A 70,430-nucleotide genomic window follows, 5' to 3' on the forward strand; every position below is an offset into this window, starting at 1 on the left:
GCGGGTATAGAAAAACGTGAATCAGCGAAGGGCCCAGTGGGTTAATTGTGTCTCTTTGGACTTGCTAGACTCAGCCTGTACTAAGGCTGGAAGTCAACAGCGAAACGGGAGTGTGATCCCAAAGGCTTTTTTGCCAATTTTGAAAGCTCCGTTCATAAGGCGTGAAAGCTACCTGAAAAGCATTGTAAGGGCAGCTCTTTCAGTATATGCCAGCATGACTCAGCGTAGACCATGATTTAGTTTTGTTGAAAGAAGCATTGTGTTTGCACTTCCTAGTTGCAAGCTCATCCTGCTCTGCTCTATAGCAAATGTGAAGCTCAATGTGAGCACTAGCCTCGAAGGAAGAGCTTGACTTGCCTTGCCTAAGTGAAAGAGTGCAACAGCTCCGTGAGCCCTAAATTGCTGTTCTGTGTCAGTTGACGGGGAAGAGGCTTTACCGTTCTGCTTGCCACCTCGTGTCAGCAACCGTTTCGGTTTCAGAACACTCTGTACCCCCACGGTGCTCTGGGCCCTGTATGCAAAATCCAGCATCGCAGGCCTTTCAGAGTCGCTCTGTGTTTGCAGAGAAAGGTGCAGCACACGGCACTTTTCCTTGGGACGGTTTGATTTTCCAACCTCTAAACAGCTTCAGGAACACTGTTCAAGAATCCCTAACTCGCCAAGGACGTGGTCGCCCTTGCCTTAGGTAAGCTCAACAGAACAAAGCACTCTGTTTCTATTTCCTTCCAACACCTCTTATGTGAGGTAAGAAATTCCCCTAGAAGATTATCAGCGTGCGTTCCAAATTCGACAGAAGCACAGTGCGAGGTGTAAAACGACAGGCGTACGGAAGATGCAGAGGACTCTTGGACATCCTCCAGCGTCCTTCCTTTAGGCAGTTCGCTATACCCAGAATAGAGGGTATAGAAAAACGTGAATCAGCGAAGGGCCCAGTGGGTTAATTGTGTCTCTTTGGACTTGCTAGACTCAGCCTGTACTAAGGCTGGAAGTCAACAGCGAAACGGGAGTGTGATCCCAAAGGCTTTTTTGCCAATTTTGAAAGCTCCGTTCATAAGGCGTGAAAGCTACCTGAAAAGCATTGTAGGGGCAGCTCTTTCACTATATGCCAGCATGACTCAGCGTAGACCATGAGTTAGTTTTGTGGAAAGAAGCATTGTGCTTGCACTTCCTAGTTGCAAGCTCATCCTGCTCTGCTCTATAGCAAATGTGAAGCTCAATGTGAGCACTAGCCTCGAAGGAAGAGCTTGACTTGCCTTGCCTAAGTGAAAGAGTGCAACAGCTCCGTGAGCCCTAAATTGCTGTTCTGTGTCAGTGGACGGGGAAGAGGCTTTACCGTTCTGCTTGCCACCTCGTGTCAGCAACCGTTTCGGTTTCAGAACACTCTGTAACCCCACGGGGCTCTGGGCCCTGTATGCAAAATCCAGCATCGCAGGCCTTTCAGAGTCGCTCTCTGTTTGCAGAGAAAGGTGCAGCACACAGCACTTTTCCTTGGGACGGTTTGATTTTCCGACCTCTAAACAGCTTCGGGAACACAGTTCAAGAATCCCTAACTCGCCGAGGACGTGGTCGCCCTTGCCCTAGGTAAGCTCAACAGAACAAAGCACTCTGTTTCTATTTCCTTCCAACACCTCTTATGTGAGGTAAGAAATTCCCCTAGGAGATTATCAGCGTGCGTTCCAAATGCGAGAGAAGCACAGTGCGAGGTGTAAAACGACAGGCGTACGGAAGATGCAGAGGCGTCTTGGACATCCTCCAGCGTCCTTCCTTTAGGCAGTTCGCTATACCCAGAATAGCGGGTATAGAAAAACGTGAATCAGCGAAGGGCCCAGTGGGTTAATTGTGTCTCTTTGGACTTGCTAGACTCAGCCTGTACTAAGGCTGGAAGTCAACAGCGAAACGGGAATGTGATCCCAAAGGCTTTTTTGCCAATTTTGAAAGCTCCGTTCATAAGGCGTGAAAGCAACCTGAAAATCATTGTAAGGGCAGCTCTTTCAGTATATGCCAGCATGACTCAGCGTAGACCATGAGTTAGTTTTGTGGAAAGAAGCATTGTGCTTGCACTTCCTAGTTGCAAGCTCATCCTGCTCTGCTCTATAGCAAATGTGAAGCTCAATGTGAGCACTAGCCTCGAAGGAAGAGCTTGACTTGCCTTGCCTAAGTGCAAGAGTGCAACAGCTCCGTGAGCCCTAAATTGCTGTTCTGTGTCAGTTGACGGGGAAGAGGCTTTACCGTTCTGCTTGCCACCTCGTGTCAGCAACCGTTTCGGTTTCAGAACACTCTGTACCCCCACGGTGCTCTGGGCCCTGTATGCAAAATCCAGCATCGCAGGCCTTTCAGAGTCGCTCTGTGTTTGCAGAAAAAGGTGCAGCACACGGCACTTTTCCTTGGGAAGGTTTGATTTTCCGACCTCTAAACAGCTTCGGGAACACAGTTCAAGAATCCCTAACTCGCCAAGGACGTGGTCGCCCTTGCCCTAGGTAAGCTCAACAGAACAAAGCACTCTGTTTCTATTTCCTTCCAACACCTCTTATGTGAGGTAAGAAATTCCCCTAGGAGATTATCAGCGTGCGTTCCAAATTCGACAGAAGCACAGTGCGAGGTGTAAAACGACAGGCGTACGGAAGATGCAGAGGCCTCTTGGACATCCTCCAGCGTCCTTCCTTTAGGCAGTTCGCTATACCCAGAATAGCGGGTATAGAAAAACGGGAATCAGCGAAGGGCCCAGTGGGTTAATTGTGTCTCTTTGGACTTGCTAGACTCAGCCTGTACTAAGGCTGGAAGTCAACAGCGAACCGGGAGTGTGATCCCAAAGGCTTTTTTGCCAATTTTGAAAGCTCCGTTCATAAGGCGTGAAAGCTACCTGAAAAGCATTGTAAGGGCAGCTCTTTCAGTATATGCCAGCATGACTCAGCGTAGACCATGAGTTAATTTGTGGAAAGAAGCATTGTGCTTGCACTTCCTAGTTGCAAGCTCATCCTGCTCTGCTCTATAGCAAATGTGAAGCTCAATGTGAGCACTAGCCTCGAAGGAAGAGCTTGACTTTCCTTGCCTAAGTGAAAGAGTGCAACAGCTCCGTGAGCCCTAAATTGCTGTTCTGTGTCAGTTGACGGGGAAGAGGCTTTACCGTTCTGCTTGCCACCTCGTGTCAGCAACCGTTTCGGTTTCAGGACACTCTGTACCCCCACGGTGCCCTGGGACCTGTATCAAAAATCCAGCATCGCAGGCCTTTCAGAGTCGCTCTGTGTTTGCAGAGAAAGGTACAGCACACGGCACTTTTCCTTGGGACGGTTTGATTTTCCGACCTCTAAACAGCTCCGGGAACACTGTTCAAGAATCCCTAACTCGCCAAGGACGTGGTCGCCCTTGCCCTAGGTAAGCTCAACAGAACAAAGCACTCTGTTTCTATTTCCTTCCAACACCTCTTATGTGAGGTAAGAAATTCCCCTAGGAGATTATCAGCGTGCGTTCCAAATTCGACAGAAGCACAGTGCGAGGTGTAAAACGACAGGCGTACGGAAGATGCAGAGGCCTCTTGGACATCATCCAGCGTCCTTCCTTTAGGCAGTTCGCTATACCCAGAATAGCGGGTATAGAAAAACGTGAATCAGCCAAGGGCCCAGTGGGTTAATTGTGTCTCTTTGGACTTGCTAGACTCAGCCTGTACTAAGGCTGGAAGCCAACAGCGAAACGGGAATGTGATCCCAAAGGATTTTTTGCCAATTTTGAAAGCTCCGTTCATAAGGCGTGAAAGCAACCTGAAAAGCTTTGTAAGGGCAGCTCTTTCAGTATATGCCAGAAAGACTCAGCGTAGACCATGAGTTAGTTTTGTGGAAGAAGCATTGTGCTTGCACTTCCTAGTTGCAAGCTCATCCTGCTCTGCTCTATAGCAAATGTGAAGCTCAATGTGAGCACGAGCCTCGAAGGAAGAGCTTGACTTGCCTTGCCTAAGTGAAAGAGTGCAACAGCTCCGTGAGCCCTAAATTGCTGTTCTGTGTCACTTGACGGGGAAGATGCTTTACCGTTCTGCTTGCCACCTCGTGTCAGCAACCGTTTCGGTTTCAGAACACTCTGTACCCCCACGGTGCTCTGGGCCCTGTATGCAAAATCCAGCATCGCAGGCCTTTCAGAGTCGCTCTGTGTTTGCAGAAAAAGGTGCAGCACACGGCACTTTTCCTTGGGACGGTTTGATGTTCCGTCCTCTAAACAGCTTCGGGAACACAGTTCAATAATCCCTAACTCGCCAACGACGTGGTCGCCCTTGCCCTAGGTAAGCTCAACAGAACAAAGCACTCTGTTTCTATTTCCTTCCAACACCTCTTATGTGAGGTAAGAAATTCCCCTAGGAGAGTATCAGCGTGCGTTCCAAATTCGACAGAAGCACAGTGCGAGGTGTAAAACGACAGGCGTTAGGAAGATGCAGAGGCCTCTTGGACATCCTCCAGCGTCCTTCGTTTAGGCAGTTCGCTATACCCAGAATAGCGGGTATAGAAAAACGTGAATCAGCGAAGGGCCCAGTGGGTTAATTGTGTCTCTTTGGACTTGCTAGACTCAGCCTGTACTAAGGCTGGAAGTCAACAGCGAAACGGGAGTGTGATCCCAAAGGCTTTTTTACCAATTTTGAAAGTCCGTTCATAAGGCGTGAAAGCTACCTGAAAAGCATTGTAAGGGCAGCTCTTTCAGTATATGCCAGCATGACTCAGCGTAGACCATGAGTTAGTTTTGTGGAAAGAAGCATTGTGCTTGCACTTCCTAGTTGCAAGCTCATCCTGCTATGCTCTATAGCAAATGTGAAGCTCAATGTGAGCACTAGCCTCGAAGGAAGAGCTTGATTTGCCTTGCCTAAGTGAAAGAGTGCAACAGTTCCGTGAGCCCTAAATTGCTGTTCTGTGTCAGTTGACGGGGAACAGGCTTTACCGTTCTCCTTGCTACCTCGTGTCAGCAACCGTTTCGGTTCCAGAACACTCTGTACCCCCACGGTTCTCTGGGCCTTCTAGGCAAAATCCAGTGTCCCAGGCCTTTCAGAGTCGCTCTGTGTTTGCAGAGAAAGGTGCAGCACACGGCACTTTTCCTTGGGACGGTTTGATTTTCCGACCTCTAAACAGCTTCGGGAACACAGTTCAAGAATCCCTAACTCGCCAAGGACGTGGTCGCCCTTGCCCTAGTTAAGCTCAACAGAACAAAGCACTCTGTTTCTATTTCCTTCCAACATCTCTTATGTGAGGTAAGAAATTCCCCTAGGTGAGTATCAGCGTGCTTTCAAATTCCACAGAAGCACAGTTCCTGGTGTAAAACGACAGGCGTACGGAAGATGTAGAGGCCTCTTGGACATCCTCCAGCGTCCTTCCTTTAGGCAGTTCGCTATACCCAGAATAGCGGGTATAGAAAAACGTGAATCAGCGAAGGGCCCAGTGGGTTAATTGTGTCTCTTTTGACATGCTAGACTCAGCCTGTACTAAGGCTGGAAGTCAACCGGGAAACAGGAGTGTGATCCCAAAGGCTTTTTTGCCAATTTTGAAAGCTCCGTTCAAAAGGCGTGAAAGCAACCTGAAAAGCATTGTAAGGGCAGCTCTTTCAGTATATGCCAGCATGACTCTGTGTAGACCATGAGTTAGTTTTGTTGAAAGAAGCATTGTGCTTGCACTTCCTAGTTGCAAGCTCATCCTGCTCTGCTCTATAGCAAATGTGAAGCTCAATGTGAGCACTAGCCTCGAAGGAAGAGCTTGACTTGCCTTGCCTAAGTGAAAGAGTGCAACAGCTCCGTGATCCCTAAATTGCTGTTCTGTGTCAGTTGACGGGGAAGAGGCTTTACCGTTCTGCTTGCCACCTCGTGTCAGCAACCGTTTCGGTTTCAGAACACTCTGTACCCCCACGGTGCTCTGGGCCCTGTATGCAAAATCCAGCATCGCAGGCCTTTCAGAGTCGCTCTGTGTTTGCAGAGAAAGGTGCAGCACACGGCACTTTTCCTTGGGACGGTTTGATTTTCCAACCTCTAAACAGCTTCGGGAACACAGTTCAAGAATCCCTAACTCGCCAAGGACGTGGTCGCCCATGCCCTAGGTAAGCTCAACAGAACAAAGCACTCTGTTTCTATTTCCTTCCAACACCTCTTATGTGAGGTAAGAAATTCCCCTAGGAGATTATCAGCGTGCGTTCCAAATTCCACAGATGCACAGTTCATGGTGTAAAACGAGAGGCGTAAGGAAGATGCAGAGGCCTCTTGGACATCCTCCAGCGTCCTTCCTTTAGGCAGTTCGCTATACCCAGAATAGCGGGTATAGAAAAACGTGAATCAGCGAAGGGCCCAGTGGGTTAATTGTGTCTCTTTGGACTTGCTAGACTCAGCCTGTACTAAGGCTGGAAGTCAAAAGCGAAACGGGAATGTGATCCCAAAGGCTTTTTTGCCAATTTTGAAAGCTCCGTTCATAAGGCGTGAAAGCTACCTGAAAAGCATTGTAAGGGCAGTTCTTTCAGTATATGCCAGCATGACTCAGCGTAGACCATGAGTTAGTTTTGTGGAAAGAAGCATTGTGCTTGCAATTCCTAGTTGCAAGCTCATCCTGCTCTGCTCTATAGCAAATGTGAAGCTCAATGTGAGCACTAGCCTCGAAGGAAGAGCTTGACTTGCCTTGCCTAAGTGAAAGAGTGCAACAGCTCCGTGAGCCCTAAATTGCTGTTCGGTGTCAGTTGACGGGGAAGAGGCTTTACCGTTCTGCTTGCCACCTCGTGTCAGCAACCGTTTCGGTTTCAGAACACTCTGTACCCCCACGGTGCTCTGGGCCCTGTATGCAAAATCCAGCATCGCAGGCCTTTCAGAGTCGCTCTGTGTTTGCAGAGAAAGGTGCAGCACACGGCACTTTTCCTTGGGACGGTTTGATTTTCCGACCTCTAAACAGCTTCGGGAACACAGTTCAAGAATCCCTAACCCGCCAAGGACGTGGTCGCCCTTGCCCTAGGTAAGCTCACCAGAACAAAGCACTCTGTTTCTATTTCCTTCCAAAACCTCTTATGTGAGGTAAGAAATTCCCCTACGAGATTATCAGCGTGCGTTCCAAATTCCACAGAAGCACAGTGCGAGGTGTAAAACGACAGGCGTACGGAAGATGCAGAGTCCTCTTGGACATCATCCAGCGTCCTTCCTTTAGGCAGTTCGCTATACCCAGAATAGCGGGTATAGAAAAACGTGAATCAGTGAAGGGCCCAGTGGGTTCATTGTGTCTCTTTGGACTTGCTAGACTCAGGCTGTACTAAGGCTGGAAGTCAACAGCGAAACGGGAGTGTGATCCCAAAGGCTTTTTTGCCAATTTTGAAAGCTCCGTTCATAAGGCGTGAAAGCAACCTGAAAAGCATTGTAAGGGCAGCTCTTTCAGTATATGCCAGCATGACTCAGCGTAGACCATGAGTTAGTTTTGTGGAAAGAAGCATTGTGCTTGCACTTCCTAGTTGCAAGCTCATCCTGCTCTGCTCTATAGCAAATGTGAAGCTCAATGTGAGCACTAGCCTCGAAGGAAGAGCTTGACTTGCCTTGCCTAAGTGAAAGAGTGCAACAGCTCCGTGAGCCCTAAATTGCTGTTCTGTGTCAGTTGACGGGGAAGAGGCTTTACCGTTCTGCTTGCCACCTCGTGTCAGCAACCGTTTCGGTTTCAGAACACTCTGTACCCCCACGGTGCTCTGGGCCCTGTATGCAAAATCCAGCATCGCAGGCCTTTCAGAGTCGCACTGTGTTTGCAGAGAAAGGTGCAGCACACGGCACTTTTCCTTGGGACGGTTTGATTTTCCAACCTCTAAACAGCTTCGGGAACACAGTTCAAGAATCCCTAACTCGCCAAGGACGTGGTCGCCCTTGCCCTAGGTAAGCTCAACAGAACAAAGCACTCTGTTTCTATTTCCTTCCAACAGCTCTTATGTGAGGTAAGAAATTCCCCTAGGAGATTATCAGCGTGCGTTCCAAATTCCACAGAAGCACAGTTCATGGTGTAAAACGAGAGGCGTAAGGAAGATGCAGAGGCCTCTTGAACATCCCCCAGCGTCCTTCCTTTAGGCAGTTCGCTATACCCAGAATAGCGGGTATAGAAAAACGTGAATCAGCGAAGGGCCCAGTGGGTTAATTGTGTCTCTTTGGACTTGCTAGACTCAGCCTGTACTAAGGCTGGAAGTCAACAGCGAAACGGGAGTGTGATCCCAAAGGCTTTTTTGCCAATTTTGAAAGCTCCGTTCATAAGGCGTGAAAGCTACCTGAAAAGCATTGTAAGGGCAGTTCTTTCAGTATATGCCAGCATGACTCACTGTAGACAATGAGTTAGTTTTGTGGAAAGAAGCATTGTGCTTGCACTTCCTAGTTGCAAGCTCATCCTGCTATGCTCTATAGCAAATGTGAAGCTCAATGTGAGCACTAGCCTCGAAGGAAGAGCTTGACTTGCCTTGCCTAAGTGAAAGAGTGCAACAGCTCCGTGAGCCCTAAATTGCTGTTCGGTGTCAGTTGACGGGGAAGAGGCTTTACCGTTCTGCTTGCCACCTCGTGTCAGCAACCGTTTCGGTTTCAGAACACTCTGTACCCTCACGGTGCTCTGGGCCCTGTATGCAAAATCCACCATCGCAGGCCTTTCAGAGTCGCTCTGTGTTTGCAGAGAAAGGTGCAGCACACGGCACTTTTCCTTGGGACGGTTTGATTTTCCGACCTCTAAACAGCTTCGGGAACACAGTTCAAGAATCCCTAACCCGCCAAGGACGTGGTCACCCTTGCCCTAGGTAAGCTCACCAGAACAAAGCACTCTGTTTCTATTTCCTTCCAAAACCTCTTATGTGAGGTAAGAAATTCCCCTACGAGATTATCAGCGTGCGTGCCAAATTCCACAGAAGCACAGTGCGAGGTGTAAAACGACAGGCGTACGGAAGATGCAGAGGCCTCTTGGACATCATCCAGCGTCCTTCCTTTAGGCAGTTCGCTATACCCAGAATAGCGCGTATAGAAAAACGTGAATCAGCGAAGGGCCCAGTGGGTTCATTGTGTCTCTTTGGACTTGCTAGACTCAGGCTGTACTAAGGCTGGAAGTCAACAGCGAAACGGGAGTGTGATCCCAAAGGCTTTTTTGCCAATTTTGAAAGCTCCGTTCATAAGGCGTGAAAGCAACCTGAAAAGCATTGTAAGGGCAGCTCTTTCAGTATATGCCAGCATGACTCAGCGTAGACCATGAGTTAGTTTTGTGGAAAGAAGCATTGTGCTTGCACGTCCTAGTTGCAAGCTCATCCTGCTCTGCTCTATAGCAAATGTGAAGCTCAATGTGAGCACTAGCCTCGAAGGAAGACCTTGACTTGCCTTGCCTAAGTGAAAGAGGGCAACAGCTCCGTTAGCCCTAAATTGCTGTTCTGTGTCACTTGACGGGGAAGATGCTTTACCGTTTTGCTTGCCACCTCGTGTCAGCAACCGTTTCTGTTTCAGAACACTCTGTACCCCCACGGTGCTCTGGGCCCTGTATGCAAAATCCAGCATCGCAGGCCTTTCAGAGTCGCTCTGTGTTTGCAGAAAAAGGTGCAGCACACGGCACATTTCCTTGGGACGGTTTGATTTTCCAACCTCTAAACAGCTTCGGGAACACAGTTCAAGAATCCCTAACCCGCCAAGGACGTGGTCGCCCTTGCCCTAGGTAAGCTCAACAGAACAAAGCACTCTGTTTCTATTTCCTTCCAACACCTCTTATGTGAGGTAAGAAATTCCCCTAGGAGATTATCTGCGTGCGATCCAAATGCGACAGAAGCACAGTGAGAGGTGTAAAACGACAGGCGTACGGAAGATGCAGAGGCCTCTTGGACATCCTCCAGCGTCCTTCCTTTAGGCAGTTCGCTATACCCAGAATAGCGGGTATAGAAAAACGTGAATCAGCGAAGGGCCCAGTGGGTTAATTGTGTCTCTTTGGACTTGCTAGACTCGGCCTGTACTAAGGCTGGAAGTCAACAGCGAAATGGGAGTGTGATCCCAAAGGCTTTTTTGCCAATTTTGAAAGCTCCGTTCATAAGGCGTGAAAGCTACCTGAAAAGCATTGTAAGGGCAGCTCTTTCAGTATATGCCAGCATGACTCAGCGTAGACCATGAGTTAGTTTTGTTGAAAGAAGCATTGTGCTTGCACTTCCTAGTTGCAAGCTCATCCTGCTCTGCTCTATAGCAAATGTGAAGCTCAATGTGAGCACTAGCCTCGAAGGAAGAGCTTGACTTGCCTTGCCTAAGTGAAAGAGTGCAACAGCTCCGTGAGCCCTAAATTGCTGTTCTGTGTCAGTTGACGGGGAAGATGCTTTACCGTTCTGCTTGCCACCTCGTGTCAGCAACCGTTTCGGTTTCAGAACACTCTGTACCCCCACGGTGCTCTGGGCCCTGTATGCAAAATCCAGCATCGCAGGCCTTTCAGAGTCGCTCTGTGTTTGCAGAGAAAGGTGCAGCACACGGCACTTTTCCTTGGGACGGTTTGATTTTCCAACCTCTAAACAGCTTCGGGAACACAGTTCAAGAATCCCTAACTCGCCAAGGACGTGGTCGCCCTTGCCCTAGGTAAGCTCAACAGAACAAAGCACTCTGTTTCTATTTCCTTCCAACACCTCTTATGTGAGGTAAGAAATTCCCCTAGGAGATTATCAGCGTGCGTTCCAAATTCCACAGATGCACAGTTCATGGTGTAAAACGAGAGGCGTAAGGAAGATGCAGAGGCCACTTGGAGATCCTCCAGCGTCCTTCCTTTAGGCAGTTCGCTATACCCAGAATAGCGGGTATAGAAAAACGTGAATCAGCGAAGGGCCCAGTGGGTTAATTGTGTCTCTTTGGACTTGCTAGACTCAGCCTGTACTAAGGATGGAAGTCAACAGCGAAACGGGAGTGTGATCCCAAAGGCTTTTTTGCCAATTTTGAAAGCTCCGTTCATAAGGCGTGAAAGCTACCTGAAAAGCATTGTAAGGGCAGTTCTTTCAGTATATGCCAGCATGACTCAGCGTAGACCATGAGTTAGTTTTGTGGAAAGAAGCATTGTGCTTGCAATTCCTAGTTGCAAGCTCATCCTGCTCTGCTCTATAGCAAATGTGAAGCTCAATGTGAGCACTAGCCTCGAAGGAAGAGCTTGACTTGCCTTGCCTAAGTGAAAGAGTGCAACAGCTCCGTGAGCCCTAAATTGCTGTTCGGTGTCAGTTGACGGGGAAGAGGCTTTACCGTTCTGCTTGCCACCTCGTGTCAGCAACCGTTTCGGTTTCAGAACACTCTGTACCCCCACGGTGCTCTGGGCCCTGTATGCAAAATCCAGCATCGCAGGCCTTTCAGAGTCGCTCTGTGTTTGCAGAGAAAGGTGCAGCACACGGCACTTTTCCTTGGGACGGTTTGATTTTCCAACCTCTAAACAGCTTCGGGAACACAGTTCAAAAATCCCTAACTCGCCAAGGACGTGGTCGCCCTTGCCCTAGGTAAGCTCAACAGAAAAAAGCACTCTGTTTCTATTTCCTTCCAACACCTCTTATGTGAGGTAAGAAATTCCCCTAGGAGATTATCAGCGTGCGTTCCAAATTCCACAGAAGCACAGTTCATGGTGTAAAACGAGAGGCGTAAGGAAGATGCAGAGGCCTCTTGGACATCCTCCAGCGTCCTTCCTTTAGGCAGTTCGCTATACCCAGAATAGCGGGTATAGAAAAACGTGAATCAGCGAAGGGCCCAGTGGGTTAATTGTGTCTCTTTGGACTTGCTAGACTCAGCCTGTACTAAGGCTGGAAGTCAACAGCGAAACGGGAGTGTGATCCCAAAGGCTTTTTTGCCAATTTTGAAAGCTCCGTTCATAAGGCGTGAAAGCTACCTGAAAAGCATTGTAAGGGCAGTTCTTTCAGTATATGCCAGCATGACTCAGCGTAGACCATGAGTTAGTTTTGTGGAAAGAAGCATTGTGCTTGCACTTCCTAGTTGCAAGCTCATCCTGCTCTGCTCTATAGCAAATGTGAAGCTCAATGTGAGCACTAGCCTCGAAGGAAGAGCTTGACTTGCCTTGCCTAAGTGAAAGAGTGCAACAGCTCCGTGAGCCCTAAATTGCTGTTCGGTGTCAGTTGACGGGGAAGAGGCTTTACCGTTCTGCTTGCCACCTCGTGTCAGCAACCGTTTCGGTTTCAGAACACTCTGTACCCCCACGGTGCTCTGGGCCCTGTATGCAAAATCCACCATCGCAGGCCTTTCAGAGTCGCTCTGTGTTTGCAGAGAAAGGTGCAGCACACGGCACTTTTCCTTGGGACGGTTTGATTTTCCGACCTCTAAACAGCTTCGGGAACACAGTTCAAGAATCCCTAACCCGCCAAGGACGTGGTCGCCCTTGCCCTAGGTAAGCTCACCAGAACAAAGCACTCTGTTTCTATTTCCTTCCAAAACCTCTTATGTGAGGTAAGAAATTCCCCTACGAGATTATCAGCGTGCGTGCCAAATTCCACAGAAGCACAGTGCGAGGTGTAAAACGACAGGCGTACGGAAGATGCAGAGGCCTCTTGGACATCATCCAGCGTCCTTCCTTTAGGCAGTTCGCTATACCCAGAATAGCGGGTATAGAAAAACGTGAATCAGCGAAGGGCCCAGTGGGTTAATTGTGTCTCTTTGGACTTGCTAGATTCGGCCTGTACTAAGGCTGGAAGTCAACAGCGAAACGGGAGTGTGATCCCAAAGGCTTTTTTGCCAATTTTGAAAGCTCCGTTCATAAGGCGTGAAAGCAACCTGAAAAGCATTGTAAGGGCAGCTCTTTCAGTATATGCCAGCATGACTCAGCGTAGACCATGAGTTAGTTTTGTGGAAAGAAGCATTGTGCTTGCACGTCCTAGTTGCAAGCTCATCCTGCTCTGCTCTATAGCAAATGTGAAGCTCAATGTGAGCACTAGCCTCGAAGGAAGAGCTTGACTTGCCTTGCCTAAGTGAAAGAGTGCAACAGCTCCGTGAGCCCTAAATTGCTGTTCTGTGTCACTTGACGGGGAAGAGGCTTTACCGTTCTGCTTGCCACCTCGTGTCAGCAACCGTTTCATTTTCAGAACACTCTGTACCCCCACGGTGCTCTGGGCCCTGTATGCAGAATCCACCATCGCAGGCCTTTCAGAGTCGCTCTGTGTTTGCAGAAAAAGGTGCAGCACACGGCACTTTTCCTTGGGACGGTTTGATTTTCCGACCTCTAAACAGCTTCGGGAACACAGTTCAAGAATCCCTAACTCGCCAAGGACGTGTTCGCCCTTGCCCTAGGTAAGCTCAACAGAACAAAGCACTCTGTTTCTATTTCCTTCCAACACCTCTTATGTGAGGTAAGAAATTCCCCTAGGAGATTATCACCGTGCGTTCCAAATGCGACAGAAGCACAGTGCGAGGTGTAAAACGACAGGCGTACGGAAGATGCAGAGGCCTCTTGGACATCCTCCAGCGTCCTTCCTTTAGGCAGTTCGCTATACCCAGAATAGCGGGTATGGAAAAACGTGAATCAGTGAAGGGCCCAGTGGGTTAATTGTGTCTCTTTGGACTTGCTAGACTCGGCCTGTACTAAGGCTGGAAGTCAACAGGGAAACGGGAGTGTGATCCCAAAGGCTTTTTTGCCAATTTTGAAAGCTCCGTTCATAAGGCGTGAAAGCAACCTGAAAAGCATTGTAAGGGCAGCTCTTTCAGTATATGCCAGCATGACTCAGCTTTGACCATGAGTTAGTTTTGTTGAAAGAAGCATTGTGCTTGCACTTCCTAGTTGCAAGCTCATCCTGCTCTGCTCTATAGCAAATGTGAAGCTCAATGTGAGCACTAGCCTCGAAGGAAGAGCTTGACTTGCCTTGCCTAAGTGAAAGAGTGCAACAGCTCCGTTAGCCCTAAATTGCTGTTCTGTGTCACTTGACGGGGAAGATGCTTTACCGTTCTGCTTGCCACCTCGTGTCAGCAACCGTTTCGGTTTCAGAACACTCTGTACCCCCACGGGGCTCTGGGCCCTGTATGCAAAATCCAGCATCGCAGGCCTTTCAGAATCTCTCTGTGTTTGCAGAAAAACGTGCAGCACACGGCACATTTCCTTGGGACGGTTTGATGTTCCGACCTCTAAACAGCTTCGGGAACACAGTTCAAGAATCCCTAACTCGCCAAGGACGTGTTCGCCCTTGCCCTAGGTAAGCTCAACAGAACAAAGCACTCTGTTTCTATTTCCTTCAAACACCTCTTATGTGAGGTAAGAAATTCCCCTAGGAGATTATCTGCGTGCGATCCAAATGCGACAGAAGCACAGTGCGAGGTGTAAAACGACAGGCGTTCGGAAGATGCAGAGGCCTATTGGACATCATCCAGCGTCCTTCCTTTAGGCAGTTCACTATACCCAGAATAGCGGGTATAGAAAAACGTGAATCAGCGAAGGGCCCAGTGGGTTAATTGTGTCTCTTTGGACTTGCTAGACTCAGCCTGTACTAAGGCTGGAAGTCAACAGCGAAACGGGAATGTGATCCCAAAGGCTTTTTTGCCAATTTTGAAAGCTCCGTTCATAAGGCGTGAAAGCTACCTGAAAAGCATTGTAAGGGCAGCTCTTTCAGTATATGCCAGCATGACTCAGCGTAGACCATGATTTAGTTTTGTTGAAAGAAGCATTGTGTTTGCACTTCCTAGTTGCAAGCTCATCCTGCTCTGCTCTATAGCAAATGTGAAGCTCAATGTGAGCACTAGCCTCGAAGGAAGAGCTTGACTTGCCTTGCCTAAGTGAAAGAGTGCAACAGCTCCGTGAGCCCTAAATTGCTGTTCTGTGTCAGTTGACGGGGAAGAGGCTTTACCGTTCTGCTTGCCACCTCGTGTCAGCAACCGTTTCGGTTTCAGAACACTCTGTACCCCCACGGTGCTCTGGGCCCTGTATGCAAAATCCAGCATCGCAGGCCTTTCAGAGTCGCTCTGTGTTTGCAGAGAAAGGTGCAGCACACGGCACTTTTCCTTGGGACGGTTTGATTTTCTGACCTCTAAACAGCTTCGGGAACACAGTTCAAGAATCCCTAACTCGCCAAGGACGTGGTCGCCCTTGCCATAGGTAAGCTCAACAGAACAAAGCACTCTGTTTCTATTTCCTTCCAACACCTCTTATGTGAGGTAAGAAATTCCCCTAGGAGATTATCAGCGTGCGTTCCAAATGCGACAGAAGCACACTGCGAGGTGTAAAACGACAGGCGTACGGAAGATGCAGAGGCCTCTTGAACATCCTCCAGCGTCCTTCCTTTAGGCAGTTCGCTATACCCAGAATAGCGGGTATAGAAAAACGTGAATCAGCGAAGGGCCCAGTGGGTTAATTGTGTCTCTTTGGACTTGCTAGACTCGGCCTGTACTAAGGCTGGAAGTCAACAGTGAAACGGGAGTGTGATCCCAAAGGCTTTTTTGCCAATTTTGAAAGCTCCGTTCATAAGGCGTGAAAGCAACCTGAAAAGCATTGTAAGGGCAGCTCTTGCAGTATATGCCAGCATGACTCAGCTTAGACCATGAGTTAGTTTTGTTGAAAGAAGCATTGTGCTTGCACTTCCTAGTTGCAAGCTCATCCTGCTCTGCTCTATAGCAAATGTGAAGCTCAATGTGAGCACTAGCCTCGAAGGAAGAGCTTGACTTTCCTTGCCTAAGTGAAAGAGTGCAACAGCTCCGTGAGCCCTAAATTGCTGTTCTGTGTCAGTTGACGTGGAAGAGGCTTTACCGTTCTGCTTGCCACCTCGTGTCAGCAACCTTTTCGGTTTCAGGACACTCTGTACCCCCACGGTGCTCTGGGCCCTGTATGCAAAATCCAGCATCGCAGGCCTTTCAGAGTCGCTCTGTGTTTGCAGAGAAAGGTGCAGCACACGGCACTTTTCCTTGGGACGGTTTGATTTTCCAACCTCTAAACAGCTTCAGGAACACTGTTCAAGAATCCCTAACTCGCCAAGGACGTGGTCGCCCTTGCCCTAGGTAAGCTCAACAGAACAAAGCACTCTGTTTCTATTTCCTTCCAACACCTCTTATGTGAGGTAAGAAATTCCCCTAGAAGATTATCAGCGTGCGTTCCAAATTCGACAGAAGCACAGTGCGAGGTGTAAAACGACAGGCGTACGGAAGATGCAGAGGACTCTTGGACATCCTCCAGCGTCCTTCCTTTAGGCAGTTCGCTATACCCAGAATAGAGGGTATAGAAAAACGTGAATCAGCAAAGGGCCCAGTGGGTTAATTGTGTCTCTTTGGACTTGCTAGACTCAGCCTGTACTAAGGCTGGAAGTCAACAGTGAAACGGGAGTGTGATCCCAAAGGCTTTTTTGCCAATTTTGAAAGCTCCGTTCATAAGGCGTGAAAGCTACCTGAAAAGCATTGTAAGGGCAGCTCTTTCACTATATGCCAGCATGACTCAGCGTAGACCATGAGTTAGTTTTGTGGAAAGAAGCATTGTGCTTGCACTTCCTAGTTGCAAGCTCATCCTGCTCTGCTCTATAGCAAATGTGAAGCTCAATGTGAGCACTAGCCTCGAAGGAAGAGCTTGACTTGCCTTGCCTAAGTGAAAGAGTGCAACAGCTCCGTGAGCCCTAAATTGCTGTTCTGTGTCAGTGGACGGGGAAGAGGCTTTACCGTTCTGCTTGCCACCTCGTGTCAGCAACCGTTTCGGTTTCAGAACACTCTGTAACCCCACGGGGCTCTGGGCCCTGTATGCAAAATCCAGCATCGCAGGCCTTTCAGAGTCGCTCTCTGTTTGCAGAGAAAGGTGCAGCACACAGCACTTTTCCTTGGGACGGTTTGATTTTCCGACCTCTAAACAGCTTCGGGAACACAGTTCAAGAATCCCTAACTCGCCGAGGACGTGGTCGCCCTTGCCCTAGGTAAGCTCAACAGAACAAAGCACTCTGTTTCTATTTCCTTCCAACACCTCTTATGTGAGGTAAGAAATTCCCCTAGGAGATTATCAGCGTGCGTTCCAAATGCGAGAGAAGCACAGTGCGAGGTGTAAAACGACAGGCGTACGGAAGATGCAGAGGCGTCTTGGACATCCTCCAGCGTCCTTCCTTTAGGCAGTTCGCTATACCCAGAATAGCGGGTATAGAAAAACGTGAATCAGCGAAGGGCCCAGTGGGTTAATTGTGTCTCTTTGGACTTGCTAGACTCAGCCTGTACTAAGGCTGGCAGTCAACAGCGAAACGGGAATGTGATCCCAAAGGCTTTTTTGCCAATTTTGAAAGCTCCGTTCATAAGGCGTGAAAGCAACCTGAAAATCATTGTAAGGGCAGCTCTTTCAGTATATGCCAGCATGACTCAGCGTAGACCATGAGTTAGTTTTGTGGAAAGAAGCATTGTGCTTGCACTTCCTAGTTGCAAGCTCATCCTGCTCTGCTCTATAGCAAATGTGAAGCTCAATGTGAGCACTAGCCTCGAAGGAAGAGCTTGACTTGCCTTGCCTAAGTGCAAGAGTGCAACAGCTCCGTGAGCCCTAAATTGCTGTTCTGTGTCAGTTGACGGGGAAGAGGCTTTACCGTTCTGCTTGCCACCTCGTGTCAGCAACCGTTTCGGTTTCAGAACACTCTGTACCCCCACGGTGCTCTGGGCCCTGTATGCAAAATCCAGCATCGCAGGCCTTTCAGAGTCGCTCTGTGTTTGCAGAGAAAGGTGCAGCACACGGCACTTTTCCTTGGGGCGGTTTGATTTTCCGACCTCTAAACAGCTTCGGGAACACAGTTCAAGAATCCCTAACTCACCAAGGACGTGGTCGCCCTTGCCCTAGGTAAGCTCAACAGAACAAAGCACTCTGTTTCTATTTCCTTCCAACACCTCTTATGTGAGGTAAGAAATTCCCCTAGGAGATTATCAGCGTGCGTTCCAAATTCGACAGAAGCACAGTGCGAGGTGTAAAACGACAGGCGTACGGAAGATGCAGAGGCCTCTTGGACATCCTCCAGCGTCCTTCCTTTAGGCAGTTCGCTATACCCAGAATAGCGGGTATAGAAAAACGGGAATCAGCGAAGGGCCCAGTGGGTTAATTGTGTCTCTTTGGACTTGCTAGACTCAGCCTGTACTAAGGCTGGAAGTCAACAGCGAACCGGGAGTGTGATCCCAAAGGCTTTTTTGCCAATTTTGAAAGCTCCGTTCATAAGGCGTGAAAGCTACCTGAAAAGCATTGTAAGGGCAGCTCTTTCAGTATATGCCAGCATGACTCAGCGTAGACCATGAGTTAATTTGTGGAAAGAAGCATTGTGCTTGCACTTCCTAGTTGCAAGCTCATCCTGCTCTGCTCTATAGCAAATGTGAAGCTCAATGTGAGCACTAGCCTCGAAGGAAGAGCTTGACTTTCCTTGCCTAAGTGAAAGAGTGCAACAGCTCCGTGAGCCCTAAATTGCTGTTCTGTGTCAGTTGACGGGGAAGAGGCTTTACCGTTCTGCTTGCCACCTCGTGTCAGCAACCGTTTCGGTTTCAGGACACTCTGTACCCCCACGGTGCCCTGGGACCTGTATCAAAAATCCAGCATCGCAGGCCTTTCAGAGTCGCTCTGTGTTTGCAGAGAAAGGTACAGCACACGGCACTTTTCCTTGGGACGGTTTGATTTTCCGACCTCTAAACAGCTCCGGGAACACTGTTCAAGAATCCCTAACTCGCCAAGGACGTGGTCGCCCTTGCCCTAGGTAAGCTCAACAGAACAAAGCACTCTGTTTCTATTTCCTTCCAACACCTCTTATGTGAGGTAAGAAATTCCCCTAGGAGATTATCAGCGTGCGTTCCAAATTCGACAGAAGCACAGTGCGAGGTGTAAAACGACAGGCGTACGGAAGATGCAGAGGCCTCTTGGACATCATCAAGCGTCCTTCCTTTAGGCAGTTCGCTATACCCAGAATAGCGGGTATAGAAAAACGTGAATCAGCCAAGGGCCCAGTGGGTTAATTGTGTCTCTTTGGACTTGCTAGACTCAGCCTGTACTAAGGCTGGAAGCCAACAGCGAAACGGGAATGTGATCCCAAAGGATTTTTTGCCAATTTTGAAAGCTCCGTTCATAAGGCGTGAAAGCAACCTGAAAAGCTTTGTAAGGGCAGCTCTTTCAGTATATGCCAGAAAGACTCAGCGTAGACCATGAGTTAGTTTTGTGGAAGAAGCATTGTGCTTGCACTTCCTAGTTGCAAGCTCATCCTGCTCTGCTCTATAGCAAATGTGAAGCTCAATGTGAGCACGAGCCTCGAAGGAAGAGCTTGACTTGCCTTGCCTAAGTGAAAGAGTGCAACAGCTCCGTGAGCCCTAAATTGCTGTTCTGTGTCACTTGACGGGGAAGATGCTTTACCGTTCTGCTTGCCACCTCGTGTCAGCAACCGTTTCGGTTTCAGAACACTCTGTACCCCCACGGTGCTCTGGGCCCTGTATGCAAAATCCAGCATCGCAGGCCTTTCAGAGTCGCTCTGTGTTTGCAGAAAAAGGTGCAGCACACGGCACTTTTCCTTGGGACGGTTTGATGTTCCGTCCTCTAAACAGCTTCGGGAACACAGTTCAATAATCCCTAACTCGCCAACGACGTGGTCGCCCTTGCCCTAGGTAAGCTCAACAGAACAAAGCACTCTGTTTCTATTTCCTTCCAACACCTCTTATGTGAGGTAAGAAATTCCCCTAGGAGAGTATCAGCGTGCGTTCCAAATTCGACAGAAGCACAGTAAGAGGTGTAAAACGACAGGCGTTAGGAAGATGCAGAGGCCTCTTGGACATCCTCCAGCGTCCTTCGTTTAGGCAGTTCGCTATACCCCGAATAGCGGGGAATAGAAAAACGTGAATCAGCGAAGGGCCCAGTGGGTTAATTGTGTCTCTTTTGACATGCTAGACTCAGCCTGTACTAAGGCTGGAAGTCAACCGGGAAACAGGAGTGTGATCCCAAAGGCTTTTTTGCCAATTTTGAAAGCTCCGTTCAAAAGGCGTGAAAGCAACCTGAAAAGCATTGTAAGGGCAGCTCTTTCAGTATATGCCAGCATGACTCTGTGTAGACCATGAGTTAGTTTTGTTGAAAGAAGCATTGTGCTTGCACTTCCTAGTTGCAAGCTCATCCTGCTCTGCTCTATAGCAAATGTGAAGCTCAATGTGAGCATTAGCCTCGAAGGAAGAGCTTGACTTGCCTTGCCTAAGTGAAAGAGTGCAACAGCTCCGTGAGCCCTAAATTGCTGTTCTGTGTCAGTTGACGGGGAAGAGGCTTTACCGTTCTCCTTGACACCTCGTGTCAGCAACCGTTTCGGTTTCAGAACACTCTGAACCCCCACGATGCTCTGGGCCCTGTATGCAAAATCCAGCATCGCAGGCCTTTCAGAGTCGCTCTGTGTTTGCAGAGAAAGGTGCAGCACACGGCACTTTTCCTTGTGACGGTTTGATTTTCCGACCTCTAAACAGCTTCGGGAACACAGTTCAAGAATCCCTAACTCGCCAAGGACGTGGTCGCCCTTGCCCTAGGTAAGCTCAACAGAACAAAGCACTCTGTTTCTATTTCCTTCCAACACCTCTTATGTGAGGTAAGAAATTCCCCTAGGAGATTATCAGCGTGCGTTCCAAATTCGACAGAAGCACAGTGCGAGGTGTAAAACGACAGGCGTACGGAAGATGCAGAGTCCTCTTGGACATCCTCCAGCGTCCTTCCTTTAGGCAGTTCGCTATACCCAGAATTGCGGTTATAGAAAAACGTGAATCAGCGAAGGGCCCAGTGGGTTAATTGTGTCTCTTTGGACTTGCTAGACTCGGCCTGTACTAAGGCTGGAAGTCAACAGTGAAACGGGAGTGTGATCCCAAAGGCTTTTTTGCCAATTTTGAAAGCTCTGTTCATAAGGCGTGAAAGCAACCTGAAAAGCATTGTAAGGGCAGGTCTTGCAGTATATGCCAGCATGACTCAGCGTAGACCATGAGTTAGTTTTGTGGAAAGAAGCCTTGTGCTTGCACTTCCTAGTTGCAAGCTCATCCTGCTCTGCTCTATAGCAAATGTGAAGCTCAATGTGAGCACTTGCCTCGAAGGAAGAGCTTGACTTGCCTTGCCTAAGTGAAAGAGTGCAACAGCTCTGTGAGCCCTAAATTGCTGTTCTGTGTCAGTTGACGGGGAAGAGGCTTTACCGTTCTGCTTGCCACCTCGTGTCAGCAACCGTTTCGGTTTCAGAACACTCTGTACCCCCACGGTGCTCTGGGCCGTGTATGCAAAATCCAGCATCGCAGGCCTTTCAGAGTTGCTCTGTGTTTGCAGAGAAAGGTGAAGCACACGGCACTTTTCCTTGGGACGGTTTGATTTTCAGACCTCTAAACAGCTTCGGGAACACAGTTCAAGAATCCCTAACTCGCCAAGGACGTGGTCGCCCTTGCCCTAGTTAAGCTCAACAGAACAAAGCACTCTGTTTCTATTTCCTTCCAACACCTCTTATGTGAGGTAAGAAATTCCCCTAGGAGATTATCAGCGTGCGTTCCAAATTCCACAGAAGCACAGTTCATGGTGTAAAACGACAGGCGTACGGAAGATGCAGAGGCCTCTTGGACATCCTCCAGCGTCCTTCCTTTAGGCAGTTCGCTATACCCAGAATAGAGGGTATAGAAAAACGTGATTCAGCGAAGGGCCCAGTGGGTTAATTGTGTCTCTTTGGACTTGCTAGACTCAGGCTGTACTAAGGCTGGAAGTCAACAGCGAAAAGGGAATGTGATCCCAAAGGATTTTTTGCCAATTTTGAAAGCTCCGTTCATAAGGCGTGAAAGCAACCTGAAAAGCATTGTAAGGGCAGCTCTTTCAGTATATGCCAGCATGACTCAGCGTAGACCATGAGTTAGTTTTGTGGAAAGAAGCATTGTGCTTGCACTTCCTAGTTGCAAGCTCATCCTGCTCTGCTCTATAGCATATGTGAAGCTCAATGTGAGCACTAGCCTCGAAGGAAGAGCTTGACATAGCTTGCCTAAGTGAAAGAGTGCAACAGCTCCGTGAGCCCTAAATTGCTGTTCTGTGTCAGTTGACGGGGAAGAGGCTTTACCGTTCTGCTTGCCACCTCGTGTCAGCAACCATTAGGGTTTCAGAACATTCTGTACCCCCACGGTGCTCTGGGCCCTGTATGCAAAATCCAGCATCGCAGGCCTTTCAGAGTCGCTCTGTGTTTGCAGAGAAAGGTGCAGCACATGGCACTGTTCCTTGGGACGGTTTGATTTTCCAACCTCTAAACAGCTTCGGGAACACAGTTCAAGAATCCCTAACTCGCAAAGGACGTGGTCGCCCTTGCCCTTGGTAAGCTCAACAGAACAAAGCACTCTATTTCTATTTCCTTCCAACACCTCTTATGTGAGGTAAGAAATTCCCCAAGAGATTATCAGCGTGCGTTGCAAATTCTACAGAAGCACAGTGCGAGGTGTAAAACGACAGGCGTAAGGAAGATGCAGAGGCGTCTTGGACATCCTCCAGCGTTCTTCCTTTAGGCAGTTCGCTATACCCAGAATAGCGGGTATAGAAAAACGTGAATCAGCGAAGGGCCCAGTGGGTTAATTGTGTCTCTTTGGACTTGCTAGACTCAGCCTGTACTAAGGCTGGAAGTCAACAGCGAAACGGGAGTGTGATCCCAAAGGCTTTTTTCCCAATTTTGAAAGCTCCGTTCATAAGGCGTGAAAGCTACCTGAAAAGCATTGTAAGGGCAGTTCTTTCAGTATATGCCAGCATGACTCAGCGTAGACCATGAGTTAGTTTTGTGGAAAGAAGCATTGTGCTTGCACTTCCTAGTTGCAAGCTCATCCTGCTCTGCTCTATAGCAAATGTGAAGCTCAATGTGAGCAGTAGCCTCGAAGGAAGAGCTTGACTTGCCTTGCCTAAGTTAAAGAGTGCAACAGCTCCGTGAGCCCTAAATTGCTGTTCTGTGTCAGTTGACGGGGAAGAGGCTTTACCGTTCTGCTTGCCACCTCGTGTCAGCAACCGTTTCGGTTCCAGAACACTCTGTACCCCCACGGTTCTCTGGGCCTTCTAGGCAAAATCCAGCGTCGCAGGGCTTTCAGAGTCGCTCTGTGTTTGCAGAGAAAGGTGCAGCACACGGCACTTTTCCTTGGGCCGGTTTGATTTTCCGACCTCTAAACAGCTTCCAGAACACAGTTCAAGAATCCCTAACTCGCCAAGGACGTGGTCGCCCTTGCCCTAGGTAAGCTCAACAGAACAAACACTCTGTTTCTATTTCCTTCCAACACCTCTTCCGTGAGGTAAGAAATTCCCATAGGAGATTATCAGCGTGCGTTCCAAATGCGACAGAAGCACAGTGCGAGGTGTAAAACGACAGGTGTACGGAAGATGCAGAGGCCTCTTGGACATCCTCCAGCGTCCTTCCTTTAGGCAGTTCGATATACCCAGAATAGCGGGTATAGAAAAACGTGAATCAGCGAAGGGCCCAGTGGGTTAATTGTGTCTCTTTGGACTTGCTAGACTCAGCCTGTACTAAGGCTGGAAGTCAACAGTGAAACGGGAGTGTGATCCCAAAGGCTTTTTTGCCAATTTTGAAAGCTCCGTTCATAAGGCTTGAAAGCTACCTGAAAAGCATTGTAAGGGCAGCTCTTTCAGTATATGCCAGCATGACTCAGCGTAGACCATGAGTTAGTTTTGTGGAAAGAAGCATTGTGCTTGCACTTCCTAGTTGCAAGCTCATCCTGCTCTGCTCTATAGCAAATGTGAAGCTCAATGTGAGCACTAGCCTCGAAGGAAGCGCTTGACTTGCCTTGCCTAAGTGAAAGAGTGCAACAGCTCCGTGAGCCCTAAATTGCTGTTCTGTGTCAGTTGACGGGGAAGAGGCTTTACCGTTCTGCTTGCCACCTCGTGTCAGCAACCGTTTCGGTTTCAGAACACTCTGTACCCCCACGGTGCTCTGGGCCCTGTATGCAAAATCCAGCATCGCAGGCCTTTCAGAGTCGCTCTGTGTTTGCAGAGAAAGGTGCAGCACACGGCACTTTTCCTTGGGAAGGTTTGATTTTCCGACCTCTAAAAAGCTTCGGGAACACAGTTCAAGAATCCCTAACTCGCCAAGGACGTGGTCGCCCTTGCCCTAGGTAAGCTCAACAGAACAAAGCACTCTGTTTCTATTTCCTTCCAACACCTCTTATGTGAGGTAAGAAATTCCCCTAGGAGATTATCAGCGTGCGTTCCAAATGCGACAGAAGCACAGTGCGAGGTGTAAAACGACAGGCGTACGGAAGATGCAGAGGCCTCTTGGACATCCTCCAGCATCCTTCCTTTAGGCAGTTCGCTATACCCAGAATAGCAGGTATAGAAGAACGTGAAGCAGCGAAGGGCCCAGTGGGTTAATTGTGTCATTTTGGACTTGCTAGACTCAGGCTGTACTAAGGCTGGAAGTCAACAGTGAAACGGGAGTGTGATCCCAAAGGCTTTTTTGCCAATTTTGAAAGCTCCGTTCATAAGGCGTGAAAGCAACCTGAAAAGCATTGTAAGGGCAGCTCCTTCAGTATATGCCAGCATGACTCAGCGTAGAGCATGAGTTAGTTTTGTGGAAAAAAGCATTGTGCTTGCACTTCCTAGTTGCAAGCTCATCCTGCTCTGCTCTATAGCAAATGTGAAGCTCAATGTGAACACTAGCCTCGAAGGAAGAGCTTGACTTGCCTTGTCTAAGTGAAAGAGTGCAACAGCTCCGTGAGCCCTAAATTGCTGTTCTGTGTCAGTTGACGGGGAAGAGGCTTTACCGTTCTGCTTGCCACCTCGTGTCAGCAACCGTTTCGGTTTCAGAACACTCTGTACCCCCACGGTGCTCTGGGCCCTGTATGCAAAATCCAGCATCGCAGGCCTTTCAGAGTCGCTCTGTGTTTGAAGAGAAAGGTGCAGCACACGGCACTTTTCCTTGGGACGGTTTGATTTTCCGACCTCTAAAAAGCTTCGGGAACACAGTTCCAGAATCCCTAACTCGCCAAGGACGTGGTCGCCCTTGCCCTACTTAAGCTCAACAGAACAAAGCACTCTGTTTCTATTTCCTTCCAACACCTCTTATGTGAGGTAAGAAATTCCCCTAGGAGAGTATCAGCGTGCGTTCCAAATTCCACAGAAGCACAGTCCGTGGTGTAAAACGACAGGCATAGGGAAGATGCAGAGGCCTCTTGGACATCCTCCAGCGTCCTTCCTTTAGGCAGTTCGCTATACCCAGAATAGCGGGTATAGAAAAACGTGAATCAGCGAAGGGCCCAGTGGGTTAAATGTGTCTCTTTGGACTTGCTAGACTCAGCCTGTACTAAGGCTGGAAGTCAACAGCGAAACGGGAGTGTGATCCCAAAGGCTTTTTTGCCAATTTTGAAAGCTCCGTTCATAAGGCGTGAAATCTACCTGAAAAGCATTGTAAGGAGAGCTCTTTCAGTATATGCCAGCATGACTCAGCGTAGACCATGAGTTAGTTTTGTGGAAAGAAGCATTTTGCCTGCACTTCCTAGTTGCAAGCTCATCCTGCTCTGCTCTATATCAAATGTGAAGCTCAATGTGAGCACTAGCCTCGAAGGAAGAGCTTGACTTGCCTTGCCTAAGTGAAAGAGTGCAACAGCTCCGTGAGCCCTAAATTGCTGTTCTGTGTCAGTTGACGGGGAAGAGGCTTTACCGTTCTCCTTGACACCTCGTGTCAGCAACCGTTTCGGTTTCAGAACACTCTGTACTCCCACGGAGCTCTGGGCCCTGTATGCAAAATCCAGCATCGCAGGCCTTTCAGAGTCGCTCTGTGTTTGCAGAGAAAGGTGCAGCACACGGCACTTTTCCTTGGGGCGGTTTGATTTTCCGACCTCTAAACAGCTTCGGGAACACAGTTCAAGAATCCCTAACTCGCCAAGGACGTGGTCGCCCTTGCCCTAGGTAAGCTCAACAGAACAAAGCACTCTGTTTCTATTTCCTTCCAACACCACTTATGTGAGGTAAGAAATTCCCCTAGGAGATTATCAGCGTGCGTTCCAAATTCCAAAGAAGCACAGTTCATGGTATAAAACGACAGGCGTAAGGAAGATGCAGAGGCCTCTTGGACATCCTCCAGCGTCCTTCCTTTAGGCAGTTCGCTATACCCAGAATATCGGGTATAGAAAAACGTGAATCAGCGAAGGGCCCAGTGGGTTAATTGTGCCTCTTTGGACTTGCTAGACTCAGCCTGTACTAAGGCTGGAAGTCAACAGCGAAACGGGAGTGTGATCCCAAAGGCTTTTTTGACAATTTTGAAAGCTCCGTTCATAAGGCGTGAAAGCAACCTGAAAAGCATTGTAAGGGCAGCTCTTTCAGTATATGCCAGCATGACTCAGCGTAGACCATGAGTTAGTTTTGTGGAAAGAAGCATTGTGCTTGCACTTCCTAGTTGCAAGCTCATCCTGCTCTGCTCTATAGCAAATGTGAAGCTCAATGTGAGCACTAGCCTCGAAGGAAGAGCTTGACTTGCCTTGCCTAAGTGAAAGAGTGCAAGAGCTCCGTGAGCCCTAAATTGCTGTTCTGTGTCACTTGACGGAGAAGAGGCTTTACTGTTCTGCTTGCCACCTCGTGTCAGCAACCGTTTCGGTTTCAGAACACTCTGTACCCCCACGGTGCTCTGGGCCCTGTATGCAAAATCCAGCATCGCAGCCCTTTCAGAGTCGCTCTGCGTTTGCAGAGAAAGGTGCAGCACACGGCACTTTTCCTTGGGACGGTTTGATTTTCCGACCTCTAAACAGCTTCGGGAACACAGTTCAAGAATCCCTAACTCGCCAAGGACGTGTTCGCCCTTGCCCTAGGTAAGCTCAACAGAACAAAGCACTCTGTTTCTATTTTCTTCCAACACCTCTTATGTGAGGTAAGAAATTCCCCTAGGATATTATCAGCGTGCGTTCCAAATTCCACAGAAGCACAGTTCATGGTGTAAAACGGCAGGCCTAAGGAAGATGCAGAGGCCTCTTGGACATCCTCCAGCGTCCTTCCTTTAGGCAGTTCGCTATACCCAGAATAGCGGGTATAGAAAAACGTGAATCAGCGAAGGGCCCAGTGGGTTAATTGTGCCTCTTTGGACTTGCTAGACTCAGCCTGTACTAAGGCTGGAAGTCAACAGCGAAACGGGAGTGTGATCCCAAAGGCTTTTTTGCCAATTTTGAAAGCTCCGTTCATAAGGCGTGAAAGCAACCTGAAAAGCATTGTAAGGGCAGCTCCTTCAGTATATGCCAGCATGACTCAGCGTAGAGCATGAGTTAGTTTTGTGGAAAAAAGCATTGTGCTTGCACTTCCTAGTTGCAAGCTCATCCTGCTCTGCTCTATAGCAAATGTGAAGCTCAATGTGAACACTAGCCTCGAAGGAAGAGCTTGACTTGCCTTGTCTAAGTGAAAGAGTGCAACAGCTCCGTGAGCCCTAAATTGCTGTTCTGTGTCAGTTGACGGGGAAGAGGCTTTACCGTTCTGCTTGCACCTCGTGTCAGCAACCGTTTCGGTTTCAGAACACTCTGTACCCCCACGGTGCTCTGGGCCCTGTATGCAAAATCCAGCATCGCAGGCCTTTCAGAGTCGCTCTGTGTTTGAAGAGAAAGGTGCAGCACACGGCACTTTTCCTTGGGACGGTTTGATTTTCCGACCTCTAAAAAGCTTCGGGAACACAGTTCCAGAATCCCTAACTCGCCAAGGACGTGGTCGCCCTTGCCCTACTTAAGCTCAACAGAACAAAGCACTCTGTTTCTATTTCCTTCCAACACCTCTTATGTGAGGTAAGAAATTCCCCTAGGAGAGTATCAGCGTGCGTTCCAAATTCCACAGAAGCACAGTCCGTGGTGTAAAACGACAGGCATAGGGAAGATGCAGAGGCCTCTTGGACATCCTGCAGCGTCCTTCCTTTAGGCAGTTCGCTATACCCAGAATAGCGGGTATAGAAAAACGTGAATCAGCGAAGGGCCCAGTGGGTTAAATGTGTCTCTTTGGACTTGCTAGACTCAGCCTGTACTAAGGCTGGAAGTCAACAGCGAAACGGGAGTGTGATCCCAAAGGCTTTTTTGCCAATTTTGAAAGCTCCGTTCATAAGGCGTGAAATCTACCTGAAAAGCATTGTAAGGAGAGCTCTTTCAGTATATGCCAGCATGACTCAGCGTAGACCATGAGTTAGTTTTGTGGAAAGAAGCATTTTGCCTGCACTTCCTAGTTGCAAGCTCATCCTGCTCTGCTCTATATCAAATGTGAAGCTCAATGTGAGCACTAGCCTCGAAGGAAGAGCTTGACTTGCCTTGCCTAAGTGAAAGAGTGCAACAGCTCCGTGAGCCCTAAATTGCTGTTCTGTGTCAGTTGACGGGGAAGAGGCTTTACCGTTCTCCTTGACACCTCGTGTCAGCAACCGTTTCGGTTTCAGAACACTCTGTACTCCCACGGAGCTCTGGGCCCTGTATGCAAAATCCAGCATCGCAGGCCTTTCAGAGTCGCTCTGTGTTTGCAGAGAAAGGTGCAGCACACGGCACTTTTCCTTGGGGCGGTTTGATTTTCCGACCTCTAAACAGCTTCGGGAACACAGTTCAAGAATCCCTAACTCGCCAAGGACGTGGTCGCCCTTGCCCTAGGTAAGCTCAACAGAACAAAGCACTCTGTTTCTATTTCCTTCCAACACCACTTATGTGAGGTAAGAAATTCCCCTAGGAGATTATCAGCGTGCGTTCCAAATTCCAAAGAAGCACAGTTCATGGTATAAAACGACAGGCGTAAGGAAGATGCAGAGGCCTCTTGGACATCCTCCAGCGTCCTTCCTTTAGGCAGTTCGCTATACCCAGAATATCGGGTATAGAAAAACGTGAATCAGCGAAGGGCCCAGTGGGTTAATTGTGCCTCTTTGGACTTGCTAGACTCAGCCTGTACTAAGGCTGGAAGTCAACAGCGAAACGGGAGTGTGATCCCAAAGGCTTTTTTGACAATTTTGAAAGCTCCGTTCATAAGGCGTGAAAGCAACCTGAAAAGCATTGTAAGGGCAGCTCTTTCAGTATATGCCAGCATGACTCAGCGTAGACCATGAGTTAGTTTTGTGGAAAGAAGCATTGTGCTTGCACTTCCTAGTTGCAAGCTCATCCTGCTCTGCTCTATAGCAAATGTGAAGCTCAATGTGAGCACTAGCCTCGAAGGAAGAGCTTGACTTGCCTTGCCTAAGTGAAAGAGTGCAAGAGCTCCGTGAGCCCTAAATTGCTGTTCTGTGTCACTTGACGGAGAAGAGGCTTTACTGTTCTGCTTGCCACCTCGTGTCAGCAACCGTTTCGGTTTCAGAACACTCTGTACCCCCACGGTGCTCTGGGCCCTGTATGCAAAATCCAGCATCGCAGCCCTTTCAGAGTCGCTCTGCGTTTGCAGAGAAAGGTGCAGCACACGGCACTTTTCCTTGGGACGGTTTGATTTTCCGACCTCTAAACAGCTTCGGGAACACAGTTCAAGAATCCCTAACTCGCCAAGGACGTGTTCGCCCTTGCCCTAGGTAAGCTCAACAGAACAAAGCACTCTGTTTCTATTTTCTTCCAACACCTCTTATGTGAGGTAAGAAATTCCCCTAGGATATTATCAGCGTGCGTTCCAAATTCCACAGAAGCACAGTTCATGGTGTAAAACGGCAGGCCTAAGGAAGATGCAGAGGCCTCTTGGACATCCTCCAGCGTCCTTCCTTTAGGCAGTTCGCTATACCCAGAATAGCGGGTATAGAAAAACGTGAATCAGCGAAGGGCCCAGTGGGTTAATTGTGCCTCTTTGGACTTGCTAGACTCAGCCTGTACTAAGGCTGGAAGTCAACAGCGAAACGGGAGTGTGATCCCAAAGGCTTTTTTGCCAATTTTGAAAGCTCCGTTCATAAGGCGTGAAAGCAACCTGAAAAGCATTGTAAGGGCAGCTCCTTCAGTATATGCCAGCATGACTCAGCGTAGAGCATGAGTTAGTTTTGTGGAAAAAAGCATTGTGCTTGCACTTCCTAGTTGCAAGCTCATCCTGCTCTGCTCTATAGCAAATGTGAAGCTCAATGTGAACACTAGCCTCGAAGGAAGAGCTTGACTTGCCTTGTCTAAGTGAAAGAGTGCAACAGCTCCGTGAGCCCTAAATTGCTGTTCTGTGTCAGTTGACGGGGAAGAGGCTTTACCGTTCTGCTTGCCACCTCGTGTCAGCAACCGTTTCGGTTTCAGAACACTCTGTACCCCCACGGTGCTCTGGGCCCTGTATGCAAAATCCAGCATCGCAGGCCTTTCAGAGTCGCTCTGTGTTTGAAGAGAAAGGTGCAGCACACGGCACTTTTCCTTGGGACGGTTTGATTTTCCGACCTCTAAAAAGCTTCGGGAACACAGTTCCAGAATCCCTAACTCGCCAAGGACGTGGTCGCCCTTGCCCTACTTAAGCTCAACAGAACAAAGCACTCTGTTTCTATTTCCTTCCAACACCTCTTATGTGAGGTAAGAAATTCCCCTAGGAGAGTATCAGCGTGCGTTCCAAATTCCACAGAAGCACAGTCCGTGGTGTAAAACGACAGGCATAGGGAAGATGCAGAGGCCTCTTGGACATCCTCCAGCGTCCTTCCTTTAGGCAGTTCGCTATACCCAGAATAGCGGGTATAGAAAAACGTGAATCAGCGAAGGGCCCAGTGGGTTAAATGTGTCTCTTTGGACTTGCTAGACTCAGCCTGTACTAAGGCTGGAAGTCAACAGCGAAACGGGAGTGTGATCCCAAAGGCTTTTTTGCCAATTTTGAAAGCTCCGTTCATAAGGCGTGAAATCTACCTGAAAAGCATTGTAAGGAGAGCTCTTTCAGTATATGCCAGCATGACTCAGCGTAGACCATGAGTTAGTTTTGTGGAAAGAAGCATTTTGCCTGCACTTCCTAGTTGCAAGCTCATCCTGCTCTGCTCTATATCAAATGTGAAGCTCAATGTGAGCACTAGCCTCGAAGGAAGAGCTTGACTTGCCTTGCCTAAGTGAAAGAGTGCAACAGCTCCGTGAGCCCTAAATTGCTGTTCTGTGTCAGTTGACGGGGAAGAGGCTTTACCGTTCTCCTTGACACCTCGTGTCAGCAACCGTTTCGGTTTCAGAACACTCTGTACTCCCACGGAGCTCTGGGCCCTGTATGCAAAATCCAGCATCGCAGGCCTTTCAGAGTCGCTCTGTGTTTGCAGAGAAAGGTGCAGCACACGGCACTTTTCCTTGGGGCGGTTTGATTTTCCGACCTCTAAACAGCTTCGGGAACACAGTTCAAGAATCCCTAACTCGCCAAGGACGTGGTCGCCCTTGCCCTAGGTAAGCTCAACAGAACAAAGCACTCTGTTTCTATTTCCTTCCAACACCACTTATGTGAGGTAAGAAATTCCCCTAGGAGATTATCAGCGTGCGTTCCAAATTCCAAAGAAGCACAGTTCATGGTATAAAACAACAGGCGTAAGGAAGATGCAGAGGCCTCTTGGACATCCTCCAGCGTCCTTCCTTTAGGCAGTTCGCTATACCCAGAATATCGGGTATAGAAAAACGTGAATCAGCGAAGGGCCCAGTGGGTTAATTGTGCCTCTTTGGACTTGCTAGACTCAGCCTGTACTAAGGCTGGAAGTCAACAGCGAAACGGGAGTGTGATCCCAAAGGCTTTTTTGACAATTTTGAAAGCTCCGTTCATAAGGCGTGAAAGCAACCTGAAAAGCATTGTAAGGGCAGCTCTTTCAGTATATGCCAGCATGACTCAGCGTAGACCATGAGTTAGTTTTGTGGAAAGAAGCATTGTGCTTGCACTTCCTAGTTGCAAGCTCATCCTGCTCTGCTCTATAGCAAATGTGAAGCTCAATGTGAGCACTAGCCTCGAAGGAAGAGCTTGACTTGCCTTGCCTAAGTGAAAGAGTGCAAGAGCTCCGTGAGCCCTAAATTGCTGTTCTGTGTCACTTGACGGAGAAGAGGCTTTACTGTTCTGCTTGCCACCTCGTGTCAGCAACCGTTTCGGTTTCAGAACACTCTGTACCCCCACGGTGCTCTGGGCCCTGTATGCAAAATCCAGCATCGCAGCCCTTTCAGAGTCGCTCTGCGTTTGCAGAGAAAGGTGCAGCACACGGCACTTTTCCTTGGGACGGTTTGATTTTCCGACCTCTAAACAGCTTCGGGAACACAGTTCAAGAATCCCTAACTCGCCAAGGACGTGTTCGCCCTTGCCCTAGGTAAGCTCAACAGAACAAAGCACTCTGTTTCTATTTTCTTCCAACACCTCTTATGTGAGGTAAGAAATTCCCCTAGGATATTATCAGCGTGCGTTCCAAATTCCACAGAAGCACAGCTCATGGTGTAAAACGGCAGGCCTAAGGAAGATGCAGAGGCCTCTTGGACATCCTCCAGCGTCCTTCCTTTAGGCAGTTCGCTATACCCAGAATAGCGGGTATAGAAAAACGTGAATCAGCGAAGGGCCCAGTGGGTTAATTGTGCCTCTTTGGACTTGCTAGACTCAGCCTGTACTAAGGCTGGAAGTCAACAGCGAAACGGGAGTGTGATCCCAAAGCCTTTTTTGACAATTTTGAAAGCTCCGTTCATAAGGCGTGAAAGCAACCTGAAAAGCATTGTAAGGGCAGCTCTTTCAGTATATGCCAGCATGACTCAGCGTAGACCATGAGTTAGTTTTGTGGAAAGAAGCATTGTGCTTGCACTTCCTAGTTGCAAGCTCATCCTGCTCTGCTCTATAGCAAATGTGAAGCTCAATGTGAGCACTAGCCTCGAAGGAAGAGCTTGACTTGCCTTGCCTAAGTGAAAGAGTGCAAGAGCTCCGTGAGCCCTAAATTGCTGTTCTGTGTCACTTGACGGAGAAGAGGCTTTACCGTTCTGCTTGCCACCTCGTGTCAGCAACCGTTTCGGTTTCAGAACACTCTGTACCCCCACGGTGCTCTGGGCCCTGTATGCAAAATCCAGCATCGCAGCCCTTTCAGAGTCGCTCTGTGTCTGCAGAGAAAGGTGCAGCACACGGCACTTTTCCTTGGGACGGTTTGATTTTCCGACCTCTAAACAGCTTCGGGAACACAGTTCAAGAATCCCTAACTCGCCAAGGACGTGGTCGCCCTTGCCCTAGGTAAGCCCAACAGAACAAAGCACTCTGTTTCTATTTTCTTCCAACACCTCTTATGTGAGGTAAGAAATTCCCCTAGGAGATTATCAGCGTGCGTTCCAAATTCCACAGAAGCACAGTTCATGGTGTAAAACGACAGGTGTACGGAAGATGCAGAGGCCTCTTGGATATCCTCCAGCGTCCTTCCTTTAGGCAGTTCGCTATAAACAGAATAGCGGGTATAGAAAAACGTGAATCAGCGAAGGGCCCAGTGGGTTAATTGTGTCTCTTTGGACTTGCTAGACACAGCCTGTACTAAGGCTGGAAGTCAACAGTGAAACGGGAGTGTGATCCCAAAGGCTTTTTTGCCAATTTTGAAAGCTCCGTTCATAAGGCTTGAAAGCTACCTGAAAAGCATTGTAAGGGCAGCTCTTTCAGTATATGCCAGCATGACTCAGCGTAGACCATGAGTTAGTTTTGTGGAAAGAAGCATTGTGCTTGCACTTCCTAGTTGCAAGCTCATCCTGCTCTGCTCTATAGCAAATGTGAAGCTCAATGTGAGCACTAGCCTCGAAGGAAGAGCTTGACTTGCCTTGCCTAAGTGAAAGAGTGCAACAGCTCCGTGAGCCCTAAATTGCTGTTCTGTGTCAGTTGACGGGGAAGAGGCTTTACCGTTCTCCTTGCCACCTCGTGTCAGCAACCGTTTCGGTTTCAGAACACTCTGTACCCCCACGGTGCTCTGGGCCCTGTATGCAAAATCCAGCATCGCAGGCCTTTCAGAGTCGCTCTGTGTTTGCAGAGAAAGGTGCAGCACACGGCACTTTTCCTTGGGACGGTTTGATTTTCCGACCTCTAAACAGCTTCGGGAACACAGTTCAAGAATCCCTAACTCGCCAAGGACGTGGTCGCCCTTGCCCTAGGTAAGCTCAACAGAACAAAGCACTCTGTTTCTATTTCCTTCCAACACCTCTTATGTGAGGTAAGAAATTCCCCTAGGAGAGTATCAGCGTGTGTTCCAAATTCCACAGAAGCACAGTCCGTGGTGTAAAACGACAGGCATACGGAAGATGCAGAGGCCTCTTGGACATCCTCCAGCGTCCTTCCTTTAGGCAGTTCGCTATACCCAGAATAGCGGGTATAGAAAAACGTGAATCAGCGAAGGGCCCAGTGGGTTAATTGTGTCTCTTTGGACTTGCTAGACTCAGCCGGTACTAAGGCTGGAAGTCAACAGTGAAACGGGAGTGTGATCCCAAAGGCTTTTTTGCCAATTTTGAAAGCTCCGTTCATAAGGCGTGAAATCTACCTGAAAAGCATTGTAAGGAGAGCTCTTTCAGTATATGCCAGCATGACTCAGCGTAGACCATGAGTTAGTTTTGTGGAAAGAAGCATTGTGCTTGCACTTCCTAGTTGCAAGCTCATCCTGCTCTGCTCTATAGCAAATGTGAAGCTCAATGTGAGCACTAGCCTCGAAGGAAGAGCTTGACTTGCCTTGCCTAAGTGAAAGTGTGCAACAGCTCCGTGAGCCCTAAATTGCTGTTTTGTGTCAGTTGACGGGGAAGAGGCTTTACCGTTCTCATTGCCACCTCGTGTCAGCAACCGTTTCGGTTTCAGTACACTCTGTACCCCCACGCTGCTCTGGGCCCTGTATGCAAAATCCAGCATCGCAGGCCTTTCAGAGTCGCTCTGTGTTTGCAGAGAAAGGTGCAGCACACGGCACTTTTCCTTGGGGCGGTTTGATTTTCCGACCTCTAAACAGCTTCGGGAACACAGTTCAAGAATCCCTAACTCGCCAAGGACGTGGTCGCCCTTGCCCTAGGTAAGCTCAACAGAACAAAGCACTCTGTTTCTATTTCCTTCCAACACCACTTATGTGAGGTAAGAAATTCCCCTAGGAGATTATCAGCGTGCGTTCCAAATTCCAAAGAAGCACAGTTCTTGGTATAAAACGACAGGCGTAAGGAAGATGCAGAGGCCTCTTGGACATCCTCCAGCGTCCTTCCTTTAGGCAGTTCGCTATACCCAGAATATCGGGTATAGAAAAACGTGAATCAGCGAAGGGCCCAGTGGGTTAATTGTGCCTCTTTGGACTTGCTAGACTCAGCCTGTAGTAAGGCTGGAAGTCAACAGCGAAACGGGAGTGTGATCCCAAAGGCTTTTTTGACAATTTTGAAAGCTCCGTTCATAAGGCGTGAAAGCAACCTGAAAAGCATTGTAAGGGCAGCTCTTTCAGTATATGCCAGCATGACTCAGCGTAGACCATGAGTTAGTTTTGTGGAAAGAAGCATTGTGCTTGCACTTCCTAGTTGCAAGCTCATCCTGCTCTGCTCTATAGCAAATGTGAAGCTCAATGTGAGCACTAGCCTCGAAGGAAGAGCTTGACTTGCCTTGCCTAAGTGAAAGAGTGCAAGAGCTCCGTGAGCCCTAAATTGCTGTTCTGTGTCACTTGACGGAGAAGAGGCTTTACCGTTCTGCTTGCCACCTCGTGTCAGCAACCGTTTCGGTTTCAGAACACTCTGTACCCCCACGGTGCTCTGGGCCCTGTATGCAAAATCCAGCATCGCAGCCCTTTCAGAGTCGCTCTGTGTTTGCAGAGAAAGGTGCAGTACATGGCACTTTTCCTTGGGACGGTTTGATTTTCCGACCTCTAAACAGCTTCGGGAACACAGTTCAAGAATCCCTAACTCGCCAAGGACGTGTTCGCCCTTGCCCTAGGTAAGCTCAACAGAACAAAGCACTCTGTTTCTATTTTCTTCCAACACCTCTTATGTGAGGTAAGAAATTCCCCTAGGATATTATCAGCGTGCGTTCCAAATTCCACAGAAGCACAGTTCATGGTGTAAAACGGCAGGCCTATGGAAGATGCAGAGGCCTCTTGGACATCCTCCAGCGTCCTTACTTTAGGCAGTTCGCTATACCCAGAATAGCGGGTAAAGATAAACGTGAATCAGCGAACGGCCCAGTGGGTTAATTGTGCCTCTTTGGACTTGCTAGACTCAGCCTGTACTAAGGCTGGAAGTCAACAGCGAAACGGGAGTGTGATCCCAAAGGCTTTTTTGCCAATTTTGAAAGCTCCGTTCATAAGGCGTGAAAGCAACCTGAAAAGCATTGTAAGGGCAGCTCTTGCAGTATATGCCAGCATGACTCAGCGTAGACCATGAGTTAGTTTTGTGGAAAGAATCATTGTGCTTGCACTTCCTAGTTGCAAGCTCATCCTGCTCTGCTCTATAGCAAATGTGAAGCTCAATGTGAGCACTAGCCTCGAAGGAAGAGCTTGACTTGCCTTGCCTAATTGAAAGAGTGCAACAGCTCCGTGAGCCCTAAATTGCTGTTCTGTGTCAGTTGACGGGGAAGAGGCTTTACCGTTCTGCTTGCCACCTCGTGTCAGCAGCCGTTTCGGTTTCAGAACACTCTGTACCCCCACGGTGCTCTGGGCCCTGTATGCAAAATCCAGCATCGCAGGCCTTTCAGAGTCGCTCTGTGTTTGCAGAGAAAGGTGCAGCACACGGCAGTTTTCCTTGGGAAGGTTTGAGTTTCCGACCTCTAAAAAGCTTCGGGAACACAGTTCAAGATTCCCTAACTCGCCAAGGACGTGGTCGCCCTTGCCCTAGGTAAGCTCAACAGAACAAAGCACTCTGTTTCTATTTCCTTCCAACACCTCTTATGTGAGGTAAGAAATTCCCCTAGGAGATTATCAGCGTGCGTTCCAAATGCGACAGAAGCACAGTGCGAGGTGTAAAACGACAGGCGTACGGAAGATGCAGAGGCCTCTTGGACATCCTCCAGCATCCTTCCTTTAGGCAGTTCGCTATACCCAGAATAGCGGGTATAGAAGAACGTGAAGCAGCGAAGGGCCCAGTGGGTTAATTGTTTCATTTTGGACTTGCTAGACTCAGGCTGTACTAAGGCTGGAAGTCAACAGTGAAACGGGAGTGTGATCCCAAAGGCTTTTTTGCCAATTTTGAAAGCTCCGTTCATAAGGCGTGAAAGCAACCTGAAAAGCATTGTAAGGGCAGCTCCTTCAGTATATGCCAGCATGACTCAGCGTAGAGCATGAGTTAGTTTTGTGGAAAGAAGCATTGTGCTTGCACTTCCTAGTTGCAAGCTCATCCTGCTCTGCTCTATAGCAAATGTGAAGCTCAATGTGAACACTAGCCTCGAAGGAAGAGCTTGACTTGCCTTGTCTAAGTGAAAGAGTGCAACAGCTCCGTGAGCCCTAAATTGCTGTTCTGTGTCAGTTGACGGGGAAGAGGCTTTACCGTTCTGCTTGCACCTCGTGTCAGCAACCGTTTCGGTTTCAGAACACTCTGTACCCCCACGGTGCTCTGGGCCCTGTATGCAAAATCCAGCATCGCAGGCCTTTCAGAGTCGCTCTGTGTTTGAAGAGAAAGGTGCAGCACACGGCACTTTTCCTTGGGACGGTTTGATTTTCCGACCTCTAAAAAGCTTCGGGAACACAGTTCCAGAATCCCTAACTCGCCAAGGACGTGGTCGCCCTTGCCCTACGTAAGCTCAACAGAACAAAGCACTCTGTTTCTATTTCCTTCCAACACCTCTTATGTGAGGTAAGAAATTCCCCTAGGAGAGTATCAGCGTGCGTTCCAAATTCCACAGAAGCACAGTCCGTGGTGTAAAACGACAGGCATAGGGAAGATGCAGAGGCCTCTTGGACATCCTCCAGCGTCCTTCATTTAGGCAGTTCGCTATACCCAGAATAGCGGGTATAGAAAAACGTGAATCAGCGAAGGGCCCAGTGGGTTAAATGTGTCTCTTTGGACTTGCTAGACTCAGCCTGTACTAAGGCTGGAAGTCAACAGCGAAACGGGAGTGTGATCCCAAAGGCTTTTTTGCCAATTTTGAAAGCTCCGTTCATAAGGCGTGAAATCTACCTGAAAAGCATTGTAAGGAGAGCTCTTTCAGTATATGCCAGCATGACTCAGCGTAGACCATGAGTTAGTTTTGTGGAAAGAAGCATTGTGCTTGCACTTCCTAGTTGCAAGCTCATCCTGCTCTGCTCTATATCAAATGTGAAGCTCAATGTGAGCACTAGCCTCGAAGGAAGAGCTTGACTTGCCTTGCCTAATTGAAAGAGTGCAACAGCTCCGTGAGCCCTAAATTGCTGTTCTGTGTCAGTTGACGGGGAAGAGGCTTTACCGTTCTGCTTGCCACCTCGTGTCAGCAGCCGTTTCGGTTTCAGAACACTCTGTACACCCACGGTGCTCTGGGCCCTGTATGCAAAATCCAGCATCGCAGGCCTTTCAGAGTCGCTCTGTGTTTGCAGAGAAAGGTGCAGCACACGGCACTTTTCCTTGGGGCGGTTTGATTTTCCGACCTCTAAACAGCTTCGGGAACACAGTTCAAGAATCCCTAACTCGCCAAGGACGTGGTCGCCCTTGCCCTAGGTAAGCTCAACAGAACAAAGCACTCTGTTTCTATTTCCTTCCAACACCTCTTATGTGAGGTAAGAAATTCCCCTAGGAGATTATCAGCGTGCGTTCCAAATTCCAAAGAAGCACAGTTCATGGTATAAAACGACAGGCGTAAGGAAGATGCAGAGGCCTCTTGGACATCCTCCAGCGTCCTTCCTTTAGGCAGTTCGCTATACCCAGAATATCGGGTATAGAAAAACGTGAATCAGCGAAGGGCCCAGTGGGTTAATTGTGCCTCTTTGGACTTGCTAGACTCAGCCTGTACTAAGGCTGGAAGTCAACAGCAAAACGGGAGTGTGATCCCAAAGGCTTTTTTGACAATTTTGAAAGCTCCGTTCATAAGGCGTGAAAGCAACCTCAAAAGCATTGTAAGGGCAGCTCTTTCAGTATATGCCAGCATGACTCAGCGTAGACCATGAGTTAGTTTTGTGGAAAGAAGCATTGTGCTTGCACTTCCTAGTTGCAAGCTCATCCTGCTCTGCTCTATAGCAAATGTGAAGCTCAATGTGAGCACTAGCCTCGAAAGAAGAGCTTGACTTGCCTTGCCTAATTGAAAGAGTGCAACAGCTCCGTGAGCCCTAAATTGCTGTTCTGTGTCAGTTGACGGGGAAGAGGCTTTACCGTTCTGCTTGCCACCTCGTGTCAGCAGCCGTTTCGGTTTCAGAACACTCTGTACCCCCACGGTGCTCTGGGCCCTGTATGCAAAATCCAGCATCGCAGGCCTTTCAGAGTCGCTCTGTGTTTGCAGAGAAAGGTGCAGCACACGGCACTTTTCCTTGGGAAGGTTTGATTTTCCGACCTCTAAAAAGCTTCGGGAACACAGTTCAAGAATCCCTAACTCGCCAAGGACGTGGTCGCCCTTGCCCTAGGTAAGCTCAACAGAACAAAGCACTCTGTTTCTATTTCCTTCCAACACCTCTTATGTGAGGTAAGAAATTCCCCTAGGAGATTATCAGCGTGCGTTCCAAATGCGACAGAAGCACAGTGCGAGGTGTAAAACGACAGGCGTACGGAAGATGCAGAGGCCTCTTGGACATCCTCCAGCATCCTTCCTTTAGGCAGTTCGCTATACCCAGAATAGCGGGTATAGAAGAACGTGAAGCAGCGAAGGGCCCAGTGGGTTAATTGTGTCATTTTGGACTTGCTAGACTCAGGCTGTACTAAGGCTGGAAGTCAACAGTGAAACGGGAGTGTGATCCCAAAGGCTTTTTTGCCAATTTTGAAAGCTCCGTTCATAAGGCGTGATAGCAACCTGAAAAGCATTGTAAGGGCAGCTCCTTCAGTATATGCCAGCATGACTCAGCGTAGAGCATGAGTTAGTTTTGTGGAAAGAAGCATTGTGCTTGCACTTCCTAGTTGCAAGCTCATCCTGCTCTGCTCTATAGCAAATGTGAAGCTCAATGTGAACACTAGCCTCGAAGGAAGAGCTTGACTTGCCTTGTCTAAGTGAAAGAGTGCAACAGCTCCGTGAGCCCTAAATTGCTGTTCTGTGTCAGTTGACGGGGAAGAGGCTTTACCGTTCTGCTTGCACCTCGTGTCAGCAACCGTTTCGGTTTCAGAACACTCTGTACCCCCACGGTGCTCTGGGCCCTGTATGCAAAATCCAGCATCGCAGGCCTTTCAGAGTCGCTCTGTGTTTGAAGAGAAAGGTGCAGCACACGGCACTTTTCCTTGGGACGGTTTGATTTTCCGACCTCTAAAAAGCTTCGGGAACACAGTTCCAGAATCCCTAACTCGCCAAGGACGTGGTCGCCCTTGCCCTACGTAAGCTCAACAGAACAAAGCACTCTGTTTCTATTTCCTTCCAACACCTCTTATGTGAGGTAAGAAATTCCCCTAGGAGAGTATCAGCGTGCGTTCCAAATTCCACAGAAGCACAGTCCGTGGTGTCAAACGACAGGCATAGGGAAGATGCAGAGGCCTCTTGGACATCCTCTAGCGTCCTTCCTTTAGGCAGTTCGCTATACCCAGAATAGCGGGTATAGAAAAACGTGAATCAGCGAAGGGCCCAGTGGGTTAAATGTGTCTCTTTGGACTTGCTAGACTCAGCCTGTACTAAGGCTGGAAGTCAACAGCGAAACGGGAGTGTGATCCCAAAGGCTATTTTGCCAGTTTTGAAAGCTCCGTTCATAAGGCGTGAAATCTACCTGAAAAGCATTGTAAGGAGAGCTCTTTCAGTATATGCCAGCATGACTCAGCGTAGACCATGAGTTAGTTTTGTGGAAAGAAGCATTGTGCTTGCACTTCCTAGTTGCAAGCTCATCCTGCTCTGCTCTATAGCAAATGTGAAGCTGAATGCGAGCACTAGCCTCGAAGGAAGAGCTTGACTTGCCTTGCCTAAGTGAAAGAGTGCAACAGCTCCGTGAGCCCTAAGTTGCTGTTCTGTGTAAGTTTACGGGGAAGAGGCTTTACCGTTCTTCTTGACACCTCGTGTCAGCAACCGTTTCGGTTTCAGAACACTCTGTACCCCCACGGAGCTCTGGGCCCTGTATGCAAAATCCAGCATCGCAGGCCTTTCAGAGTCGCTCTGTGTTTGCAGAGAAAGGTGCAGCACACGGCACTTTTCCTTGGGACGGTTTGATTTTCTGACCTCTAAACAGCTTCGGGAACACAGCTCAAAAATCCCTAACTCGCCAAGGACGTGGTCGCCCTTGCCCTAGGTAAGCTCAACAGAACAAAGCACTCTGTTTCTATTTCCTTCCAACAGCTCTTATGTGAGGTAAGAAATTCCCCTAGGCGAGTATCAGCGTGCGTTCCAAATGCGACAGAAGCACAGTGCGAGGTGTAAAACGACAGGCATACGGAAGATGCAGAGGCCTCTTTGACATCCTGCAGCGTCCTTCCTTTAGGCAGTTCGCTATACCCAGAATAGCGGGTATAGAAAAACGTGAATCAGCGAAGGGCCCAGTGGGTTAATTGTGTCTCTTTGGACTTGCTAGACTCAGCCTGTACTAAGGCTGGAAGTCAACAGCGAAACGGGAGTGTGATCCCAAAGGCTTTTTTGCCAATTTTGAAAGCTCCGTTCATAAGGTGTGAAAGCTACCTGAAAAGCATTGTAAGGGCAGCTCTTTCAGTATATGCCAGCATGACTCAGCGTAGACCATGAGTTAGTTTTGTGGAAAGAAGCATTGTGCTTGCACTTCCTAGTTGCAAGCTCATCCTGCTCTGCTCTATAGCAAATGTGAAGCTCAATGTGAGCACTAGCCTCGAAGGAAGAGCTTGACTTGCCTTGCCTACGTGAAAGAGTGCAACAGCTCCGTGAGCCCTAAATTGCTGTTCTGCATCAGTTGACGGGGAAGAGGCTTTACCGTTCTGCTTGCCACCTCGTGTCAGCAACCGTTTCGGTTTCAGAACACTCCGTACCCCCAGGGAGCTCTGGGCCCTGTATGCAAAATCCAGCATCAAAGGCCTTTCAGAGTCGCTCTGTGTTTGCAGAGAAAGGTGCAGCACACGGCACTTTTCCTTGGGACGGTTTGATTTTCCGACCTCTAAACAGCTTCGGGAACACAGTTCAAGAATCCCTAACTCGCCAAGGACGTGGTCGCCCTTGCCCTAGGTAAGCTCAACAGAACAAAGCAATCTGTTTCTACTTCCTTCCAACACCTCTTATGTGAGGTAAGAAATTCCCCTAGGAGAGTATCAGCGTGCGTTCCAAATTCCACAGAAGCACAGTCCGTGGTGTAATACGACAGGCGTACGGAAGATGCAGAGGCCTCTTGGACATCCTCCAGCGTCCTTCCTTTAGGCAGTTCGCTATACCCAGATTAGCGGGTATAGAAAAACGTGAATCAGCGAAGGGCCCAGTGGGTTAATTGTGTCTCTTTGGACTTGCTAGACTCAGCCTGTACTAAGGCTGGAAGTCAACAGCGAAACGGGAGTGTGATCCCAAAGGCTTTTTTGCCAATTTTGAAAGCTCCGTTCATAAGGCGTGAAAGCTACCTGAAAAGCATTGTAAGGGCAGCTCTTTCAGTATATGCCAGCATGACTCAGCGTAGACCATGAGTTAGTTTTGTGGAAAGAAGCATTGTGCTTGCACTTCCTAGTTGCAAGCTCATCCTGCTCTGCTCTATAGCAAATGTGAAGCTCAATGTGAGCACTAGCCTCGAAGGAAGAGCTTGACTTGCCTTGCCTACGTGAAAGAGTGCAACAGCTCCGTGAGCCCTAAATTGCTGTTCTGCGTCAGTTGACGGGGAAGAGGCTTTACCGTTCTGCTTGCCACCTCGTGTCAGCAACCGTTTCGGTTTCAGAACACTCCGTACCCCCAGGGAGCTCTGGGCCCTGTATGCAAAATCCAGCATCAAAGGCCTTTCAGAGTCGCTCTGTGTTTGCAGAGAAAGGTGCAGCACACGGCACTTTTCCTTGGGACGGTTTGATTTTCCGACCTCTAAACAGCTTCGGGAACACAGTTCAAGAATCCCTAACTCGCCAAGGACGTGGTCGCCCTTGCCCTAGGTAAGCTCAACAGAACAAAGCAATCTGTTTCTACTTCCTTCCAACACCTCTTATGTGAGGTAAGAAATTCCCCTAGGAGAGTATCAGCGTGCGTTCCGAATTCCACAGAAGCACAGTCCGTGGTGTAAAATGGCAGGCCTAAGGAAGATGCAGAGGCCTCTTGGACACCCTCTAGCGTCCTTCCTTTAGGCAGTTCGCTATACACAGAATAGCGGGTATAGAAAAACGTGAATCAGCGAAGGGCCCAGTGGGTTAATTGTGTCTCTTTGGACTTGCTAGACTCAGCCTGTACTAAGGCTGGAAGTCAACAGCGAAACGGGAGTGTGATCCCAAAGGCTTTTTTGCCAATTTTGAAAGCTCCGTTCATAAGGCGTGAAAGCTACCTGAAAAGCATTGTAAGGGCAGCTCTTGCAGTATATGCCAGCATGACTCAGCGTAGACCATGAGTTAGTTTTGTGGAAAGAAGCATTGTGCTTGCACTTCCTAGTTGCAAGCTCATCCTGCTCTGCTCTATAGCAAATGTGAAGCTCAATGTGAGCACTAGCCTCGAAGGAAGAGCTTGACTTGCCTTGCCTAAGTGAAAGAGTGCAACAGCTCCGTGAGCCCTAAGTTGCTGTTCTGTGTCAGTTGACGGGGAAGAGGCTTTACCGTTCTCCTTGCCACCTCGTGTCAGCAACCGTTTCGGTTTCAGAACACTCTGTACCCCCACGGAGCTCTGGGCCCTGTATGCAAAATCCAGCATCGCAGGCCTTTTAGAGTCTCTCTGTGTTTGCAGAGAAAGGTGCAGCACACGGCACTTTTCCTTGGGACGGTTTGATTTTCCGACCTCTAAACAGCTTCGGGAACACAGTTCAAGAATCCCTAACTCGCCAAGGACGTGGTCGCCCTTGCCCTAGGTAAGCTCAACAGAACAAAGCACTCTGTTTCTCTTTCCTTCCAACCCCTCTTATGTGAGGTAAGAAATTCCCCTAGGAGAGTATCAGCGTGCGTTCCAAATTCCACAGAAGCACAGTCCGTGGTGTAAAATGGCAGGCCTAAGGAAGATGCAGAGGCCTCTTGCACATCCTCTAGCGTCCTTCTTTTAGGCAGTTCGCTATACACAGAATAGCGGGTATAGAAAAACGTGAATCAGCGAAGGGCCCAGTGGGTTAATTGTGTCTCTTTGGACTTGCTAGACTCAGCCTGTACTAAGGCTGGAAGTCAACAGCGAAACGGGAGTGTGATCCCAAAGGCTTTTTTGCCAATTTTGAAAGCTCCGTTCATAAGGCGTGAAAGCAACCTGAAAAGCATTGTAAGGGCAGCTCTTACAGTATATGCCAGCATGACTCAGCGTAGACCATGAGTTAGTTTTGTGGAAAGAAGCATTGTGCTTGCACTTCCTAGTTGCAAGCTCATCCTGCTCTGCTCTATAGCAAATGTGAAGGTCAATGTGAGCACTAGCCTCGAAGGAAGAGCTTGACTTGCCTTGCCTAAGTGAAAGAGTGCAACAGCTCCGTGAGCCCTAAGTTGCTGTTCTGTGTCAGTTGACGGGGAAGAGGCTTTACCGTTCTGCTTGCCACCTCGTGTCAGCAAACGTTTCGGTTTCAGAACACTCTGTACCCCCACGGAGCTCTGGGCCCTGTATGCAAAATCCAGCATCGCAGGCCTTTCAGAGTCGCTCTGTGTTTGCAGAGAAAGGTGCAGCACACGGCACTTTTCCTTGGGATGGTTTGATTTTCCGACCTCTAAACAGCTTCGGGAACACAGTTCAAGAATCCCTAACTCGCCAAGGACGTGGTCGCCCTTGCCCTAGGTAAGCTCAACAGAACAAAGCACTCTGTTTCTATTTCCTTCCAACACCTCTTATGTGAGGTAAGAAATTCCCCTAGGAGATTATCAGCGTGCGTTCCAAATTCCACAGAAGCACAGTCCGTGGTGTAAAACGACAGGCGTACGGAAGATGCAGAGGCCTCTTGGACATCCTCCAGCGTCCTTCCTTTAGGCACTTCGCTATACCCAGAATAGCGGGTATAGAAAAACGTGAATCAGCGAAGGGTCCAGTGGGTTAATTGTGCCTCTTTGGACTTGCTAGACTCAGCCTGTACTAAGGCTGGAAGTCAACAGCGAAACGGGAGTGTGATCCCAAAGGCTTTTTTGCCAATTTTGAAAGCTCCGTTCATAAGGCGTGAAAGCTACCTGAAAAGCATTGTAAGGGCGGCTCTTTCAGTATATGCCAGCATGACTCAGCGTAGACCATGAGTTAGTTTTGTGGAAAGAAGCATTGTGCTTGCACTTCCTAGTTGCAAGCTCATCCTGCTCTGCTCTATAGCAAATGTGAAGCTCAATGCGAGCACTAGCCTCGAAGGAAGAGCTTGACTTGCCTTGCCTAAGTGAAAGAGTGCAACAGCTCCGTGAGCCCTAAGTTGCTGTTCTGTGTCAGTTTACGGGGAAGAGGCTTTACCGTTCTCCTTGACACCTCGTGTCAGCAACCGTTTCGGTTTCAGAACACTCTGTACCCCCACGGAGCTCTGGGCCCTGTATGCAAAATCCAGCATCGCAGGCCTTTCAGAGTCGCTCTGTGTTTGCAGAGAAAGGTGCAGCACACGGCACTTTTCCTTGGGACGGTTTGATTTTCCGACCTATAAACAGCTTCGGGAACACAGTTCAAGAATCCCTAACTCGCCAAGGACATGGTCGCCCTTGCCCTAGGTAAGCTCAACAGAACAAAGCAATCTGTTTCTACTTCCTTCCAACACCTCTTATGTGAGGTAAGAAATTCCCCTAGGAGAGTATCAGCGTGCGTTCCAAATTCCACAGAAGCACAGTCCGTGGTGTAATACGACAGGCGTACGGAAGATGCAGAGGCCTCTTGGACATCCTCCAGCGTCCTTCCTTTAGGCAGTTCGCTATACCCAGAGTAGCGGGTATAGAAAAATGTGAATCAGCGAAGGGCCCAGTGGGTTAATTGTGTCTATTTGGACTTGCTAGACTCAGCCTGTACTAAGGCTGGAAGTCAACAGCGAAACGGGAGTGTGATCCCAAGGCTTTTTTGCCAATTTTGAAAGCTCCGTTCATAAGGCGTGAAAGCAACCTGAAAAGCATTGTAAGGGCAGCTCTTTCAGTATATGCCAGCATGACTCAGCGTAGACCATGAGTTAGTTTTGTGGAAAGAAGCATTGTGCTTGCACTTCCTAGTTGCAAGCTCATCCTGCTCTGCTCTATAGCAAATGTGAAGCTCAATGTGAGCACTAGCCTCGAAGGAAGAGCTTGACTTACCTTGCCTAAGGGAAAGAGTGCAACAGCTCCGTGAGCCCTAAGTTGCTGTTCTGTGTCAGTTGACGGGGAAGAGGCTTTACCGTTCTGCTTGCCACCTCGTGTCAGCAACCGTTTCGGTTTCAGAACACTCTGTACCCCCACGGTGCTCTGGGACCTGTATACAAAATCCAGCATCGCAGGGCTTTCAGAGTCGCTCTGTGTTTGCAGAGAAAGGTGCAGCACACGGCACTTTTCCTTGGGACGGTTTGATTTTCCGACCTCTAAACAGCTTCGGGAACACAGTTCAAGAATCCCTAACTCGCCAAGGACGTGGTCGCCCTTGCCCTAGGTAAGTTCAACAGAACAAAGCACTCTATTTCTATTTCCTTCCAACACCTCTTATGTAGGTAAGAAATTCCCCTAGGAGATTATCATCATGCGTTCCAAATTCCACAGAAGCACAGTTCATGGTGTAAAATGGCACGCCTAAGGAAGATGCAGAGGCCTCTTGGACATCCTCTAGCGTCCTTCCTTTAGGCAGTTCGCTATACACAGAATAGCGGGTATAGAAAAACGTGAATCAGCGAAGGGCCCAGTGTGTTAATTGTGTCTCTTTGGACTTGCTAGACTCAGCCTGTACTAAGGCTGGAAGTCAACAGCGAAACGGGAGTGTGATCCCAAAGGCTTTTTTGCCAATTTTGAAAGCTCCGTTCATAAGGTGTGAAAGCAACCTGAAAAGCCTTGTAAGGGAAGCTCTTTCAGTATATGCCAGCATGACTCAGCGTAGACCATGAGTTAGTTTTGTGGAAAGAAGCATTGTGCTTGCACTTCCTAGTTGCAAGCTCATCCTGCTCTGCTCTATAACAAATGTGAAACTCAATGTGAGCACTAGCCTCGAAGGAAGAGCTTGACTTACCTTGCCTAAGGGAAAGAGTGCAACAGCTCCGTGAGCCCTAAGTTGCTGTTCTGTGTCAGTTGACGGGGAAGAGGCTTTACCGTTCTGCTTGCCACCTCGTGTCAGCAACCGTTTCGGTTTCAGAACACTCTGTACCCCCACGGTGCTCTGGGCCCTGTATACAAAATCCAGCATCGCAGGCCTTTCAGAGTCGCTCTGTGTTTGCAGAGAAAGGTGCAGCACACGGCACTTTTCCTTGGGATGGTTTGATTTTCAGACCTCTAAACAGCTTCGGGAACACAGTTCAAGAATCCCTAACTCGCCAATGACGTGGTCGCCCTTGCCCTAGGTAAGCTCAACAGAACAAAGCACTCTGTTTCTATTTCCTTCCAACACCTCTTATGTGAGGTAAGAAATTCCCCTAGGATATTATCAGCGTGCGTTCCAAATTCCACAGAAGCACAGTTCATGGTGTAAAACGACAGGCATAAGGAAGATGCAGAGGCCTCTTGGACATCCTCCAGCGTCCTTCCTTTAGGCAGTTCGCTATACCCAGAATAGCGGGTATAGAAAAACGTGAATCATCGAAGGGTCCAGTGGGTTAATTGTGTCTCTTTGGACTTGCTAGACTCAGCCTGTACTAAGGCTGGAAGTCAACAGCGAAACCGGAGTGTGATCCCAAAGGCTTTTTTGCCAATTTTGATAGCTCCGTTCATAAGGCGTGAAAGCAACCTCAAAAGCATTGTAAGGGCAGCTCTTTCAGTATATGCCAGCATGACTCAGCGTAGACCATGAGTTAGTTTTGTGGAAAGAAGCATTGTGCTTGCACTTCCTAGTTGCAAGCTCATCCTGCTCCGCTCTATAGCAAATGTGAAGCTCAATGTGAGCACTAGCCTCGAAGGAAGAGTTTGACTTGCCTTGCCTACGTGAAAGAGTGCAACAGCTCCGTGAGCCCTAAATTGCTGTTCTGCATCAGTTGACGGGGAAGAGGCTTTACCGTTCTGCTTGCCACCTCGTGTCAGCAACCGTTTCGGTTTCAGAACACTCCGTACCCCCACGGAGCTCTGGGCCCTGTATGCAAAATCCAGGATCGCAGGCCTTTCAGAGTCGCTCTGTGTTTGCAGAGAAAGGTGCAGCACAAGGCACTTTTCCTTGGGACGGTTTGATTTTCAGACCTCTAAACAGCTTCGGGAGCACAGTTCAAGAATCCCTTACTCGCCAAGGACGTGGTCGCCCTTGCCCTAGGTAAGCTCAACAGAACAAAGCACTCTGTTTCTCTTTCCTTCCAACACCTCTTATGTGAGGTAAGAAATTCCCCTAGGAGATTATCAGCGTGCGTTCCAAATTCCACAGAAGCACAGTCCGTGGTGTAAAACGACAGGCGTACGGAAGATGCAGAGCCCTCTTGGACATCCGCCAGCGTCCTTCCTTTAGGCAGTTCGCTATACCCAGAATAGCAGGTATAGAAAAACGTGAATCAGCGAAGGGCCCAGTGGGTTCATTGTGTCTCTTTGGACTTGCTAGACTCAGCCTGTACTATGGCTGGAAGTCAACAGCGAAACGGGAGTGTGATCCCAAAGGCTTTTTTGCCAATTTTGAAAGCTCCGTTCATAAGGCGTGAAAGCTACCTGAAAAGCATTGTAAGGGCAGCTCTTTCAGTATATGCCAGCATGACTCAGCGTAGACCATGAGTTAGTTTTGTGGAAAGAAGCATTGTGCTTGCACTTCCTAATTGCAAGCTCATCCTGCTCTACTGTATAGGAAATGTGAAGCTCAATGTGAGCACTCGCCTAGAAGGAAGAGCTTGACTTGCCTTGCCTAAGTGAAAGAGTGCAACAGCTCCGTGAGCCCTAAATTGCTGTTCTGTGTCAGTTGACGGGGAAGAGGCTTTACCGTTCTGCTTGCCACCTCGTGTCAGCAACCGTTTCGGTTTCACAACACTCTGTACCCCCACGGTGCTCTGGGCCCTGTATGCAAAATTCAGCATCTCAGGCCTTTCAGAGTCGCTCTGTGTTTGCAGAGAAAGGTGCAGCACACGGCACTTTTCCTTGGGACGGTTTGATTTTCAGACATCTAAACAGCTTCGGGAACACAGTTCAAGAATCCCTAAATCGCCAAGGACGTGGTCGCCCTTGCCCTAGGTAAGCTCAACAGAACAAAGCACTCTGTTTCTATTTCCTTCCAACACTTCTTATGTGAGGTAAGAAATTCCCCTAGGAGATTATCAGCGTGCGTTCCAAATTCCACAGAAGCACAGTCCGTGGTGTAAAACGACAGGCGTACGGAAGATGCAGAGCCCTCTTGGACATCCTCCAGCGTCCTTCCTTTAGGCACATCGCTATACCCAGAATAGCGGGTATAGAAAAACGTGAATCAGCGAAGGGTCCAGTGGGTTAATTGTGCCTCTTTGGACTTGCTAGACTCAGCCTGTACTAAGGCTGGAAGTCAACAGCGAAACGGGAGTGTGATCCCAAAGGCTTTTTTGCCAATTTTGAAAGCTCCGTTCATAAGGCGTGAAAGCTACCTGAAAAGCATTGTAAGGGCAGCTCTTTCAGTATATGCCAGCATGACTCAGCGTAGACCATGAGTTAGTTTTGTGGAAAGAAGCATTGTGCTTGCACTTTCTAGTTGCAAGCTCATCCTGCTCTGCTCTATAGCAAATGTGAAGCTCAATGTGAGCACTAGCCTCGAAGGAAGAGCTTGACTTGCCTTGCCTACGTGAAAGAGTGCAACAGCTCCGTGAGCCCTAAATTGCTGTTCTGCATCAGTTGACGGGGAAGAGGCTTTACCGTTCTGCTTGCCACCTCGTGTCAGCAACCGTTTCGGTTTCAGAACACTCCGTACCCCCACGGAGCTCTGGGCCCTGTATGCAAAATCCAGCATCGCAGGCCTTTCAGAGTCGCTCTGTGTTTGCAGAGAAAGGTGCAGCACACGGCACTTTTCCTTGGGACGGTTTGATTTTCAGACCTCTAAACAGCTTCGGGAACACAGTTCAAGAATCCCTAACTCGCCAAGGACGTGGTCGCCCTTGCCCTAGGTAAGCTCAACAGAACAAAGCACTCTGTTTCTCTTTCCTTCCAACACCTCTTATGTGAGGTAAGAAATTCCCCTAGGAGAGTATCAGCGTGCGTTCCAAATTCCACAGAAGCACAGTCCGTGGTGTAAAATGGCAGGCCTAAGGAAGATGCAGAGGCCTCTTGGACATCCTCTAGCGTCCTTCCTTTAGGCAGTTCGCTATACACAGAATAGCGGTATAGAAAAACGTGAATCAGCGAAGGGCCCAGTGGGTTAATTGTGTCTCTTTGGACTTGCTAGACTCAGCCTGTACTAAGGCTGGAAGTCAACAGCGAAACGGGAGTGTGATCCCAAAGGCTTTTTTGCCAATTTTGAAAGCTCCGTTCATAAGGCGTGAAAGCAACCTGAAAAGCATTGTAAGGGCAGCTCTTTCAGTATATGTCAGCATGACTCAGCGTAGACCATGAGTTAGTTTTGTGGAAAGAAGCATTGTGCTTGCACTTCCTAGTTGCAAGCTCATCCTGCTCTGCTCTATAGCAAATGTGAAGTTCAATGTGAGCACTAGCCTCGAAGGAAGAGCTTGACTTGCCTTGCCTAAGTGAAAGAGTGCAACAGCTCCGTGAGCCCTAAGTTGCTGTTCTGTGTCAGTTGACGGGGAAGAGGCTTTACCGTTCTCCTTGCCACCTCGTGTCAGCAACCGTTTCGGTTTCAGAACACTCTGTACCCCCACGGAGCTCTGGGCCCTGTATGCAAAATCCAGCATCGCAGGCCTTTCAGAGTCGCTCTGTGTTTGCAGAGAAAGGTGCAGCACACGGCACTTTTCCTTGGGACGGTTTGATTTTCCGACCTCTAAACAGCTTCGGGAACACAGTTCAAGAATCCCTAACTCGCCAAGGACGTGGTCGCTCTTGCCCTAGGTAAGTTGAACAGGACAAAGCACTCTGTTTCTATTTCCTTCCAACACCTCTTATGTGAGGTAAGAAATTCCCCTAGGAGATTATCAGCGTGCGTTCCAAATTCCACAGAAGCACAGTTCATGGTGTAAAACGACAGGCGTACGGAAGATGCAGAGGCCTCTTGGAAATCATCCAGCGTCTTTCCTTTAGGCAGTTCGCTATACACAGAATAGCGGGTATAGAAAAACGTGAATCAGCGAAGGGCCCAGTGGGTTAATTGTGTCTCCTTGGACTTGCTAGACTCAGCCTGTACTAAGGCTGGAAGTCAACAGCGAAACGGGAGTGTGATCCCAAAGGCTTTTGTGCCAATTTTGAAAGCTCCGTTCATAAGGCGTGAAAGCAACCTGAAAAGCATTGTAAGGGCAGCTCTTTCAGTATATCCCAGCATGACTCAGCGTGGACCATGAGTTAGTTTTGTGGAAAGAAGCATTGTGCTTGCACTTCCTAGTTGCAAGCTCATCCTGCTCTGCTCTATAGCAAATGTGAAGCTCAATGTGAGCACTAGCCTCGAAGGAAGAGCTTGACTTGCCTTGCCTAAGTGAAAGAGTGCAACAGCTCCGTGAGCCCTAAATTGCTGGTCTGTGTCAGTTGACGGGGAAGAGGCTTTACCGTTCTGCTTGCCACCTCGTTTCAGCAACCGTTTCGGTTTCAGAACACTCTGTACCCCCACGGAGCTCTGGGCCCTGTATGCAAAATCCAGCATTGCCGGCCTTTCAGAGTCGCTCTGTGTTTGCAGAGAAAGGTGCAGCACACGGCACTTTTCCTTGGGACGGTTTGATTTTCCGACCTCTAAACAGCTTCGGGAACACAGTTCAAGAATCCCTAACTCGCCAAGGACGTGGTCGCCCTTGCCCTAGGTAAGCTCAACAGAACAAAGCACTCTGTTTCTATTTCCTTCCAACACCTCTTATGTGAGGTAAGAAATTCCCCTAGGGGCTTCCCTGGTGGCGCAGTGGTTGAGGATCCGCCTGCTGATGCAGGAGACACGGGTTCGTGCCCTGGTCCGGGAAGATCCCACATGCCGCGGAGCAACTAAGCCCGTGAGCCATGGCCGCTGGGCCTGTGCGTCCGGAGCCTGTGCTCCGCAACGGGAGAGGCCACAACAGTGAGAGGCCCGCATACCGCAAAAAAAAAAAAAAAAAAAAAAAAAAAAAGAAATTCCCCTAGGAGATTATCAGCGTGCGTTCCAAATTCCACAGAAGCACAGTTCATGGTGTAAAACGACAGGCGTACGGAAGATGCAGAGGCCTCTTGGACATCCTCTAGCGTCCTTCCTTTAGGCAGTTCGCTATACCCAGAATAGCGGGTATAGAAAAACGTGAATCAGCGAAGGGCCCAGTTGGTTAATTGTGCCTCTTTGGACTTGCTAGACTCAGCCTGTACTAAGGCTGGAAGTCAACAGCGAAACGGGAGTGTGATCCCAAAGGCTTTTTTGCCAATTTTGAAATTTCCGTTGATAAGGCGTGAAAGCAACCTGAAAAGCATTGTAAGGGCAGCTCTTGCAGTATATGCCAGCATGACTCAGCGTAGACCATGAGTTAGTTTTGTGGAAAGAAGCATTGTGCTTGCACTTTCTAGTTGCAAGCTCATCCTGCTCTGCTCTATAGCAAATGTGAAGCTCAATGTGAGCACTAGCCTCGAAGGAAGAGCTTGACTTGCCTTGCCTACGTGAAAGAGTGCAACAGCTCCGTGAGCCCTAAATTGCTGTTCTGCATCAGTTGACGGGGAAGAGGCTTTACCGTTCTGCTTGCCACCTCGTGTCAGCAACCGTTTCGGTTTCAGAACACTCCGTACCCCCACGGAGCTCTGGGCCCTGTATGCAAAATCCAGCATCGCAGGCCTTTCAGAGTCGCTCTGTGTTTGCAGAGAAAGGTGCAGCACACGGCACTTTTCCTTGGGACGGTTTGATTTTCAGACCTCTAAACAGCTTCGGGAACACAGTTCAAGAATCCCTAACTCGCCAAGGACGTGGTCGCCCTTGCCCTAGGTAAGCTCAACAGAACAAAGCACTCTGTTTCTCTTTCCTTCCAACACCTCTTATGTGAGGTAAGAAATTCCCCTAGGAGAGTATCAGCGTGCGTTCCAAATTCCACAGAAGCACAGTCCGTGGTGTAAAATGGCAGGCCTAAGGAAGATGCAGAGGCCTCTTGGACATCCTCTAGCGTCCTTCCTTTAGGCAGTTCGCTATACACAGAATAGCGGGTATAGAAAAACGTGAATCAGCGAAGGGCCCAGTGGGTTAATTGTGTCTCTTTGGACTTGCTAGACTCAGCCTGTACTAAGGCTGGAAGTCAACAGCGAAACGGGAGTGTGATCCCAAAGGCTTTTTTGCCAATTTTGAAAGCTCCGTTCATAAGGCGTGAAAGCAACCTGAAAAGCATTGTAAGGGCAGCTCTTTCAGTATATGTCAGCATGACTCAGCGTAGACCATGAGTTAGTTTTGTGGAAAGAAGCATTGTGCTTGCACTTCCTAGTTGCAAGCTCATCCTGCTCTGCTCTATAGCAAATGTGAAGTTCAATGTGAGCACTAGCCTCGAAGGAAGAGCTTGACTTGCCTTGCCTAAGTGAAAGAGTGCAACAGCTCCGTGAGCCCTAAGTTGCTGTTCTGTGTCAGTTGACGGGGAAGAGGCTTTACCGTTCTCCTTGCCACCTCGTGTCAGCAACCGTTTCGGTTTCAGAACACTCTGTACCCCCACGGAGCTCTGGGCCCTGTATGCAAAATCCAGCATCGCAGGCCTTTCAGAGTCGCTCTGTGTTTGCAGAGAAAGGTGCAGCACACGGCACTTTTCCTTGGGACGGTTTGATTTTCCGACCTCTAAACAGCTTCGGGAACACAGTTCAAGAATCCCTAACTCGCCAAGGACGTGGTCGCTCTTGCCCTAGGTAAGTTGAACAGGACAAAGCACTCTGTTTCTATTTCCTTCCAACACCTCTTATGTGAGGTAAGAAATTCCCCTAGGAGATTATCAGCGTGCGTTCCAAATTCCACAGAAGCACAGTTCATGGTGTAAAACGACAGGCGTACGGAAGATGCAGAGGCCTCTTGGAAATCATCCAGCGTCTTTCCTTTAGGCAGTTCGCTATACACAGAATAGCGGGTATAGAAAAACGTGAATCAGCGAAGGGCCCAGTGGGTTAATTGTGTCTCCTTGGACTTGCTAGACTCAGCCTGTACTAAGGCTGGAAGTCAACAGCGAAACGGGAGTGTGATCCCAAAGGCTTTTGTGCCAATTTTGAAAGCTCCGTTCATAAGGCGTGAAAGCAACGTGAAAAGCATTGTAAGGGCAGCTCTTTCAGTATATCCCAGCATGACTCAGCGTGGACCATGAGTTAGTTTTGTGGAAAGAAGCATTGTGCTTGCACTTCCTAGTTGCAAGCTCATCCTGCTCTGCTCTATAGCAAATGTGAAGCTCAATGTGAGCACTAGCCTCGAAGGAAGAGCTTGACTTGCCTTGCCTAAGTGAAAGAGTGCAACAGCTCCGTGAGCCCTAAATTGCTGGTCTGTGTCAGTTGACGGGGAAGAGGCTTTACCGTTCTGCTTGCCACCTCGTTTCAGCAACCGTTTCGGTTTCAGAACACTCTGTACCCCCACGGAGCTCTGGGCCCTGTATGCAAAATCCAGCATTGCCGGCCTTTCAGAGTCGCTCTGTGTTTGCAGAGAAAGGTGCAGCACACGGCACTTTTCCTTGGGACGGTTTGATTTTCCGACCTCTAAACAGCTTCGGGAACACAGTTCAAGAATCCCTAACTCGCCAAGGACGTGGTCGCCCTTGCCCTAGGTAAGCTCAACAGAACAAAGCACTCTGTTTCTATTTCCTTCCAACACCTCTTATGTGAGGTAAGAAAATCCCCTAGGGGCTTCCCTGGTGGCGCAGTGGTTGAGGATCCGCCTGCTGATGCAGGAGACACGGGTTCGTGCCCTGGTCCGGGAAGATCCCACATGCCGCGGAGCAACTAAGCCCGTGAGCCATGGCCGCTGGGCCTGTGCGTCCGGAGCCTGTGCTCCGCAACGGGAGAGGCCACAACAGTGAGAGGCCCGCATACCGCAAAAAAAAAAAAAAAAAAAAAAAAAAAAAAAGAAATTCCCCTAGGAGATTATCAGCGTGCGTTCCAAATTCCACAGAAGCACAGTTCATGGTGTAAAACGACAGGCGTACGGAAGATGCAGAGGCCTCTTGGACATCCTCTAGCGTCCTTCCTTTAGGCAGTTCGCTATACCCAGAATAGCGGGTATAGAAAAACGTGAATCAGCGAAGGGCCCAGTTGGTTAATTGTGCCTCTTTGGACTTGCTAGACTCAGCCTGTACTAAGGCTGGAAGTCAACAGCGAAACGGGAGTGTGATCCCAAAGGCTTTTTTGCCAATTTTGAAATTTCCGTTGATAAGGCGTGAAAGCAACCTGAAAAGCATTGTAAGGGCAGCTCTTGCAGTATATGCCAGCATGACTCAGCGTAGACCATGAGTTAGTTTTGTGGAAAGAAGCATTGTGCTTGCACTTCCTAGTTGCAAGCTCATGCTGCTCTGCTCTATAGCAAATGTGAAGCTCAATGTGAGCACTAGCCTCGAAGGAAGAGCTTGACTTGCCTTGCCTAAGTGAAAGAGTGCAACAGCTCCGTGAGCCCTAAGTTGCTGTTCTGTGTCAGTTTACGGGGAAGAGCCTTTACCGTTCTCCTTGCCACCTCGTGTCAGCAACCGTTTCGGTTTCAGAACACTCTGTACCCCCTCGGAGCTCTGGGCCCTGTATGCAAACTCCAGCATCGCAGGCCTTTTAGAGTCGCTCTGTGTTTGCAGAGAAAGGTGCAGCACACGGCACTTTTCCTTGGGACGGTTTGATTTTCCGACCTCTAAACAGCTTCGGGAACACAGTTCAAGAATCCCTAACTCGCCAAGGACGTGGTCGCCCTTGCCCTAGGTAAGCTCAACAGAACAAAGCACTCTGTTTCTATTTCCTTCCAACACCTCTTATGTGAGGTAAGAAATTCCCCTAGGAGATTATCAGCGTGCGTTCCAAATTCCACAGAAGCACAGTCCGTGGTGTAAAACGACAGGCGTACGGAAGATGCAGAGCCCTCTTGGACATCCTCCAGCGTCCTTCCTTTAGGCACATCGCTATACCCAGAATAGCGGGTATAGAAAAACGTGAATCAGCGAAGGGTCCAGTGGGTTAATTGTGCCTCTTTGGACTTGCTAGACTCAGCCTGTACTAAGGCTGGAAGTCAACAGCGAAACGGGAGTGTGATCCCAAAGGCTTTTTTGCCAATTTTGAAAGCTCCGTTCATAAGGCGTGAAAGCTACCTGAAAAGCATTGTAAGGGCAGCTCTTTCAGTATATGCCAGCATGACTCAGCGTAGACCATGAGTTAGTTTTGTGGAAAGAAGCATTGTGCTTGCACTTTCTAGTTGCAAGCTCATCCTGCTCTGCTCTATAGCAAATGTGAAGCTCAATGTGAGCAATAGCCTCGAAGGAAGAGCTTGACTTGCCTTGCCTACGTGAAAGAGTGCAACAGCTCCGTGAGCCCTAAATTGCTGTTCTGCATCAGTTGACGGGGAAGAGGCTTTACCGTTCTGCTTGCCACCTCGTGTCAGCAACCGTTTCGGTTTCAGAACACTCTGTAACCCCACGGGGCTCTGGGCCCTGTATGCAAAATCCAGCATCGCAGGCCTTTCAGAGTCGCTCTGTGTTTGCAGAGAAAGGTGCAGCACACGGCACTTTTCCTTGGGACGGTTTGATTTTCAGACCTCTAAACAGCTTCGGGAACACAGTTCAAGAATCCCTAACTCGCCAAGGACGTGGTCGCCCTTGCCCTAGGTAAGCTCAACAGAACAAAGCACTCTGTTTCTCTTTCCTTCCAACACCTCTTATGTGAGGTAAGAAATTCCCCTAGGAGAGTATCAGCGTGCGTTCCAAATTCCACAGAAGCACAGTCCGTGGTGTAAAATGGCAGGCCTAAGGAAGATGCAGAGGCCTCTTGGACATCCTCTAGCGTCCTTCCTTTAGGCAGTTCGCTATACACAGAATAGCGGGTATAGAAAAACGTGAATCAGCGAAGGGCCCAGTGGGTTAATTGTGTCTCTTTGGACTTGCTAGACTCAGCCTGTACTAAGGCTGGAAGTCAACAGCGAAACGGGAGTGTGATCCCAAAGGCTTTTTTGCCAATTTTGAAAGCTCCGTTCATAAGGCGTGAAAGCAACCTGAAAAGCATTGTAAGGGCAGCTCTTGCAGTATATGCCAGCATGACTCAGCGTAGACCATGAGTTAGTTTTGTGGAAAGAAGCATTGTGCTTGCACTTCCTAGTTGCAAGCTCATCCTGCTCTGCTCTATAGCAAATGTGAAGCTCAATGTGAGCACTAGCCTCGAAGGAAGAGCTTGACTTGCCTTGCCTAAGTGAAAGAGTGCAACAGCTCCGTGAGCCCTAAGTTGCTGTTCTGTGTCAGTTGACGGGGAAGAGGCTTTACCGTTCTCCTTGCCACCTCGTGTCAGCAACCGTTTCGGTTTCAGAACACTCTGTACCCCCACGGAGCTCTGGGCCCTGTATGCAAAATCCAGCATCGCAGGCCTTTTAGAGTCTCTCTGTGTTTGCAGAGAAAGGTGCAGCACACGGCACTTTTCCTTGGGACGGTTTGATTTTCAGACCTCTAAACAGCTTCGGGAACACAGTTCAAGAATCCCTAACTCGCCAAGGACGTGGTCGCCCTTGCCCTAGGTAAGCTCAACAGAACAAAGCACTCTGTTTCTCTTTCCTTCCAACACCTCTTATGTGAGGTAAGAAATTCCCCTAGGAGATTATCAGCGTGCGTTCCAAATTCCACAGTAGCACAGTCCGTGGTGTAAAATGGCAGGCCTAAGGAAGATGCAGAGGCCTCTTGGACATCCTCTAGCGTCCTTCCTTTAGGCAGTTCGCTATACACAGAATAGCGGGTATAGAAAAACGTGAATCATCGAAGGGCCCAGTGGGTTAATTGTGTCTCTTTGGACTTGCTAGACTCAGCCTGTACTAAGGCTGGAAGTCAACAGCGAAATGGGAGTGTGATCCCAAAGGCTTTTTTGCCAATTTTGAAAGCTCCGTTCATAAGGCGTGAAAGCAACCTGAAAAGCATTGTAAGGGCAGCTCTTTCAGTATATGCCAGCATGACTCAGCGTAGACCATGAGTTAGTTTTGTGGAAAGAAGCATTGTGCTTGCACTTCCTAGTTGCAAGCTCATCCTGCTCTGCTCTATAGCAAATGTGAAGCTCAATGTGAGCACTAGCCTCGAAGGAAGAGCTTGACTTGCCTTGCCTAAGTGAAAGAGTGCAACAGCTCCGTGAGCCCTAAGTTGCTGTTCTGTGTCAGTTGACGGGGAAGAGGCTTTACCGTTCTCCTTGCCACCTCGTGTCAGCAACCGTTTCGGTTTCAGAACACTCTGTACCCCCACGGAGCTCTGGGCCCTGTATGCAAAATCCAGCATCGCAGGCCTTTCAGAGTCGCTCTGTGTTTGCAGAGAAAGGTGCAGCACACGGCACTTTTCCTTGGGACGGTTTGATTTTCCGACCTCTAAACAGCTTCGGGAACACAGTTCAAGAATCCCTAACTCGCCAAGGACGTGGTCGCTCTTGCCCTAGGTAAGTTGAACAGGACAAAGCACTCTGTTTCTATTTCCTTCCAACACCTCTTATGTGAGGTAAGAAATTCCCCTAGGAGATTATCAGCGTGCGTTCCAAATTCCACAGAAGCACAGTTCATGGTGTAAAACGACAGGCGTACGGAAGATGCAGAGGCCTCTTGGAAATCATCCAGCGTCTTTCCTTTAGGCAGTTCGCTATACACAGAATAGCGGGTATAGAAAAACGTGAATCAGCGAAGGGCCCAGTGGGTTAATTGTGTCTCCTTGGACTTGCTAGACTCAGCCTGTACTAAGGCTGGAAGTCAACAGCGAAACGGGAGTGTGATCCCAAAGGCTTTTGTGCCAATTTTGAAAGCTCCGTTCATAAGGCGTGAAAGCAACCTGAAAAGCATTGTAAGGGCAGCTCTTTCAGTATATCCCAGCATGACTCAGCGTGGACCATGAGTTAGTTTTGTGGAAAGAAGCATTGTGCTTGCACTTCCTAGTTGCAAGCTCATCCTGCTCTGCTCTATAGCAAATGTGAAGCTCAATGTGAGCACTAGCCTCGAAGGAAGAGCTTGACTTGCCTTGCCTAAGTGAAAGAGTGCAACAGCTCCGTGAGCCCTAAATTGCTGTTCTGTGTCAGTTGACGGGGAAGAGGCTTTACCGTTCTGCTTGCCACCTCGTTTCAGCAACCGTTTCGGTTTCAGAACACTCTGTACCCCCACGGAGCTCTGGGCCCTGTATGCAAAATCCAGCATTGCCGGCCTTTCAGAGTCGCTCTGTGTTTGCAGAGAAAGGTGCAGCACACGGCACTTTTCCTTGGGACGGTTTGATTTTCCGACCTCTAAACAGCTTCGGGAACACAGTTCAAGAATCCCTAACTCGCCAAGGACGTGGTCGCCCTTGCCCTAGGTAAGCTCAACAGAACAAAGCACTCTGTTTCTATTTCCTTCCAACACCTCTTATGTGAGGTAAGAAATTCCCCTAGGAGATTATCAGCGTGCGTTCCAAATTCCACAGAAGCACAGTTCATGGTGTAAAACGACAGGCGTACGGAAGATGCAGAGGCCTCTTGGACATCCTCTAGCGTCCTTCCTTTAGGCAGTTCGCTATACCCAGAATAGCGGGTATAGAAAAACGTGAATCAGCGAAGGGCCCAGTTGGTTAATTGTGCCTCTTTGGACTTGCTAGACTCAGCCTGTACTAAGGCTGGAAGTCAACAGCGAAACGGGAGTGTGATCCCAAAGGCTTTTTTGCCAATTTTGAAATTTCCGTTGATAAGGCGTGAAAGCAACCTGAAAAGCATTGTAAGGGCAGCTCTTGCAGTATATGCCAGCATGACTCAGCGTAGACCATGAGTTAGTTTTGTGGAAAGAAGCATTGTGCTTGCACTTCCTAGTTGCAAGCTCATGCTGCTCTGCTCTATAGCAAATGTGAAGCTCAATGTGAGCACTAGCCTCGAAGGAAGAGCTTGACTTGCCTTGCCTAAGTGAAAGAGTGCAACAGCTCCGTGAGCCCTAAGTTGCTGTTCTGTGTCAGTTTACGGGGAAGAGGCTTTACCGTTCTGCTTGCCACCTCGTGTCAGCAACCGTTTCGGTTTCAGAACACTCTGTACCCCCACGGAGCTCTGGGCCCTGTATGCAAAATCCAGCATCGCAGGCCTTTCAGAGTCGCTCTGTGTTTGCAGAGAAAGGTGCAGCACACGGCACTTTTCCTTGGGACGGTTTGATTTTCAGACCTCTAAACAGCTTCGGGAACACAGTTCAAGAATCCCTAACTCGCCAAGGACGTGGTCGCCCTTGCCCTAGGTAAGCTCAACAGAACAAAGCACTCTGTTTCTCTTTCCTTCCAACACCTCTTATGTGAGGTAAGAAATTCCCCTAGGAGAGTATCAGCGTGCGTTCCAAATTCCACAGAAGCACAGTCCGTGGTGTAAAATGGCAGGCCTAAGGAAGATGCAGAGGCCTCTTGGACATCCTCTAGCGTCCTTCCTTTAGGCAGTTCGCTATACACAGAATAGCGGGTATAGAAAAACGTGAATCAGCGAAGGGCCCAGTGGGTTAATTGTGTCTCTTTGGACTTGCTAGACTCAGCCTGTACTAAGGCTGGAAGTCAACAGCGAAACGGGAGTGTGATCCCAAAGGCTTTTTTGCCAATTTTGAAAGCTCCGTTCATAAGGCGTGAAAGCAACCTGAAAAGCATTGTAAGGGCAGCTCTTGCAGTATATGCCAGCATGACTCAGCGTAGACCATGAGTTAGTTTTGTGGAAAGAAGCATTGTGCTTGCACTTCCTAGTTGCAAGCTCATCCTGCTCTGCTCTATAGCAAATGTGAAGCTCAATGTGAGCACTAGCCTCGAAGGAAGAGCTTGACTTGCCTTGCCTAAGTGAAAGAGTGCAACAGCTCCGTGAGCCCTAAGTTGCTGTTCTGTGTCAGTTGACGGGGAAGAGGCTTTACCGTTCTCCTTGCCACCTCGTGTCAGCAACCGTTTCGGTTTCAGAACACTCTGTACCCCCACGGAGCTCTGGGCCCTGTATGCAAAATCCAGCATCGCAGGCCTTTTAGAGTCTCTCTGTGTTTGCAGAGAAAGGTGCAGCACACGGCACTTTTCCTTGGGACGGTTTGATTTTCAGACCTCTAAACAGCTTCGGGAACACAGTTCAAGAATCCCTAACTCGCCAAGGACGTGGTCGCCCTTGCCCTAGGTAAGCTCAACAGAACAAAGCACTCTGTTTCTCTTTCCTTCCAACACCTCTTATGTGAGGTAAGAAATTCCCCTAGGAGATTATCAGCGTGCGTTCCAAATTCCACAGTAGCACAGTCCGTGGTGTAAAATGGCAGGCCTAAGGAAGATGCAGAGGCCTCTTGGACATCCTCTAGCGTCCTTCCTTTAGGCAGTTCGCTATACACAGAATAGCGGGTATAGAAAAACGTGAATCATCGAAGGGCCCAATGGGTTAATTGTGTCTCTTTGGACTTGCTAGACTCAGCCTGTACTAAGGCTGGAAGTCAACAGCGAAACGGGAGTGTGATCCCAAAGGCTTTTTTGCCAATTTTGAAAGCTCCGTTCATAAGGCGTGAAAGCAACCTGAAAAGCATTGTAAGGGCAGCTCTTTCAGTATATGTCAGCATGACTCAGCGTAGACCATGAGTTAGTTTTGTGGAAAGAAGCATTGTGCTTGCACTTCCTAGTTGCAAGCTCATCCTGCTCTGCTCTATAGCAAATGTGAAGCTCAATGTGAGCACTAGCCTCGAAGGAAGAGCTTGACTTGCCTTACCTAAGTGAAAGAGTGCAACAGCTCCGTGAGCCCTAAGTTGCTGTTCTGTGTCAGTTGACGGGGAAGAGGCTTTACCGTTCTCCTTGCCACCTCGTGTCAGCAACCGTTTCGGTTTCAGAACACTCTGTACCCCCACGGAGCTCTGGGCCCTGTATGCAAAATCCAGCATCGCAGGCCTTTCAGAGTCGCTCTGTGTTTGCAGAGAAAGGTGCAGCACACGGCACTTTTCCTTGGGACGGTTTGATTTTCCGACCTCTAAACAGCTTCGGGAACACAGTTCAAGAATCCCTAACTCGCCAAGGACGTGGTCGCTCTTGCCCTAGGTAAGTTGAACAGGACAAAGCACTCTGTTTCTATTTCCTTCCAACACCTCTTATGTGAGGTAAGAAATTCCCCTAGGAGATTATCAGCGTGCGTTCCAAATTCCACAGAAGCACAGTTCATGGTGTAAAACGACAGGCGTACGGAAGATGCAGAGGCCTCTTGGAAATCATCCAGCGTCTTTCCTTTAGGCAGTTCGCTATACACAGAATAGCGGGTATAGAAAAACGTGAATCAGCGAAGGGCCCAGTGGGTTAATTGTGTCTCCTTGGACTTGCTAGACTCAGCCTGTACTAAGGCTGGAAGTCAACAGCGAAACGGGAGTGTGATCCCAAAGGCTTTTGTGCCAATTTTGAAAGCTCCGTTCATAAGGCGTGAAAGCAACCTGAAAAGCATTGTAAGGGCAGCTCTTTCAGTATATCCCAGCATGACTCAGCGTGGACCATGAGTTAGTTTTGTGGAAAGAAGCATTGTGCTTGCACTTCCTAGTTGCAAGCTCATCCTGCTCTGCTCTATAGCAAATGTGAAGCTCAATGTGAGCACTAGCCTCGAAGGAAGAGCTTGACTTGCCTTGCCTAAGTGAAAGAGTGCAACAGCTCCGTGAGCCCTAAATTGCTGTTCTGTGTCAGTTGACGGGGAAGAGGCTTTACCGTTCTGCTTGCCACCTCGTTTCAGCAACCGTTTCGGTTTCAGAACACTCTGTACCCCCACGGAGCTCTGGGCCCTGTATGCAAAATCCAGCATTGCCGGCCTTTCAGAGTCGCTCTGTGTTTGCAGAGAAAGGTGCAGCACACGGCACTTTTCCTTGGGACGGTTTGATTTTCCGACCTCTAAACAGCTTCGGGAACACAGTTCAAGAATCCCTAACTCGCCAAGGACGTGGTCGCCCTTGCCCTAGGTAAGCTCAACAGAACAAAGCACTCTGTTTCTATTTCCTTCCAACACCTCTTATGTGAGGTAAGAAATTCCCCTAGGAGATTATCAGCGTGCGTTCCAAATTCCACAGAAGCACAGTTCATGGTGTAAAACGACAGGTGTACGGAAGATGCAGAGGCCTCTTGGACATCCTCTAGCGTCCTTCCTTTAGGCAGTTCGCTATACCCAGAATAGCGGGTATAGAAAAACGTGAATCAGCGAAGGGCCCAGTTGGTTAATTGTGCCTCTTTGGACTTGCTAGACTCAGCCTGTACTAAGGCTGGAAGTCAACAGCGAAACGGGAGTGTGATCCCAAAGGCTTTTTTGCCAATTTTGAAATTTCCGTTGATAAGGCGTGAAAGCAACCTGAAAAGCATTGTAAGGGCAGCTCTTGCAGTATATGCCAGCATGACTCAGCGTAGACCATGAGTTAGTTTTGTGGAAAGAAGCATTGTGCTTGCACTTCCTAGTTGCAAGCTCATGCTGCTCTGCTCTATAGCAAATGTGAAGCTCAATGTGAGCACTAGCCTCGAAGGAAGAGCTTGACTTGCCTTGCCTAAGTGAAAGAGTGCAACAGCTCCGTGAGCCCTAAGTTGCTGTTCTGTGTCAGTTTACGGGGAAGAGCCTTTACCGTTCTCCTTGCCACCTCGTGTCAGCAACCGTTTCGGTTTCAGAACACTCTGTACCCCCTCGGAGCTCTGGGCCCTGTATGCAAAATCCAGCATCGCAGGCCTTTTAGAGTCGCTCTGTGTTTGCAGAGAAAGGTGCAGCACACGGCACTTTTCCTTGGGACGGTTTGATTTTCCGACCTCTAAACAGCTTCGGGAACACAGTTCAAGAATCCCTAACTCGCCAAGGACGTGGTCGCCCTTGTCCTAGGTAAGCTCAACAGAACAAAGCACTCTGTTTCTATTTCCTTCCAACACCTCTTATGTGAGGTAAGAAATTCCCCTAGGAGATTATCAGCGTGCGTTCCAAATTCCACAGAAGCACAGTCCGTGGTGTAAAACGACAGGCGTACGGAAGATGCAGAGGCCTCTTGGAAATCCTCCAGCGTCTTTCCTTTAGTAAGTTCGCTATACCCAGAATAGCGGGTATAGAAAAACGTGAATCAGCGAAGGGCCCAGTGGGTTAATTGTGCCTCTTTGGACTTGCTAGACTCAGCCTGTACTAAGGCTGGAAGTCAACAGCGAAACGGGAGTGTGATCCCAAAGGCTTTTTTGCCAATTTTGAAAGCTCTGTTCATAAGGCGTGAAAGCAACCTGAAAAGCATTGTAAGGGCAGCTCTTTCAGTATATGCCAGCATGACTCAGCGTAGACCATGAGTAAGTTTTGTGGAAAGAAGCATTGTGCTTGCACTTCCTAGTTGCAAGCTCATCCTGTTCTGCTCTATAGCAAATGTGAAGGTCAATGTGAGCACTAGCCTCGAAGGAAGAGCTTGACTTGCCTTGCCTAAGTGAAAGAGTGCAACAGCTCCGTGAGCCCTAAATTGCTGTTCTGTGTAAGTTTACGGGGAAGAGGCTTTAACTTTCTGCTAGCCACCTCGTGTCAGCAACCGTTTCGGTTTCAGAACACTCTGTACCCCCACGGAGCTCTGGGCCCTGTATGCAAAATCCAGCATCGCAGGCCTTTCAGAGTCGCTCTGTGTTTGCAGAGAAAGGTGCAGCACACGGCACTTTTCCTTGGGACGGTTTGATTTTCTGACCTCTAAACAGCTTCGGGTACACAGTTCAAGAATCCCTAACTCGCCAAGGACGTGGTCGCCCTTGCCCTAGGTAAGCTCAACAGAACAAAGCAATCTGTTTCTACTTCCTTCCAACACCTCTTATGTGAGGTAAGAAATTCCCCTAGGAGAGTATCAGCGTGCGTTCCAAATTCCACAGAAGCACAGTCCGTGGTGTAATACGACAGGCGTACGGAAGATGCAGAGGCCTCTTGGACATCCTCCAGCGTCCTTCCTTTAGGCAGTTCGCTATACCCAGAATAGCGGGTATAGAAAAACGTGAATCATCGAAGGGTCCAGTGGGTTAATTGTTTCTCTTTGGACTTGCTAGACTCAGCCTGTACTAAGGCTGGAAGTCAACAGCGAAACGGGAGTGTGATCCCAAAGGCTTTTTGCCAATTTTGAAAGCTCCGTTCATAAGGCGTGAAAGCAACCTGAAAAGCATTGTAAGGGCAGCTCTTTCAGTATATGCCAGCATGACTCAGCGTAGACCATGAGTTAGTTTTGTGGAAAGAAGCATTGTGCTTGCACTTCCTAGTTGCAAGCTCATCCTGCTCTGCTCTATAGCAAATGTGAAGCTCAATGTGAGCACTAGCCTCGAAGGAAGAGCTTGACTTGCCTTGCCTACGTGAAAGAGTGCAACAGCTCCGTGAGCCCTAAATTGCTGTTCTGCATCAGTTGACGGGGAAGAGGCTTTACCGTTCTGCTTGCCACCTCGTGTCAGCAACCGTTTCGGTTTCAGAACACTCCGTACCCCCACGGAGCTCTGGGCCCTGTATGCAAAATCCAGCATCGCAGGCCTTTCAGAGTCGCTCTGTGTTTGCAGAGAAAGGTGCAGCACACGGCACTTTTCCTTGGGACGGTTTGATTTTCCGACCTCTAAACAGCTTTGGGAACACAGTTCAAGAATCCCTAACTCGCCAAGGACGTGGTCGCCCTTGCCCAAGGTAAGTTCAACAGAACAAAGCACTCTATTTCTATTTCCTTCCAACACCTCTTATGTGAGGTAAGAAATTCCCCTAGGAGATTATCAGCGTGCGTTCCAAATTCCACAGAAGCACAGTTCATGGTGTAAAACGACAGGCGTACGGAAGATGCAGAGGCCTCTTGGAAATCATCCAGCGTCTTTCCTTTAGGCAGTTCGCTATACCCAGAATAGCGGGTATAGAAAAACGTGAATCAGCGAAGGGCCCAGTGGGTTAATTTTGTCTCCTTGGACTTGCTAGACTCAGCCTGTACTAAGGCTGGAAGTCAACAGCGAAACGGGAGTGTGATCCCAAAAGCTTTTGTGCCAATTTTGAAAGCTCCGTTCATAAGGCGTGAAAGCAACCTGAAAAGCATTGTAAGGGCAGCTCTTTCAGTATATCCCAGCATGACTCAGCGTGGACCATGAGTTAGTTTTGTGGAAAGAAGCATTGTGCTTGCACTTCCTAGTTGCAAGCTCATCCTGCTCTGCTCTATAGCAAATGTGAAGCTCAATGTGAGCACTAGCCTCGAAGGAAGAGCTTGACTTGCCTTGCCTAAGTGAAAGAGTGCAACAGCTCCGTGAGCCCTAAATTGCTGTTCTGTGTCAGTTGACGGGGAAGAGGCTTTACCGTTCTGCTTGCCACCTCCTGTCAGCAACCGTTTCGGTTTCAGAACACTCTGTACCCCCACGGAACTCTGGGCCCTGTATGCAAAATCCAGCATTGCCGGCCTTTCAGAGTCGCTCTGTGTTTGCAGAGAAAGGTGCAGCACACGGCACTTTTCCTTGGGACGGTTTGATTTTCCGACCTCTAAACAGCTTCGGGAACACAGTTCAAGAATCCCTAACTTGCCAAGGACGTGGTCGCCCTTGCCCTAGGTAAGCTCAACAGAACAAAGCACTCTGTTTCTATTTCCTTCCAACACCTCTTATGTGAGGTAAGAAATTCCCGTAGGAGATTATCAGCGTGCGTTCCAAATTCCACAGAAGCACAGTTCATGGTGTAAAACGACAGGCGTACGGAAGATGCAGAGGCCTCTTGGACATCCTCTAGCGTCCTTCCTTTAGGCAGTTCGCTATACCCAGAATAGCGGGTATAGAAAAACGTGAATCAGCGAAGGGCCCAGTGGGTTAATTGTGCCTCTTTGGACTTGCTAGACTCAGCCTGTACTAAGGCTGGAAGTCAACAGCGAAACGGGAGTGTGATCCCAAAGGCTTTTTTGCCAATTTTGAAATTTCCGTTGATAAGGCGTGAAAGCAACCTGAAAAGCATTGTAAGGGCAGCTCTTGCAGTATATGCCAGCATGACTCAGCGTAGACCATGAGTTAGTTTTGTGGAAAGAAGCATTGTGCTTGCACTTCCTAGTTGCAAGCTCATGCTGCTCTGCTCTATAGCAAATGTGAAGCTCAATGTGAGCACTAGCCTCGAAGGAAGAGCTTGACTTGCCTTGCCTAAGTGAAAGAGTGCAACAGCTCCGTGAGCCCTAAGTTGCTGTTCTGTGTCAGTTGACAGGGAAGAGCCTTTACCGTTCTCCTTGCCACCTCGTGTCAGCAAACGTTTCGGTTTCAGAACACTCTGTACCCCCTCGGAGCTCTGGGCCCTGTATGCAAAATCCAGCATCGCAGGCCTTTTAGAGTCGCTCTGTGTTTGCAGAGAAAGGTGCAGCACACGGCACTTTTCCTTGGGACGGTTTGATTTTCCGACCTCTAAACAGCTTCGGGAACACAGTTCAAGAATCCCTAACTCGCAAAGGACGTGGTCGCCCTTGCCCTAGGTAAGCTCAACAGAACAAAGCACTCTGTTTCTATTTCCTTCCAACACCTCTTATGTGAGGTAAGAAATTCCCCTAGGAGAGTATCAGCGTGCGTTCCAAATTCCACAGAAGCACAGTCCGTGGTGTAAAACGACAGGCGTTCGGAAGATGCAGAGGCCTCTTGGAAATCCTCCAGCGTCTTTCCTTTAGTCAGTTCGCTATACCCAGAATACCGGGTATAGAAAAACGTGAATCAGCGAAGGGCCCAGTGGGTTAATTGTGCCTCTTTGGACTTGCTAGACTCAGCCTGTACTAAGGCTGGAAGTCAACAGCGAAACGGGAGTGTGATCCCAAAGGCTTTTTTGACAATTTTGAAAGCTCCGTTCATAAGGCGTGAAAGCAACCTGAAAAGCATTGTAAGGGCAGCTCTTTCAGTATATGCCAGCATGACTCAGCGTAGACCATGAGTTAGTTTTGTGGAAAGAAGCATTGTGCTTGCACTTCCTAGTTGCAAGCTCATCCTGCTCTGCTCTATAGCAAATGTGAAGGTCAATGTGAGCACTAGCCTCGAAGGAAGAGCTTGACTTGCCTTGCCTAAGTGAAAGAGTGCAACAGCTCCGTGAGCCCTAAATTGCTGTTCTGTGTCAGTTGACGGGGAAGAGGCTTTAACTTTCTGCTAGCCACCTCGTGTCAGCAACCGTTTCGGGTCCAGAACACTCTGTACCCCCACGGTGCTCTGGGCCCTGTATGCAAAATCCAGCATCGCAGGCCTTTCAGAGTCGCTCTGTGTTTGCAGAGAAAGGTGCAGCACACGGCACTTTTCCTTGGGAAGGTTTGATTTTCCGACCTCTAAACAGCTTCGGGAACACAGTTCAAGAATCCCTAACTCGCCAAGGACGTGGTCGCCCTTGCCCTAGGTAAGCTCAACAGAACAAAGCACTCTGTTTCTATTTCCTTCCAACACCTCTTATGTGAGGTAAGAAATTCCCCTAGGAGAGTATCAGCGTGCGTTCCAAATTCCGCATAAGCACTGTCCGTGGTGTAAAACGACAGGCGTATGGAAGATGCAGAGGCCTCTTGGACATCCTCCAGCGTCCTTCCTTTAGGCAGTTCGCTATACCCAGAATAGCGGGTATAGAAAAACGTGAATCAGCGAAGGGCCCAGTGGTTTAATTGTGCCTCTTTGGACTTCCTAGACTCAGCCTGTACTAAGGCTGGAAGTCAACAGCGAAACGGGAGTGTGATCCCAAAGGCTTTTTTGCCAATTTTGAAAGCTCCGTTCATAAGGCGTGAAAGCAACCTGAAAAGCATTGTAAGGGCAGCTCTTTCAGTATATGCCAGCATGACTCAGCGTAGACCATGAGTTAGTTTTGTGGAAAGAAGCATTGTGCTTGCACTTCCTAGTTGCAAGCTCATCCTGCTCTGCTCTATAGCAAATGTGAAGCTGAATGCGAGCACTAGCCTCGAAGGAAGAGCTTGACTTGCCTTGCCTACGTGAAAGAGTGCAACAGCTCCGTGAGCCCTAAGTTGCTGTTCTGTGTAAGTTTACGGGGAAGAGGCTTTACCGTTCTCCTTGCCACCTCGTGTCAGCAACCGTTTCGGTTTCAGAACACTCTGTACCCCCACGGAGCTCTGGGCCCTGTATGCAAAATCCAGCATCGCAGGCCTTTCAGAGTCGCTCTGTGTTTGCAGAGAAAGGTGCAGCACACGGCACTTTTCCTTGGGACGGTTTGATTTTCAGACCTCTAAACAGCTTCGGGAACACAGTTCAAGAATCCCTAACTCGCCAAGGACGTGGTCGCCCTTGCCCTAGGTAAGCTCAACAGAACAAAGCAATCTGTTTCTACTTCCTTCCAACACCTCTTATGTGAGGTAAGAAATTCCCCTAGGAGAGTATCAGCGTGCGTTCCAAATTCCACAGAAGCACAGTCCGTGGTGTAATACGACAGGCGTACGGAAGATGCAGAGGCCTCTTGGACATCCTCCAGCGTCCTTCCTTTAGGCAGTTCGCTATACCCAGATTAGCGGGTATAGAAAAATGTGAATCAGCGACGGGCCCTGTGGGTTAATTGTGTCTATTTGGACTTGCTAGACTCAGCCTGTACTAAGGCTGGAAGTCAACAGCGAAACGGGAGTGTGATCCCAAGGCTTTTTTGCCAATTTTGAAAGCTCCGTTCATAAGGCGTGAAAGCAACCTGAAAAGCATTGTAAGGGCAGCTCTTTCAGTATATGCCAGCATGACTCAGCGTAGACCATGAGTTAGTTTTGTGGAAGGAAGCATTGTGCTTGCACTTCCTAGTTGCAAGCTCATCCTGCTCTGCTCTATAGCAAATGTGAAGCTCAATGTGAGCACTAGCCTCGAAGGAAGAGCTTGACTTACCTTGCCTAAGGGAAAGAGTGCAACAGCTCCGTGAGCCCTAAGTTGCTGTTCTGTGTCAGTTGACGGGGAAGAGGCTTTACCGTTCTGCTTGCCACCTCGTGTCAGCAACCGTTTCGGTTTCAGAACACTCTGTACCCCCACGGTGCTCTGGGCCCTGTATACAAAATCCAGCATCGCAGGCCTTTCAGAGTCGCTCTGTGTTTGCAGAGAAAGGTGCAGCACACGGCACTTTTCCTTGGGACGGTTTGATTTTCCGACCTCTAAACAGCTTCGGGAACACAGTTCAAGAATCCCTAACTCGCCAAGGACGTGGTCGCCCTTGCCCTAGGTAAGCTCAACAGAACAAAGCACTCTTTTTCTATTTCCTTCCAACACCTCTTATGTGAGTTAAGAAATTCCCCTAGGAGATTATCAGCGTGCGTTCCAAATGCGACAGAATCACAGTGCGAGGTGTAAAACGACAGGCATACGGAAGATGCAGAGGCCTCTTTGACATCCTGCAGCGTCCTTCCTTTAGGCAGTTCGCTATACCCAGAATAGCGGGTATAGAAAAACGTGAATCAGCGAAGGGCCCAGTGGGTTAGTTTTGTCTCTTTGGACTTGCTAGACTCAGCCTGTACTAAGGC

The sequence above is a fragment of the Kogia breviceps genome, chromosome 17 (assembly GCF_026419965.1).
Source record: "Kogia breviceps isolate mKogBre1 chromosome 17, mKogBre1 haplotype 1, whole genome shotgun sequence".
In the NCBI taxonomy this organism is placed as follows: Eukaryota; Metazoa; Chordata; class Mammalia; order Artiodactyla; family Physeteridae; genus Kogia; species Kogia breviceps.